At 46.0% G+C, this 72,089-nt stretch overlaps 1 protein-coding gene across 3 annotated transcripts; it reads right to left on the reverse strand.

The window, feature by feature from the left end:
- Window positions 1-17,788: 17,788 nt before the first annotated feature.
- On the reverse strand, window positions 17,789-53,604 carry LOC125940203 (uncharacterized). Of its 3 annotated transcripts, none has more exons than XR_007463436.1 (3): window positions 53,162-53,604; window positions 52,531-52,579; window positions 17,789-18,065 (listed from the first exon to the last, which is right to left on the reverse strand). XR_007463436.1 is itself a non-coding variant. In XM_049656018.1 (3 exons), exons 1-3 carry the CDS (start codon window positions 53,239-53,241, stop codon window positions 43,870-43,872), a joined length of 333 nt encoding a protein of 110 aa, XP_049511975.1. In that variant the 5' UTR covers window positions 53,242-53,604; the 3' UTR covers window positions 43,391-43,869. The 3 variants fall into 3 exon arrangements, 2 of the variants coding, with proteins under 2 accessions (XP_049511975.1, XP_049511976.1); XM_049656018.1 differs by lacking the exon at window positions 17,789-18,065 and adding an exon at window positions 43,391-44,073; XM_049656019.1 differs by lacking the exon at window positions 17,789-18,065 and adding an exon at window positions 43,391-44,073 and having other exon boundaries at window positions 53,149-53,604.
- Between the last annotated feature and the right edge of the window lie 18,485 nt (window positions 53,605-72,089).

The following is a 72,089-nucleotide window of genomic DNA, read 5'->3' on the forward strand; positions in this document are numbered from 1 at the left end:
GGGCGGATAGCTGGTTCACCATTAGCGTTACAGAATGTGTGCCAAGAGAAGGGAAGCGCTGTCGAGGATGGCAGAAGTATAGGTGGGGTGATAGAATTAAGAAAGCTGGCATGAGCTAGAGCAAGACAAGGGTAATGAAGATCGCCGAGAGAGGCCTTCGTCCTGCAGTAGACCTAAAAAAAGTAGGGTGATGACGATGACATTATAAAGCGTTTCTTGTCTTTGTTCAGGTATTGTCTTTCACGCACAAGTGAGCAAGTTTGCATGGTTACGTGTTTTCTCATTTGCTGTATTGTAAAACTCGCCAGTAAAACTTGCATAGTAAGATTTCCCACTTGATAACTTCGAACGTTTATTAATTGCTGCTCCTAATTTTCGCTATTATTAAAGTGAGTCAGCGGTTGTTACACAACTAACGCATCTGGAAAACTTCCTCCGCTCTCGCAACCCGTGTGACCGAAACCTGTCCGAGCAATGCTGGTGTACCCCCATGAAGCCAAGAGATCCCTTTTGTCACCCATTCCACAAGTGTAGCCATTTTATTTATTTATTGTGTGCGGGTGAATGCTTTGCAGTGTGCAATAGCTCATGCAATTCAGAGATGTCAAGCATTAAACACGTTTCATACTTCTTTGTACATACGCCTCTGCTCATAATGCTTCTGTCAGAAGTCACAAAACATTGCATTAGCCTGCAAGTCATTATTGCAGTCACGTAATTTACCATGAAGCCTTGTGAATGTGCATTTAAGCAAGAAGGTTAAACAATTATACAAGTTGGAAATCAAAATGAAGCAGCTCCCATGCATTGTTATGGTTAACGTGAAGCGTTACCAGGCGGACCAACATGTTTGTGTACAATGAACAACAACCTATGTAACGACAGCGACAAGACGGCAGTGACCACTTTCGTGTGACACTGATGGCATGATTCGACGTGAGCTTACGACATGCTGATGGTTTGGTTCTACACATGTACTGGACGAGCATACGCAAGAGAAGCCTGGATTGTGAAGTCCTCAGTGACTGTGTGTTACACAATCGTACGTACCTATGGCTTCATGGGTTTCTCAGCTAAAAGCAGTTCTTTAGAAACCCATATGGGTTTCTCGAAAAGAAAGCTTCGTAGTAGAAAAAAAATTTCTCCTGGTCTGGGGATAGAACCTGGGACATTGTGCTAAAGTCAGGTTGATGACAATAGACCTTTCGTGAACGCTCCTTCACCTTGCAGGCTTCTACAGAAATGATTTGCCAATACCTGAGCTTAGGAGCAGGCAAATGGTAGACGGCCCTGACTTTGACAGCCTCGATGCAGTGGGATAGCGTACAAGAGTTTATTAAGACGAAAGCCTTATATGTTTCATGATGAGGTCTCCGTTTCAAGGCAGTTTCAAAACCATGTCATCGACACGAAATGGTCCTCTTAGGCTAAGAGGCAATAATGTGCACAAAACCGCGATTAAGGCTAGAAGAATTATTAAGCAAGTGAACTGAAGTGATAATGGGTGTACAGAGGGGTGAATTAAAGGGTTTAGTCGGGTGATAGGAGTCAAAGGAAGGTGATGATGAGATAAAGGGGCTAAGATAATGAAGAGTAAATGAGAGTGAATTCAGAGTGAATGAAGGTGACTCAAGTGGTGATAGCGTGAATCAAGGGTGATGAAAATTGGAAATTTGGAGTAACAGAGCAAAGCAAGTGTGATGAAAGTAAAACTGAGATGACAGAATGAATGAAAGTGAACCAAGCAGTGATAGGGTGAATCAAAAGAAGAATCAAGCGTGAGTTAAGCGTGAATCAAGGGGTTATGAAGTGGGGGAGTGACTTGCAAAACATATATGCGAGATTTTAGGGTACAAGTGAGAGTGACTCAGCAAGAAAAGTGCCGAGTCACGGTTCGAGTTTGGTGAATCATAGAAAGGGTGACTTGCAAAAAATATTACTTGCATGAATGATGGTAAATTGTGGTTTCAGAGTGATGATATCTCAGCGTAAAAAGTGCTGAGTCACGGTCCGAGTTTGCTGAATAAAGGATGACTTGCAAAAATGACTGCAAAATATAGGTTCAGAGTGACGATGACCCAGCAAAAAAAAAAAAAGTGCCGAGTCACAGTTTTAGTTTGGTGAAATAAGGACTTCAGTTAGCGGCGCAAGGGCTTATGCCTACAAGTCGTCTTAGTTGTAGCAGAAGGGACCCCTAGTAATTTTGGGCAACTTGAGTGCTTCTAAGGCCACATGCTATTAAAATGAAAATAAATTCTGGTTTTACATGCCAAAACCACAATTGGATTATGGGGCATGCCGTAGTGCATTTTTACATTTCACCCCCATCGAAATGCGGCTGGGATTATCCCTGCAGTTAAAAGGATGTTTCACATTTGCCAACATGGCTGTACGCAGTCCTGGTTAACACTCCCAGGGCTAATCTTGTACACATATGCAAATATACAAGGAAGTTGACAGGACGGTTGCTAAGGTAGCTTAATGGTAAAGCACATGCACGCACAATGTGGTAGATGTGGGTCCGCTCTAAGCTGTGGCACTTCAATTTTACTTATTATTATACTATTAAAATTAAACATAATTACTTTCTCCTATGCTTTCTGGCTTCATTGTCCATTTTCTTTTCATGCGGTTGTAACTAATAAAGAATTGAGCTCGATGGATCCCCTTATTGTTCTCGCTTCTTTTGACTAGCATGGAAAGGGGCACCGTACCCTACTGCTCACAATATCAGAAATGTTACACATTGTTTGGGGGCACAAACACACACATACAAAGGAAGGACACATACAAAGTGTCAACTACCAACTGATTTGTTGATTCAAAGGATGGAACATAGGGAGCAAATTTTGTGCACATGCAAAACACTGATATTGTGACAGTGCTAGTTTGTCTCGTAATGCTACAAATCGGCCTTAAACAAGTGTACCTCTGTGAAATATAAGGTAATTAAAGTATTACTAACACGTGTAGTATCTTTCTGATAAAATATGCCTCCATGAGCTCACGCACTGCCCAAGATCATAACACACAAGAAGCACGGTTCACATTAGCAGGCCTTGCAAAGTGTGCTAAGACCTGCACCATCAAATTAATTGATTTGTTTGAGGGCTCCCCTAATATGGCCTTTCAAACACTAGTCCCTCTGACACACATAGGACTTGCCACAGCTGAAAGGTATCATGTAGGTAACCCCCCAGCACAACATACAAAGTGCTTGGCATGGCTCTTCATGCATCCTTGTCTCTCAGTACTTGTGGTACAGACACAGTGAGGCTAATCTGTTGGGTGTGGGAGAAATGACTGGAGCACCATATCTAGCAGCCAAGTTCTTCAATTTGTGGCTAATTCTGTGAACATATGGCACAAACTCAGGTCTAGTGATGTATGTTCCTTTATGTCTGATTGGCAAGTCCTAGTCAAGCTGCTCTTCACCTTTCAAAGAACGGATTTGGTCACAGCATGCATGAAAAATTGAGTGAAGCTGACTTTTAAATGCCTAATCATTTGATGAAATCACATCATTACCCCCAACAAGGCAAATGGCCAATAAACCATTGTATGCTATTTAGGGCATCAAGGCAGCTGAAGTTGGGGCCCTCGAGCAGTTGCCTGCTCATGTATTACATGACACTTGCAGTTAAAAGAATCTTCTACGTCTACTGCCATGGCTGTGAGTGGTACTGGCTAACTCCCAGGGCTGCTATTCTACACACACACACAAATACTTAAAGTGGATGGGAGGGCGAGGGCCACAGTAGCTGAATTGGTAAAGCACCCCATGCCTAAAGATGTGGATTCAGCTCCCACCTACAGGAAGTTGTGTTTTCGTCCACTTTCATTTCCCTTTTTCATATTATTTATAAATTCCAAATAATCACAATTAATTTACCCTATGCTTTCTCCGAGTTAATTGTCCGTTTTAATCATCTAGGTCAAAGAATGATGGCTCAGCTTGATACAGGCTACTTCAGCTTGGAAGATAAGAACGGCTGAGGAGGCCGAAGGAAGTGACCTGCTGGACAATTGTGGATACTGTTCAGAAACAGTTAAAAAAAATAGAAAGTTTTCAGCTAAATGCGTAGCACAGACACTTGATTTGTTGTAAAGGTACTTAGGATAAATACTCACTAGTGAACTAAACATGAACGTTATAGCTAAGTGTGCCCCAATTGCTGAAAATAATTGCAAGTATACATTCCTGACATGTCGCAGCAGAAGCGCAACTATGGGACAGATGGCAAATAGGCACCCTGTCGAACAGCGCAGTTCACGGCTTTGAAAACAGTCAGGGCACAGCATGGTATTGGCGTGTTCAATAAAAGAATGAATCTTTTTGAAAGATGGGCGCTGACGCTTACGCTTCCCATTCTGCGTTGTGGTTCTTGTTAAGTCGTCGATCCTCAAATCAACGGCGAGTATGTTTTCGGTGCCCGCATGTTCGCATTCCTAATGAGATCGCTGGTCATTTGTGTTGTAGTCATCCGCGACATCCGCGCGACGCTATAACTGGCACGCATTTAAATGGCTAGTTTATAGCGCCACTCTTGAACAGCATGTTATGCACCTGAAAGGCAAGTCTGTTGTCTCGTGAGAGAATAAAAAAGTTTAGTCTTTGTTTGGAACTCATTGCTCACGGTCCCATTGCTCTTCACCCGCACTAGCAATCAACAGTGGTGACCCAGCATGAAAATGCACAGCAACACAGACGCGCCTACCGTGTCTGCAGTCGAATTGAAGCTGCCCCCTTTTGGCCACTGACCCCAAGCTCTGGTTTATTCAAGTCGAGGCGCAATTCGCCGCCCGGCGCATCACAGCTGACCTCATGTGCTACCATCACATCGTGAGTAGCTTGCCACCAGCTACAGCCAGCGAGGTCCGCGATTTGCTTCTCGCCCCACCTGGGGAGAACACCTACCAAACTTTGAAGGCGACACTCATTCGACGCATCACACTATCCGAACCCGAACGGTTACAGCAGCTCCTGAACGACACGATCCTTGGCGACTGCACACCATCTCAACTACTGCGCCACATGCAGCGTCTTGTGGGAAGCGTTATAGATCTTGACAGCACGTCGCTGTGCGAGATATTTCTTTAGCGTATCCCCGGCAACGTGCGCGTGGTGCTTGCTACAGTGACTGAAAAGTATCTCGGCAAGATGGCCGCCATCGCTGACACCATCATGGCAGCGGCAAACCCCTCCGCCTCCGTCACTAACGTGCAAGTGGCGAGTGCTTCTGCCCCCTCTTCCAACAAATTCCTCGAGCTTCGCGAAGAGATTGTGCGCCTCACCGAAACAGTGGCAGCTTTGCAGGCACGCACCTCGTGCCCTTTGGAGCAGCGCAGTGCACTGCCACAGCAGCCGCGACTCTGTTGGTGCTGGTACCAGAGGAAACATAGCGATGCTGCACGCAAATGTGTTGCGCCCTGTGACTATCCGGGAAACGTCAGAGGCCAGCATTGAGGGCGACCAATGCGGCAATATCGACGGAAAGTCGCCCCTCAGTGTTCTTCATCACCGAACGTAGTTGTGGTGTCTGTTTCCTTGTGGACACAGGCACAGAGGTGAGCGTTATCCCTATGTCTCCAGCTGACATTTACCTGGACGATCTGCTTATCGCTAGTGCCCCTCCATCTGAACACGAGGAACACCTGCGAACCGTTTTTTGATGTCTCTCTGCACATGGCATCGTTGTCATTGCAGCAAAATGCCAGCTTGGTGTGCCCGAGCTCACCTTCCTGGGCCATACCTTATCGAGTGCCGGAATTCGCCCCCACCCGAAAAAGGTAAAAGCTGTGCAAGAATTCCCGAAACCTAACACTAAGCGGCAGCTCCGCGAGTTTCTAGGACTCGTGAACTTCTATCGCCGTTTTGTACCTCAGTGCACGGCTATCTTGCACCCTCTACACAGACTACTAGCAACTGCGGCGAGCACAGCGAGGACCCTCACTTGGACAGATGAAGCTTTTCATCGAGTCAAGGAAGCTTTGTCAAATGCTGATTTGCTCGTGTATCCACAACCAGGCATACCGCAGTGCATCATGGTCGATGCCTCAGACACAGCCATCAGCCCACTACTACAGCAGCTGAGCAACGTAATCTGGCGCCCGACATCTTTCTTCTCGAGAAAGCTGACCCCTGCAGAAGAGCACTACAGCACTTTCAGCTGAGAGCTGCTTGCCATCTATGCCGCCATTCGACATTTTCGTCACTATCTGGAAGGCGTGGATTTCTTTGTGCTTACAGACCACAAACCTATGACGTACGCCCCGAGTCTCCCGACATCGGACAGAGGAATGCAGACAGCCCGTGAGCTATGTCAAATGTCTTACATATCCGAGTTCACTACAGACCAGGCACGTAAGTGGCGTCAACAATGTGGTCGCAGATGCCCTGTCATGAAGTCATGTCAACGCCCTTAGCCTTTATAAAGGGAACTGATTTGACTCAGCTGGTGGCAGCTCAGCAAGCAGATCAAGAACTTGGTCAGTTGCTGACAACAACCGCGCTGAAGTTGAAATGACTACATGTGTCCGGCTCAAAGGACTGAGTGTGCTGCGACTTAACAAGGGACAACCCTCATCCTTTTGTTCCTTCTGGTCTTCGTCGTACCGTCTTCCAGTCGCTGCAGAAGCTGGCGCATCCGGGTGTTCGGGCGACACAAAAGCTAGTGACGGCAAGGTACGTCTGGCCATATATAAATCGAGACATCCGGCAGTGGACACGACAGTGCACCGCCTGCCAGCGCTCCAATGTCCAGTGCCACACCATGACGCCATTGGCGAGGTTCCCAGCGCCAGATGAATGATTTGAGCATGTACACTGGGACATTGTCGGACCGCTACCACTTTTTAATTACTCACTTGCGCGGAAAAATTTACACGCTGGGTTGAAGCTGTGCCTATCGCAGACATCACCGCTGACACAATTGCGCATGCTTTTTTGTACCACTGGGTGGCTCACTTCGGTGCGCCGTCCACAGTTACGACTGACCGTGGCAGGCAGTTCGAGTCGGCTCTTTTCGCCTGCATAACACGGCTGATCGGCACCTCTCGCATCAGAACTACTGCCTACCATCCTCAGAGCAACGGTATGGTAGAGCGCTGCCACCCCCAGTTGAAAGCGGCTCTCATGGCGACGGAAGGGCACAGTTTGACTGAAGCACTACCGCTCGTCCTTCTTAGTATCCGCACAATGCTGCAAGCCGACATTGGCTTTCATTGGCGCCGAGCTGGTGTATGGAACAACACTGCGATTGCCTGGCGAATTTTTTACATGCTGTGGAGATGAAAGCCCTGTAGCTACTGGCGACTACGCCAGCCGGCTGCACGATATCAAGGGCAAGCTTCACGCCATACCACCGCGTCAGCCAGCGGCGCGACCCGTCCACATGCACCCAGAGCTGTGATCCTGCTCCGATGTGTTTGTGCGGCATGACGCAGTGCAGCGACCTCTTCAACCACCGTACGACGGCCCTTTCAAAGTCCTCCAACGTACAAACAAGCAATTTACTGTTAACATTCGTGGTCAACGTGAGGTAGTCTCTACTGACCGCGTGAAACCCGCGGCTGTCACGACTCTTGTCAGAGCAACGAAAGAACCAACTGCAACTTCCTCTCGAACAGTGCAGCACAAACGCAGTGGGACGCGAGCGACTGTTCCCGTTGTACTGGACCTGTAACGTTCGGCAGCTCACTGGGGAAGAAGTGATGTAGAACTCCATCTGCCGCGCTGCTATAATTGGCGCGCGCTTAAATGGCTAGCTTATAGCACCACTCTTGAACACCATGTTGTGCACCTGAAAGGCAAGTCTGTTGGTGCACGCGCCTCCCAGTGTCTCGTGAGAGAATAAAAAAGTTTAGTCTTTGTTTGGAACTCATCGCTCACGGTCTCATTGCTCTTCGCCCGCGCTAGCAACCAACAATGTCATTCTTCTGCCTGTCCGTATAGAAGCTTGGTTAAGATGTTCTCTTCGTGATGCTAGGTTGAAAAAATTGTGTAATAAATTGAGATTAACATAAAATACATGTCTTCTTTAGATCGTTGCTCCGTCCGATCTGATGCCTCGCTCGATTCCCCTGCCGATGCTTCATAGGCTTCATTGCCTCTCTGTTCTCACACTGGTCTCCAGGGCAGGCTCTTGTTATTTCAGCATCCGGTGAAGGTATGCGCCTCGGCGGTGTCTGGATAATTAGACTCATTCACTCTGATTTGGAACTTGAGACGAGTTAATTCCATTTGTATTTTTCAATTCCGTTTGGATAGCGATTCCTGTCTTGAACTTGCGATAGCGCTGCAATAAATAATGCTAATGCGCCAGAAGTACACCGTGAGGCGGCCCTATAACAAAAATCTGGATTTATGTCTACCCTAACACGCCCCTAAATCTTAGTTCTCCATTTCGCTTTTTTCAAACTGTGGCCGCAATAGCAAATCCAGCTTCATCATCACCTGTGTGCATTAGCTCGAGAAGCGGCTAATCACTTTGAGCATGCTAATGTTAGCGAAAATTGAAGGCTCGCTAAAACGTCAAAGCAAGTGCCACGAATGAGCGAGCTACTCGAACACCAAGCTGAGTCATGCTAGAAGACTGTATTGAATTGCTATGTCAAAGCATACCTTCATGTGCGGCGTGGCAATATCCTAAAAAAAAACTTTTTGAGTGTTTCCATTGCTTCGAATGTGGCATTGTTCAGCAAAAAAAAAAAGAGACCTGTTCTTTCATGCCAAGAACGTGTGCAGCGGCATACAACATTTGTCATACGTGAAAGCGAATAATTTTGCTATTGGCTTTTCGCTCCATTTCTGTTCCTATATGCAAGAGCGCGCATGCAGGTTCAATGCTAGCACAATGCTGGCAGAACAGTCCGTCCATGCCAGTGTTGACTCAACTTGCTGCGCGAGGCACTGATAGTTCTTGCTCCGACGCGCTGCCCTGGCAGTGTCAGGAACGTATATGCTATTATGAAGGCAAATTATTTTTGTGGGCTTCTCTTAATGAATTGACACACGCTTATCTTTGTACAATCTCAAGACATTTGTTCCCTCGGCCTAAGAAAATCCAAATTTCTGCAGGTAAAATGACCAAAAAGGGATCACCTTGAACTATCTGTAGTAAGTGGGTGCTACAGTAACAGCTGTCAATTTATCACTGATGAACAAAATGAGGTAGATCCGATGGACAGCCTTTTAAAAGCCGGTTTACCCTATAGATCATGCATGCCATGGCTGGATCCATTCTTTGAAAGCTGCAGAGCAGCTTGACAAGGACTTGCCAATCAGATGTAACAGGAACAGACGCCACAAGACCTGAGGTTGCCATATTGCCACCAGCAGTAGTGGGTACAGTGCTAAAAGGCAGGCACGGACAAGAAGAAAGAAGTGTGCGTGCTTCTCCGCCCGCTCAATAGCCAGCTCCCAGCGCCGTGTTTTTCAGGAGCCGCTACCCTCAATAAACGTCGCGTCGCCCGTTCTCTCACAAGGCATGTGACAATATGTACACAAATTTAGCCACAGATTTCAGATCGTGCCTGCTCGGTACGGTGTCCCAGTTCTTTTTTTATGCCCGTCAAATTAGCCCAAATGTGTTCTCGTACCACGAGACAAGGGTGTATGAAAAATCATGCCAACCATTTCGTGCACTGTGCTGTGGTATATGAGATACCTCTCAGCTGTGGCAAGTTCTATGTGGGCTAAACGGGCCAATGCTTAAATGACTAGAGGGAGCATTCATTCAAACAATTTATTTGAAATAAACTGGGTGGTACCACGTACGTTGCAAGGCCTGCTCATGTGAACCGTGCTTTCGCACATTATGATCCTGGGCACAAGCAGCACCAAACCAGCACATGAGCTCATGAAGGCATATGTTATCAGAAAGATCCTGCACATGTTAGTAACACTTCAATTACCTTATATTCCCCAGAGATGCACTTGTTTAAGGCTGATTTGTAGCATTACAAGACAAACTAGCACTGTCACAACATTCATGTCTTGTGTGTGCACAAAATTTGCACCGTATGTTCCATCCTTTAAATAATTAAATCAGTTGGTAGTTCACACTTTTGTGTGCATGTGTTCTTCCTGTGTAAATATATTTTTGCACACAAGAACATTGCTTAGCAGACTTCACCAACTTGCCCAAGAGGAAGTCCTATTGAGTCTCAAAATTTTTGTTCACGGGCTTTCCTTTTCCGAAAGAAATTCTGTCACTTCACGGCACTCTGAACAAAGTCACGAGTGGTTGACAACTTTACTGATAAAGATGGTAGAAAAGAAAGGTTATAGAGGCAAAAATTGTCACATTGTCACTCAGATAGATGTACTAATGCAATGCCTAAAACGTTTTTGTTAGACAAGAGGATCAGGGTAAGGCTCAAGACTTATCAGCATTCTATTGTACAGATCAAGGGAATAACCAAACAAACAAGCCCTGTGAAGTGCAGCAAAGTGAAGGAAGATTCATACAATGGAAACTTGCCATTTGCTTGAGAGTGGCATGAGCCTGCAAACCTACACCGGTCATATTTGCATGCATATTACATCTACAACATAGTGCAGGTTTCTGCAATAAACCTACGTCGTGTTTTCATACAAGATGCGAGGTATATTTCTACAAACAGAGTACCTCGCATAGCACCAAAAGAAGCAATACTAGATGGCAGCTTAGCAAGCTAGCTGGAATAAATCAAAGAAAATTTCTTGGTCTTCAAGGCAGCTAAACTATACAGCAAAATTGAGCATGAGTAGAACTATCAGCGGCTGGGCCACGTTCCCCAACATTTGTCTTCATCGCTTACATTCGAGTTACTCAACATGTCCTTTTTGAACTGTGGCGAGACTTGCTCAAGCAAGTCGTGATTCGCTAGCAACCAAAATCCGAGATAAACAGGGAAACAGTAAGAACATGCAAGGCAAGCAACAGTAGAGGTAAACACTACATCGAGTGCCATAAAGAAGTATGCAACAGCTCACTTACTCGCGCATTATCTGCAACGTACAAGTCTCGCGAAGGAGGAAACGAAATTGTTTCCCGATCGATGCACAAAACTAAGCGGCAACGGCGACAACAAGCGTTTAAAACGAGTTTAAACCTTTACACCATCAGACAAAAAAGTGCTGCCTAGCTGAGAGCACACATGCGCCTAATTCACAACAGCAAATTCAACAAACAAGAGCAACAGTACTGAAAAACGGAATGCACAAACCCACACGATATCAACCATAAACGCACTGCAAGGCATAAAGAAACTAGCTGCTCCAGGGTTGCGCCCTTGTGCCACTCGTGATCGCAAGCTCGGACACGATCCAGCTCTTCTAACGCAACTAGATAGAAGAATATTCTAGCACACATTACAGTAAGAAACCATAAAATTGAAGCAGCTCCAGCAGCATGCCCTGCACCGTGCGCAAAATTACAAACCGGAACGTGCCATACTTGTTTAAACACGTCATGATCACGTGGCCACAACTCCGACGTCACTTCCGTGCGTGACAGCAGCGATTGCCAAAAAAAAAACTGTAGTTGCCGGGAAGCGTGAGAAGCAGTCAGGGATCTTTGAGTGGTATCTCGTTCCACTATTAAAGGCGAAGGTCAAGCATCCTCCATTTTTCTTTACCTACACTGGCTGCACGAGCGTAGCTGTGTAAGAAGCCGCAATTTTTTTACTTGGTGTAGATAAGTGTAGCTTCGCCCGCCTACACGAAGACATTTTTTTATGGATGTATTGTAGCGCGAAAACCAATTTTTACAGAGCGGTTTCGATGAGTGTAGCAGCAGATGACAAGCAGGCAGGCTTGGCGTTGCAAAAGCGTGGCACCATTTTGTCTGTGAGATGTCGGCGCTGATATAGCGACGATAGCGAATATTCGCTGCATGGACGGTAGCGAAGTGCTGTCGTGACCATGTGTTACAGAGGAAGGTGAGCTAATCTTCCAAGAAAAAAATTAACTTACTCACGGATGCTGCGGGCTGTTTCAACTCCACGCTGTATAATAGCATGCCTAGAGAAGTTGTCTTTGTGCACTGCGCATTCGTGATGTATTTCGCTGCTGTTTGTCTAGATTTGTTGATGACAGGAAACTCGTACAGTCGAGCGCAAAAGTCTAGAGACCACGCGAGCGGCATTGAACGTGTACCACTGCTCTTCGCTCGCTTCAACCGCGTGCGCACCAGAACAGGAAGAGAGCGCAAGGTGCCACTTCTGCAGTTGTCATGGAAGCTCGCCTGAGTCTACGTCAAGGCTTCTGTATGCACTCCCCCTCGTGGCATTCCCAGGGGCTCATGTAGACCGCCTGGAGCTCCAGCACCGTAAAGCCATCCGGATGATTCTTGGTTTGCCAGGGACCTCGCACATCGCTGCCACCCTAGCCGAGGCAAAGGCTTGGCCGCTGTCCCTGCTGCTGCTACAACGTGGCCTCCATCACGTTGACAGGCTACATCACGCCCCGGGTAGCGCGGCTCTGCCATCGAGGTTGCGGAGCCGACCTCACTCGTGCATGGGCAGCTTGTGTCAGCTCTACGAGGACGTTGTTGGTCGCCCACCCACACTAGCCGACCTGCCACCTCCTACGCACCATCTGCCATTGGAGGTGTGTACTAGACTGGAGGGCCTCACGAAAAGGCGATCCCCAACCTGCGCCTTGTTCCAGGCGTCGACATTCCTGCTAAAGGACTGGCTGGACAGGACATGTGCACATCTACACTGACGGCTCCGTCCATGCAGACTCCGGATCTGCCGCAGCCTCCTGCGTGATCCCTGCCCTCCAGTGCTCGGGAGTGCGCCGGCTGCCTTTCGCAGCTAGCTCCATCACCGCTGAGGTCGCCAGCTTCCATCTGGCTGTGGAACTGCTGGCAGAGGACTCCCCGGAGTCTCCGGCTGTGATCCTCTGCAACTCGCGAACGGCGCTCCTGGCTCTTGACGTCGAACGGAGACTGCCGGCCTTGGCGTGGCCCTGCTGGCGGTAAAGCTTCGCACCCTTGTTTCGAGTGGCTTGAAGCTGTCGCTGCAGTGGCTGCCCTCTCACGTCGGCGTCCAGGGCAACAAGGAGGCCGACGCCCTGGCAAAGACAGCTCAACATGCTCCTGTACCATTCAGCACCGCTGTAACTGCCTTTGACTACGCAAGGCACATGTTGCAGCGGCACCTAACGGCGCTCGCTCCACCGGGATTGGCGCGTCGCCAGCGGTCGCCCTCCCTGTCCACTTCCTGATTGCGGCCTCACAAGGCAGGAGCAGTCTACTCCTGCTGCGCCTCCAGGATCAGCAGCTCCTGGACGGCTTCCCGGAAGTACTGCAAAGGCCCGACCTATGCTATACGTATGCTATGCACTTGGCTCGCTGGGCTGAAGCCAATCAGAGCAGACAGTGCATCGTCTTCTTCATCAGCCGACAAAAAGCCCCTTACTCCGAACTTCGCCTGACTTCGCACTTACTGGCTGCCAATATGCCCTTGCCTAAAACTAAACGCCAATGTACGAGTTTCCTTATATCAATAAATCCAGAAAAACTGCAGCGAAATACATAGCGAATGCACAGTGCATCAAGACAACTTCAATGTGTATAATATAGCGCGAAGTCTGAAACAACCTGCAGCATTCGTGAGTAAGATAATTTTATCCTCATGGAAGGTTAGCCCACCATCCTCTGTGACACATGGTGACGCCCAACTTCGCTACCCTCCTTGCAGTGAATATTCACTATTGTTGCAAGATCAGCGCCGAAAGTCGCAGACAAAATGACACTACGCGTTTGCAATGCCAGCCTGCTTGTTTGTCACCCCGCTGCCTACACTCAACGAAAACGCCGAGTAGAAAGTAATTTTCATGCTACACTGCAGCTATAAAAAATGGCTTCGTGTATCTGGGTGGCGCTACACTTTTCTACACCAAGAAAAAAACATGACGACTTCCTACACTCGTGTAGCCAGCGTAGGTAAAAAAAATATCCCTAGTACTTTCAGCAAAGCCACACTTCCAGTCCCGGATTTACACGCACGCAGTTAGAAATGAGTTAGTGCATCTGGGTTTAATTTCGGCCTTCTGGCACTTATTACACAATGTTTCGTAAGTGGCTCTATAATAACTCGGTGCATTATTTAAGTTCCAAACTTCCTGTAGAAGCCTTTTTCATTGTCGTACTTGCAGTAAAAGGCCTCAAGTCGTCTAATTTTAACGAAAGTGGCGGCCAGATACCCAGATCCCGCAAGCCCCAAACGATCTGTAGTCGCCAAAGAAAACATTGTCTTCAAAAAAGGGAAAGCTAAGTTCCTTTAGTGCGAACAAGTGAATATACAACATATACCACCAAGTTTATAATTAATGTATTTCCACAGAATAAACGAAATAAGTTATTTAGACTTTATCAATCTAAACTGATTTAGTGTTTCTCTTTAGTGTCCTTTTAGGGCAGACTGATGGGCTAGTTGATAATTCATAACTTAGCCGTTAGCACTCTAACCCACTCTAAGTCTAGTGCGCCCTATGAAACAAGCCCAAAAATTGAGGGCACCCACGAAGCACAAGTTTTTTTTTTTTTGGTTGCTTCACTTTTTTGTGTCAGTGTTTCTTCAAGTACGCTGCTTATAACTAGTTTTATTTCAAGGATATAATGGGAATGTTAGCAGCAATGCACAGAACTGTTCCAAAGTGTGTTGGGTAATTAATGGATAAATGACAATTACTAAACCTTCATTTTTTGCCTGTGCAGAGGCGTTACTAAAGGTCCGTTCACTTAGCCTGCACTACCGTGAACCAGTTCATGGTGGTTCAAGAGAAGCTCAGAAATTGTACAGCTCGATTTCAGAAGTGCAGGCCGAACCGAATGCCAATGTGCAGATACGGTGCAGGCGTTATGTCCGACTAATATACACAAAGTGTGTAAGTTTGAGAGGTCCTGAACTGCAGGTATGATTGGTTTCCAAGGCGTAAATATAAATACACACCACACTTGTGTAGATACACCAGACGTGCATAAGCGGGGTTCTAACGGCGCTCACGCCCGTGCGCTGCTGCTTTGCACCTGCACGCCTGTACAAAGGCATCACCGACAGAGGAGTGGGTGCAGCAAAATTGTGAACCAGCCTTTTGTAACCAACAGTGTGGTTCAGCGGGCGCCATTGCTGCACGCCTGAAACGAATGGAAGGGTGCAATACCTCGTCAACTGGTTCAGGTGGTGCAGGCGAATCCAACATACCTTAAAACCCTCTCAAAATTTACCCGCTGCTCCGAAAGAAGCAAAGGCGCTAGCAATTCTATACTTGCAGAGAATGGGGGCCTTGCTATAAGTGGCATGTACCGAAAGCGTCCCAAGTGTATTTTACGAACGATGCAGGAAGTTTGCCCAATGTCATGAAAGAACTAAAGGTGTCACAAAGTTCACATTCTGAGTGAATAAGGAGCATATTATGCGTGATACGTGGGCGACATTTTGAGAGCATCAGTTAATCACAGCTTTAGCAAAATCTTTGCATAGTAGGAATGAAAAATGCACAAAACAGTATTTGTGTAATAATTTCAAATATAGAACAAAATTTGTGATAACTGCATTAAACGGCAATAAACAACTTTCCAAGCACCATCACTTTATCTTGAAACATTCAGCAAATAAAACCATAATGAACTGAAAGATTACATGCTATTAGTGCAAGCATTCAAATATCAACAATTAAGAATACCCATTCACAAAACAGTGATCTATATAGTGTGCTGAAACAGACCTACAGAACTGATTTTGGAATTAGCAGGTAAATACTTGAATGCAGTAAAGAAGCGCTTCTATGCAAGAAAATAGTAAAACATACACATATTAATGAAAAGACCTCCAAAGACTCGCACATGTATAGAACCTACAGGCAACAAAAATGTGAGTATAACAGAAAAAGTTCAGCAAAAATAGGGTGCGAGCTAGATGGTAATCCTTGAGCAGAGTTGAAATGTGAAATTGACACAAGGGACAGGGAACCAGACAGACAAACGCTAACTTCCAAGTATTTTATTAACCATTTCACTGCCGCATTTTTTTTACTGCTCCTCACCACCTGCCGGGTATTTTTCTCCCCATGTTGGTTCAGCGGAAATTTCATGCTAGTAATCCACCATGATACTCCACAGGACATGTAAAGGTATTTCGTCAAAATTCATCAGCACTAATTGAATTTCTACGACCGTGAAAGCGCGGACACACCTGGCGTGGCGACTAGCCACGGCTGAGGCGCTCAGCCAAGACGAAGCGACGCGGGTGTAAACTCATGCGCTCCACCTGTTGTCTAAAATTTAATTTACAAGTTCTATGTCTTTAGGTGACCTCTTCATAGCTGGCGGGACATGAACACAATTTTTTTTTGCACGAGTTGTCTCAGGAGTGAGATTAAAAAGCAACACGAGTATACTAGGGAGTAGCAGGAGGTGCGCGAGGGTGGTTTCACGAGTTATCTCGGTAGTGGCTGTTAAAGGGTTAAGAGAAATAACTATGTCAATAATAATATTATGAAAATATAAACTAAGGTTTTATGAAAAAACTAAGAAAAACAGGAAAACGATCAAATAATGAGAATTCTCACAACTCAGCACTACTCTGCAGCAAGTGTACTTGGGAAACTCAACTTTTTTTGCCAAAGGCGCACCAACGTGACCTTTACAGATGAACACTGTAAAGATTGTATTTTTTTCTGCTTAAACAATCTCTCGTGTGCACTGGCTAGGCGACATGAACATTACCGAGCTTTGTGAAAGTACGAAAACCACTGAAAGATCCTCTCACAATTGTGGATGCGCAGGTGAGCCTTTATTTAGTACAGACTTTTTCGAGAAGCTTCGAGGGCATGAAGGGCAATGAAGTGGTTTATTGCCGGTGTGGGTGTCGATTCAAAGTACTCTTTGGGGAGAAGCTTTGAGATCATGCAGGACAATGAAATCACCTCTTGCATGTGTGGATGCGCTCGTGATTCTTCAGTGTGGACTTGTGTGAGAAGCCCCGAGGGCATGAAGGGCACTGATATGGCCTCTCGCCTGTGTGGGTGCGCAGGTGTTCGTTCAGATGACTCTTTCGTGAGCAGCTATGATGGCATGCAGGGCACTGAAATGGCCTCTCGCCTGTGTGGGTGCGCAGGTGATCCTTCAGTGTAGAATTTCGTGAGAAGCTCTGAGGGCATGAAGGGCACTGAAATGGCCTCTCGCCTGTGTGGGTGCGCACATGATTCTTCAATGCAGATTTGTCGGTGAAACGTTGAGGGCACAAAGCGCACTGAAATGGCCTCTCGCCTGTGTGGGTGCGCAGGTGTTTGTTCAGATGACTCTTTCGTGAGCAGGTATGAGGGCATGCAGGGCACTGAAATGGCCTGTCGCCTGTGTGGGTGCGCATGTGTCGGGTCAGAGCACTCTTTTGGGAGCAGCGCTGAGGGCATACCGGGCACTGAAATGGCCTCTCACCTGTGTGGGTGCGCACATGCGTCTTAAGTACAGACTTGTCTGAGAAGCTCTGAGGGCACGAAGGGCACTGAAATGGCCTTTCGCCTGTGTGGGCACGCAGGTGATGGTTCAGACTGCCCTTTTGTGAGAAGCTTTTAGGGCATTGAGGGCATTGAAATGGCCTCTCGCCTGTGTGGGTGCGCACGTGGTTTTTCAATGTGGACCCATTTGAGAAGCTCTGAGGACATGCAGGGCACTGAAATGGTCTCTCGCCTGTGTGGATGCGCACGTGGTTTTTCAGTGTGGACGTTCTTGCGAAGCTCCATGGGCATAACGGACAATGAAATGGCATCTCACCTGTGTAGATGTGTGTGTTCACGCTTCTGATTAACCTTTTGTCAGAAGCTCTGAGGGTATAAAAGGCACTCAACTGGCCTCTTGTTTGTGCGGGTTGCAGGTGCTTCTTCAGCTTGAATGTTCGTCAGAAGCTCCAAGGTCACAAATAGTATTCAAATAGATACTAGCCTGTATAGAATGTGATGTGTGTTTCCGATCACGCTTATCTGTCTCATAGACACCGGAGTTACAGCAGGTGTTGTATCCTTGATGTGACTGCACCATCTGCAGTTGCTGGGCAGCTCGAATGTCTCACTGCTGCACAAAGAAAAAAAGAAGACAGGTTACCTTTCACTTCAAAACAAGAATGCAATTATAAAATGCCAAATGAATGAAGGAACATAGATACTAGTGCTAAAGATATTTGTTACTTCATTCAATAAGTATTGATGGTGATTCCAGATCAGATCAGAGAACAGCAAAACCGCTATTTTGATTTGCCCAACATATTTATGTTTGCTCAACGATCAAGTTTGTGAAAACTACACATATTTAGCTTAAAACATGATTTATTTGTAAAACATAGTGAGAGGACTGGTAGTATTGTGTTAGTGTAAGCTGCCGTTGCAGCCAAGTGCAACAGCCTGAACATTTAGTAATGCAATCATGGATCTGTTGACCAAAATAACAAAAGCAGCATTTTGTCTCGAACTAGGATTCACCATATTTGTGTTCTGGTAGACTGTTACAGTCTTGAAATTTATTTATCTATACTGCAGACTCGCTTGAGCCTAGGCAGCAGTAAATATACAGAAAATGCATACATCAAGGAACAAAATATCATGAACACGGGACAAGAAAATTACATAGCTAAACCATCCAACCCATAAATACGTCCACATTTCTAGTTCCAACATTGCGCTTAGACAATTAATTCCATTCATTGCCTAATAAATGTTGGACGTCATATTAAATACAAGTTTTAGTCAGTTTGGTGTGCCTCGACTAGTGAAGAGTACCCAGCATCTGTGACGACACACTATTAGTTCTCTAGTGATAGCAGATGAAGCTAACTGCTATTCGCTCTACTCATTTTAATTTAGCTATTTTTTTCTTGCGTAGGGATACCACGAAGCTAATGCATATTTGAGGAAAGGTCTGACAAGCATAGCGAACGCTGTAAACTTTACCTCTATGGGGGCTCCTGAAGGCTTGCGACAAAAGTCCCATAAGGTTCTCATAGCGCTCACGAAAATGTTTCCAATGTGCTTGTTCCACCTCATGTGTTCCATTAGCATTACCCCGAGGTAATCATAAGCAGAAGAATCATTCCGTACAATATTGCCAATGAAATAGAGAAAGTATAAAGGTGTCGTCTTGCTGCATATCTTCATAACAGAGCACTTATTGTTCAGGTGCATTTCCCACTATTCACACTAGCAGCAAACCTTATCAAGGTCATTGCTGAGGCTAGTTCGGTTAGCTTTTTGACTTAACTACTGCCTACTTGCGTACCGTGTCCGCAAAAAGCTTTATTTAAAATAAGAATCAACTATATTTGCTATGTCATTGACAGATATTAGGAAGAAAATGGGTCCCAAGACTGTACCACTGACACCAGTGGTACACCTGACATGACAGGAAGTGTCTGAGAAATACAACTGCTGACCTCGACAAACTGAACACATTTTCAAGGCAGGCTCTTACAAAATGTACAAGTTTGGTGTCTATTCCGACTGCGTCGAGCTCATACAGAACTTTATCATGAGGCGCTTTATCGAAGGCCTTGGCAAAGTAAAAAAATGCTTTTGTTCCCTGTTATAAATGACGAAATCATGATATGTAGTAATGAGCAGAGTGACAATCATAAAGCCTTCCCTAAAACCATGCTGGACTTCAGACAGCAAGTTGTTCCCATCTAGGTATTGTTTAAGGTGCGGAAAGATCATCTGCTTCAACATTTTGCAGCAAAGTGAAGTCAGTGAGATAGGACGATTTTACCCTTTAGGGGAAATGTGGAGCTAAAATGCGATTTTCGCCAGAAAAGAAGAAAGCATTTTTATAAATTTGTTTATTTTGATTTCCTAGACATATAAAGGAGTTCATCAAGCTTGGTGGCAACCTGTACGATAGGAAGAAAATTGAATTCCCTTCTTGTGACGGTGCAACTCATTTGCTATTGAGAGCACCTATGTAGGCTGTATTCAAGACAGCCACAAAGTGGGCAAGAAAGCAAACATGAAGTGAATGCCCCCCATTAGAAAGTTTGTTATACACACGTTTTATTGATGGAAGACCAGCCAACAAGAGCATACCAGACCGCAAAGTAAAAACTAATAAAGAAAGGCATAATCTGGCTGTGGCATCTTTCTCTGCGAGTGGCGACAAGGGCGCTGGACTGCTCTAATGCTGAAAAAAATTGAAGGCGCTTGAAGCAATTGACGCAGAGCAGGTTCGAATTGAGAAGAGGGTGCAACATATGGAGCAGAGCACATTAATTATTTGATGTGTTAATTAAATAGCCCTGTGGGAGCTCATTTCCCTCAGTTTGCCCGTTTTGGATAAACAAAACCTTTAGGAAATCTGTCATTTCCAAACTGCTCTGCCAAAGCCAGCTTTATAAGTAGTTTCAGGGCACAAATTTTGTCAGGAACAAGATGAGGTACATTTTATATTTATTTAATTTTAAAAACACAAAATATTATTGGATATCAGACATATGACAACGAAAAGAAATGAACTTTGCCTCAAAGGGATGACATTGTTACAGAAATGAAATGAAAAACGTGCAACTGGCCTTATCCCTAAACCCATTAGGAGATATTTAACAGAAACAAGCAAGTCTGCATTATTTGTCAAGCGATAGTTTCCTAAGGTGACATGCCTAATTGGTCTGTATCACGGCCATAACTTCTTTTCTATTTGATATGTATTAATGAAATTTAGAATATCTACTTAAATTAAGACATGACATGACAAGAACTTTATTTGAATTTCAAAATACCCGCGCAATGGTTCAAAAGTAAATTTTCAGCCCCACAACCCTCTTAAAGGGCCCCTCACCCGCTCTGGCCATTTTGAGCTCACAAGCGCAGTGCATACAATTCGCACTCTACGCACATCGTAAAGAGCTGAAATTTCAAACAAAACCCCGTTTGCCGTAGCCCGCGCTCCAAGACCGGTGGATGACGTATATCAACAAGTGCGCCTACGTCCATGTCTATGCTGTGACGTTGCTCATAGTGACACGTGACACTTCGAGAATTATTCAAGGCAACATTTGTTATCTGTATATTCTGTTGCTTCAATAGGCAAATGAATGTTTAGAGAAATCATAGAGCACACAAACGAAATGTTGGCATGTTTTTGTATTACTTCGCACCACAGCAAGAGAGATGTATTTCCGTTTCATCTGCTTGTTCACACGTCGTGCAGCCGAGCCTGCTGACAAATTATGTAATTTTATACCGCATTCCAGCGCGCGATCATGCTTCATGATCCTCTTGTTTATGCCTCAGTGTTCATGCGGCAAAAACTTTATACCCCTAATCGGGTGTTCTCACGCACAGCTCGAAATAAGACAAAGCTAAAAAAAAGAAGAAAAAAAAGAGCTGGGGCCCGTGATATATGCATCACGCGATTACCCGGCTCCGGCATGGGAGAATGCAGTGAAGGAATTTCGCTTGCGGAGGCTAGATGGGGCAAGAGGAGAGAGTGTCCCTCTTCGCAGTAGCGATCGCCACCTGAAATCATGGGTTCCCGCACCGAAATATTCCTATCTCGGCTATTAATGAACCAATCAGAAACATTATTGCAGTAGAACGCTCCCTAGATGGCACAGAACAATTTCCAGCGTATAACCAACATTTGCTATGTGGCCTGCTGAGGGGCCCTTAAGGGCTGACCTAATTTTGGTATAGGTACAATTCGAGAAGTTTGACACAAATTTTTGTTTTCCAGTTTTCTTTTTATTTCTCTAGCATAGTCCAACGGCTCACGCTAAAGCGCGCAAGCTAAGAGCTGCCAGTGTGCATTTCACGCCTTTTTTATCGTCCTGATTTAGAATAATGTTAATGCAGCATTAATGTGTTTGTCATATTATTCGCAACCTTGAGCAAGACGAACGGCACTGTTGTGCAGGCATGAATATCGAGTGGTCTTTGAAGTCATGCCGTATATCACCGCATTCACAGTAAGTGAAAGGCTTTGCTGTGCTTGGTTGTGTCGCGGACATTTTTGAAGATCTGCCTGTCCAATAACCTTGGTGGCATGGAGGACGACACCATGTTCGCCAACAGTCACAAACATGCCAGCAGTGAGAATTGTGCATGCACTATTCCTTTCACCTTATTTCAGGAAGGCAGTAACGATGAATAAAGTCCTGCCGTCATCTGCTTGTATGTGTCGATTCCTGTTTCTTCGTGACATCACTTGTGCAAGCAGAACGGGAGTGGTAGCCACTTTCTGCTTCCTAACTGTTGCACAAGAAAGAATTGGTCAGGACAGAAGAAAACATTTGTTTCGTCCATTAGGCAAAGCAGTGATGTGACAGCTGGTCAAAGATTATTTGTAGTAAGCCTTAAAGTGTTTCGAGCAGCGTCAAAAGTCACCCATTCGCAGATACGAGCGAGCAATCTCCTAACAAGTAAAAGAAGTTTGGGTCTTATATTCATTTGTGGAATTTGCACATCTTGGTGGTGAAGTCGAAAGACTCGGCTTTTCTTCCTCCTCTTTCCTGGGCAGACATAGCCACCGCTCTCGACTAAAACTAGACTTTAGCTTCTTATTTCTGGATTCGTCCAGCATTTCGAAAGTTTATATTTGGGATACCCCATTAGTAGACCTCATGCTAACCTTGAAGACAAAAGGATGTCAGTACCATCCAGTAAAAATTATAAAAAGGAGAGCGCTAGAATATGAAGACGAAGTAAATGCACTCAATAATTGTCATTACATGTAAATGAAGATAATTAAGAACCACCTCCACAGCCGGGAAGGCTATGTGAAAGCACGAAGAAAGCATACACCCACACCAGCTCTTCCAGTATTCACCCTTTTCCGGAGCAGTTTGTTTTAGAGAAATGAGATGGCGCTCAGGGCGGCGCGCCATATCTCTCCTCAGCGACCGTGCACGAATAAGAAACCATTACCGCTTTTGCCTTGCTTCAGTGCGATCAGCTGTCAGAAATGCAACTGAGTTTTCGCTAACACACTGTGCTGCAATCATGCTAGATTGAATCATGTGGATTGAAGACATGTGCAGTAGTTGGTTGCAAAAATAGTGACTGGCATGTTAAGGAATAGAATGAATCTGTGTGGCCAAGTTCGCGAACCGCTGCTGCAACTGTCCGAACGTGTTACTGGCACTTCGTGATGTACGGCTTTCCTGAAAGATACAGAAATTTGCTCATCTGCCAGCCTTGCTAACCTTCAAAGAAAGGGCTTCATCTCCAGAACATCAGCAAGAGTGAGTACCACTCGTTAAACAATGACAAAGGAAGTAGCGCCGCTTCCTGTCATAGTAAGTTTCGCGCACGTTATCTATAAACATCTGTCCCAAATGGCAGGAAAACTTATGCTCACTCTATCGCCGACGTATCAAGAATAAGTGAATGGGCGCACACTTGAATATTTGCGCGCTGCAAACACACTATAAATGACGGACTACACCTATGCCACATGAATGGTCAAAGCTGAATGTTTCGTGACGGTCCATAAGAGTAAGCGAGTTACTAGCTGTAATATATCTTTGCTACAAGGTATTACAATGTACAAAAGAGCTATGTTTCAAGCCTTGTGCGCAGAAAGAACAAATCTATCGGAACTGAACACAGCCGCGAGTGATTAGGCAGAAAATAATCAGATAGTGGCCGCACCGAGGAACTTCACTCAGACAGAAACTGGCAAGCCAATGCTTCAAAATATATGTCGAATAAAGAACAAAGAGCAAAACACACTAATCCTGACTGAATTCATAATCGGAAAGCTTGGATAGCTTGGAATACATATTTAGCCCCGCTTTTATAGAACAAGCACCATATACGCTGCTTACGCAATTTGGACAATGCTTAATCAGCTCCGAAAGCGTTTTTGCATGTTCTCTGAGGCTGTGATCAAAGCTTCTTGTCGTCCACCTAGTCACCATCTACGATATCTCCGAAAACAGAGGTTTTCTAATCCGCGCTGGCATCATACACTTCCATTGTAAACACGGAGGCAATGGAGGCAGTTGAGGCAAGCAATGGACGCGTCCCCATGTGATCAAACATGGAAGCGCCCAAGGGATCGCCGCGAAAATGGTCAATACAGATTTTAAATGGGACAGTCATAGCAGTTGCTGCCACAATGTGCCACAGCTGCCCTGCGCAATAACATTTTGCACAGGGCAGCTGTCATAGCGTGCTTTAGTCAAAATGAATTTTCTTACACATCACTAGAGAAATATAATCCACTGCTGGCTGCAGAACTCTCAGCACCGCAGTTGAACCAATTAAGGAACGAAATAAGCAAATGAACTTTTAACCCATGGTTCAAAATTTAAATCTGATGAATATGTGATGCATTGAATGACGACAGTTAAGCCTCGACACAGTCAGCAAAATCGGCACGTCGTTATATCGAAATTTCGCTACACTACCATTCAACCTTTTGCTAAGTACTGTCACCAATCGTTTTTTTTTTTTTTTTTGCGATAGCAATTATATGGACACTTCCACCGGATTTCTGCCGTCGGCGTCGCTGTGAGGTTCCGTATAGATAAAATCTTCGCCGCGCGCCGTATGCCCGAGCGGAAGCGTGCGGGGACGCACGCTGTCACGGAGAGCGAACGTACTCAATCTTCCACGCGCAAGCAAGGCAGCGGGAAGTGAGCGCCGGAGGGAGCGGGGGTGGGGGGGCGCATTTCTACTCTGCCAACAACCGCGCTCGTCGCTCGCTCGCACCGTCTCTTATCTCCACACGGCTGTGACCTTTATGCGCTGTGCATTCGCCGCTCAGTTTCCGTTGAAGCGATAGACCGCACGTACCTTCGCCCGCTGCGGCGTATATGCGCTTGCTGCCAGCGTTTTGACAGTCGTTGTCTGCAGTCATTCAGTGTGATCTATTCATGTTTGTGCGCGCTCACACCACAGTTAGTAATAGTCGGGCCACATTTTCCAACGCGCGCTACACATGCAATGCTGCCCGGATCGGCAGTGCAGCGCTACAGGTGTGTCCCTTCGCACGCGCTGCCCACGGGCAGCGCTTCTCATCAACACCACCGTTTCACACGCGCCTTCTCGTGGTCATCGAGTCTCTTCATGTCGGTCTACTTACGCCGCCGCACACCTGCTTACTTAATCAGCTCATGTTTACTACAATTCATATTGCTACCAAAGCCGCTCACCTTACTTCGTATGACATTGCTGTGTTGCTATCGCATTCATTGCTTCACCCTTAGGGCGAAACTGTGACATTTTTTTTTTTTTTTTGGTCGGAAGACGCGCGAGGATATCACATTATCCCGTTTTCCCATTCGTCTTTTCCCCTAACATAGGACAGCGTGCCATGAACTTGCACGATAAAGTTTTTTTCGATTACATACCATTTGCGGGAAAAGTGTATGTTAAGTTTTACATGCCTCCGCTGGGAACTTGTCCTTTTATTCAGCGAGTTGACGGTAGCATCTCTCCACTTCAATCATGAAGAGCGAGCGCTCTGTGGTATCCCGAAACAATCGGGCGACATCCTTTATCTCGCTGACCGAGATCGTTTGCAAGATGCTAAATATAACATTATCGTCTTGCTGCAAGGCGAGAAGGTGTAGCGTTTAGCACTGCCGATACTCACGCTTGTCATTTCCCACAGTATGTAGGGAGCATTGGTCTTGGAGATAGCAAACCCACCCGGCACAGCGAATCGGGCGCCGAAAGACACGTGTGGAACACAAAACAAACGAGACTTCTTCGTTAAACAACAGTGCGCAGATGACGATGATGATGATGTAGCCGATGCGCGTAGAAGTGGGCGATGGATCAACGCCTCACAGGGTGGCGCCCTCTAGATTTTAAATGCGCGTCTGCTGGTAAAATGCTGCAAAAGCGATTTCGAAAGCCGGATACCCGTCATAGACGCCAGGTACTGGACCCCACTTGATCACGCTTTATCACGCCCGGCACGACAGACCACTGCCTATGGGATTCCACTGCCGAGCTCGAGGTCGCGCGTCCGATCCTGGTTGCATTACAATGGGAGCGGAATGCAAAAACAACGCTGTCTTGACCTGCACCGTCGTGGCCTCTGAGATTTGCTTGCACCTGCAGGCACGCGCTAATCTCGGAGGCTCTAGTACCGTGCTTGGTTTCGCATAGAGAAAAGCAAAGGCTTCTTTAAAAAAAATTCTTCGCTATGGTTCCACGTTAAAAAACCGCACGTGGTTGAACAGCAGGTCAGGTGGGTGGGAGTCGAAGAACTAAAAAGCGCGTAACGAGCGCGCATGCAACGCCGTACACCACGCATTGCACCACGTACGACGCCACGGACGAAGGCGTCGATGTGTGCATAGTGAGAAACTCTATGGATCTGGGAATATATTTCCCATCTTCGCTGGATTCATGCTAACGTGTCATGAGAGACAAACTGCTGTGCTTCTGTACGATCAATTCCTCCGTACGATAAACACCTTGCAGGTAGGCGACAGCTGTGCCGTGTTCCTGCTCATGAAAACGGACGATGCATTTGTGGCACGTGGGTACTTCCGTACTACATCCATGCGGAAAGATAAGAAGCGGTTTGCCGCAGATATCTGTGTGCTTGAGTGTCACAGGGAACTGAAGGTTGGCGGGTGCGATGCAAGAGTGAACGAGGATCGACAGAAGAACGTGTATTGTCACGTGCAACAGAAGGCCTTCAGAGCAAGAAGTACTGCACCCGGCAGAGACGAGCACTAGCCAGGAAGATAGCTGACCCAAAAAACGAAAAACTTCTTCTCTTCTTGCCTGAATACTGGCTCGCGCTCGCCGCAGCTCGTGACCTGGTGGCATTTCCCCCTGTGAAAAAAAAAAGAAGAAAAAAAAAACGGGCATCGTCCCGATGCTAGCGCTAGTCGACGTAGGTAGAGGGAAAGAACAGAGGGAACGAACATAAAGTATGCACAAGTGGGGGGTGAGGGAGAGAAAAATGAAGTACGTCATAAAGTTAAGACGCTGTCGCAGCGCGAAATAAGGTTTGAGTCGTACAACGTGCACAATCTCCGAGTGGTGCCTTCGACGCTGGGGCGATATGGCACTATCCGGGAGAACCTCGTAGTTCACATCACTAACGCGACGCAGCACTTTGTAGGGTCCAAAGTAGCGACTGAGCAGTTTCTCTGACAACCCCTGGCGGCGCACCGGCGTCCACACCCAAACTTGATCGCCCGGGTGGTATACCACTTGGCGATGGCGAAGATTGTAGCGGCGTGCATCTACACTCTGCTGTTGCGTGATGTGTAGGCGTGCCAATTGGCGAGCTTCTTCGGCATACTGCGTAAATTGCTCAGCGTCAGGGGTGAGCAACGCGTCGTAATCGTGTGGAAGCATCGCATCCAGCATGGTCTGAACCTCACGCTCATAGACAAGACGAAACGGCGTGAATCGCGTTGTCTCCTGGATGGCAGAGTTGTACGCAAATGTTACGTACGGTGGAACCTGATCCCACGTCTTGTGTTGTACATCGGCATACATGGATAACATGTCGGCGATGGTTTTGTTCAATCGTTCCGTCAACCCGTTGGTCTGCGGATGATATGCAGTGGTCTTGCGATGGCTCGTGTAGATTAGCTTGAATACGTCGTCAATCAGCTGGGCCGTGAAAGCTGTGCCTCTGTCAGTGATCACGTAAGACGGGGCTCCATGTCGAAGAACGATCTGGTCTATAAAGAACTGGGCAACATCGGCAGCCGTAGCGCATTTTAGAGCCCTTGTCTCGGCGTATCTGGTTAAGTAGTCTGTGGCAACTACGATCCACTTGTTCCTGGCTGATGATAGTGGAAAAGGCCCGAGTAAATCCATTCCTATTTGATCGAATGGTGCCCTGGGTGGTGCGATCAGTTGCAGCAGCCCTGCGGGCTTCAGTGGCGGGGATTTGCGGCGATGACATTCACGACAACTCTTGACGTAGCGCTTTACAGATGTAGAAAGTTTGGGCCAGTAGTACGCCTGTCGAACTCTGGCGAGAGTTCGTCAGGAGCCTAAGTGACCAGATGTGGGCTCGTCATGGCAGGCAAGAAGAATGTCGTCACGCATGTCAGCAGGTATGACGAGAAGGTAGGGTTTGCCGTTGCTGTTCGAGTTTTTCTTATACAGGACACCACTTCGAAGGCAGAAGGACGAGAGACTGCGAGAAAGGCGTCGAGGTATGGGAGAGTTGCGTCCTTCTAGGTTTTCGATTATTGCGCGGATTTCGGCATCCTCGCGCTGTCGTGCAATCAAGTCCGCTGCGGTGAGGGCCCCAAGGAATCCGCTGTCATCCTCAGCGGCCGGATCACAAACATCGGTGGGTGCACGCGACAACGAATCCGCATCTTCGTGCTTGCGGCCTGATCTGTATACGATGGTCAGATCGAATTCTTGCAGACGAAGGCTCCATCGTGCGAGTCTCCCAGCGGGGTCTCGTATATTGGTCAACCAGCAAAATGAATGGTGGTCGGTCACTACTTTAAAGGGGCGACCTAGAGGTAAGGCCGAAACTTCATGGTCGCCCATACCACTGCAAGGCACTCTCTCTCTGAGGTGGAATAGTTTGCTTCTGCGCGTGAAAGAGTACGGCTGGTGTAAGCTATCACGCGCTCTATGCCCTATTGGTGTTGGACCAGGATGGCGCCAAGACCTACGTTGCTGGCGTTGGTATGGACTTCAGTATCAGCGTCCTCGTCAAAGTGAGCAAGAACTGGTGGTGTCTGCAAACGCTCCCGCAGCTCGGTGAAAGCCGCGTCCTGCTCTTCATTCCAGACAAATGGTACATCTTCTCGTGTGAGGCGAGTCAGAGGTTCGGCAATCCTAGAAAAATTGGCGATGAAGCGATGATAGTATGCGCAGAGCCCCAGAAAGCGACGGACTGCTTTCTTGTCACGGGGAACAGGAAACGAGGCTACGGTGGTGGTCTTGTCAGGGTCAGGCCGAACGCCATCCGTGCTCACAACATGGCCGAGAAACTTAAGTTCTTTATAACCGAAGTGGCATTTCTCTGGCTTCAGCGTGAGGTTAGCAGCGCGGCGAGCGTCCAGCACAGTCTTCAGACGATTCAGGTGTTCCTCAAAGGTCGGCGAAAATACAACAATGTCATCAAGATAAACGAGGCAAGTATGCCACTTCAAACCGGTGAGAACAGTGTCCATCATTCTTTGGAATGTCGTAGGTGCAGAACACAAGCCGGAAGGGAGCACTTTGAATTCATACAGGCCATCCGGTGTAACAAAGGCAGTTTTCTCGCCATCTCGTCCATCAACTTCAATCTGCCAGTATCCGCTTTTTAAGTCTATAGATGAAAAATACTTGGCGCGCCACAGTCTGTCGAGTGAATCATCGATGCGGTGCAGTGGATAGACGTCTTTTTTAGTCACGCTGTTTAGCCGCCTGTAGTCAACGCAGAACTGTAGCGTTCCGTCCTTCTTCATGAGGACGACCGGCGATGACCAGGGACTTTTGGAAGGCTGTATAACATCGTCCTGAAGCATCTCTTCGACTTTCGTATGTATCGCGTCCCGTTCTTTGGCCGAAACTCGGTAAGGCTGTTGTTTTATGGGCGAGACGTCGGTATACGTAATAATTCGGTGTTTCGTGATGGGCGTCTGACGCACCTTAGAGGACGAGGCGAAACATTCTTGGAATTGAAACAGCAATTCATGCAGCGCTATTTGTTGTTCCTCCGGTAGAGTCGAATTAATGTCTACTTTGCCTAGTGATGCCGTCGCAGCCCCCGGTGTCAATTGGAGAGCATTGTCCAGTGATGCAGACGTAAAATATTCAGCAATCTCCCTTATGGGGTAGGCGAGAGCGATGGCAGTGCGACGAAAAAGGTGACGGTACTCATTACTAAAATTCGTCACAAGCAGCATAGAACGTCCGTCACGAAGCGTGACGAGGCTGTGAGCGGTGCAGAGACCTAGTGTGAGCAAGAGCGACATGTTGCCTTCAGCGACTGCCTCACCGTCACGTAACTTGTCACACACGACATCAACGAGGACACTCGAACGCGGGGGTAACGTGACTTTGTCGGCATAAACGCGAAATGTGCTGAGATGGCTGTCGTCGGTTTTGTCTGCTGCTCTCTCTGTCGAGAAGGTCACGGTGCACTCCCGCAGGTCGACAATAGCGCCATATTCCCGTAAAAAGTCGATTCCCAGGATGATGTCTCGGGAACATTCGCGAAGTACAAGGCAACTGGAGAGAAACGTACGTCCACGAATGCTAACTTGGAGTGTGCATATACCAAGTGGGGTGACTACATGTCCGCCGGCAGTACTAATTTGTGTTCCGTACCAAGGCGTAACTACTTTCTTCAGGTGTGTCGCTAGTTTTCAGCTCACGATCGAGTAATCAGCCCCTGTGTCCAATAACGCACTGACTTCATGGTGACCGTCGAGCACCACAGGTATAACCAAAGACAGTCGGCTTCCGAGTTCAGTTGTCGTCGAATCACTGCCGGTACCATGGTCGCGTCGCTGGGAGGCCTTGCTTGCGTCGATTATCAGCGGCCTCGCCCCCGAAGGTCGCTGTCTTTAGTTTTCCCGTCTAGGGCTTGGCGAACGCCCCTGCGCCGCCACTGGGGAGCTCCGGGAATTTGGGGAAAATTGCTCGGCGACGGTGACCGTGACTGCCGTCGCAAGGGCAGTGGCATGCACTGTTGAGACAGGTATTCCTCAATGGCTCTTGGTCTTTCGCCGAATCTTGGCCTTGGAGTGTCGACGGTAAAACCCTGAAGTCCAAGGCGGCGATACGGGCATTCACGGTATACATGTCCGGCTTCGCCACAGTGATAGCATAGCGGTCGCCTGTCCGGTGTGCGCCAGACGTCCGATTTTCTTTGAAGCGGTTGGCGGTTCTCCAAGTGCTGGACTGGTTGCACTGATGGAAGTGTATCGTGAGGCAAGGAGAAGCAGGAATATACCGGCTTGCAGCTTCCACGTATGATGCGCGCCAAAGCTCCGTCGGCACAGGTGGTGTGACCTCCCTGGCAAGCGGGACTTGCAGAGCATACTGCACCTCGTTCCTGATGAGGCTGGATATGGATCCTGCAGTAGGTTGAGGCGGGCAGTGGATTCATTGCAGCTCGTCGCGTACCACTGATCGGATGAGGTCGCAGAGGGAGTCGATGTTGATGCTACCTCCGGCAGCTCCGACCTGATCCATCTATGACGCGACGCTGATTTGCCGGTCGTACACTGCTAACCGCTGCTGAAGCACTTTTTCCATTGTCGTGGCTTCCGTTAAGAACTCGGCCACAGTCGTCGGGGGACTCCGAACAAGGCCAGCGAAAAGCTGCTCCTTAACCCCTCGTATTAAGTGGCGGAGCTTCCTATCTTCTACCATGTCCGGGTTAGCTCGACGAAAGAGGCGTGTCATGTCCTCAACGTACATCATCACACTTTCGTTGGGCATTTAGATGTGCGACTGAATGGCCCGCTCGGCGCATTCACAGCGATCAGCATTGGCGTAACTTGCCCGCAGATGACGACAAAAGTCGCTCCACGACGAGAAGGGTTCGCGGTTCTCGTACCAGGTGCGAGCACCATCCTCCAGGCTAAAGTACACATTCTTCAGCTTGTTCGCATCGGTCCACCCATTGAAATCAGCGACGCGTTCAAACTGAGCCAACCAGTCTTCGACGTCCTCAAGCATGGAACCATGGAAGATTTTTGACACTTTCTGTAGCGTATAGTGAGCAGCAGTAGTAGTGCCTTCCATACCGCTTTGGTGCATCACTGACGTAGTCTCGAGAAGAGGTCCAAGCTCAGGGGGCAATCCTCGGACTCTTCGGCTGGCCCGGTGAACAGGTGTTGTCACTGTAGGCACAGGGCTACCAGGAAGCGTGTAGGACATTTGCTGGGACTACCCAGCACCTCCACCAGTTTGTCACGTGCAACAGAAGGCCTTCAGAGCAAGAAGTACTGCACCGGCTGAGACAAGCACTAGCCAGGAAGATGGCTGACCCCAAAAACGAAAAACTTCTTCTCTCCTTGCCTGAATACTGGCTCGCGCTCGCCGCAGCTCGTGACCTGGTGGCAATATACACCTGCGTGCACGTCAAATTGATACATGTATACATACGCAGGTCCCGTCGACGCGCTAGCCGCACGCATACATGCTTGCAGTTTGGCACCGCAGAACTTTGTTTCGTGAAGCTTCACTTATCGTGAAAACAATCTACCTCAGGCCGCAGTCGGTGTACTTAAACGCATAATGGCGTTCTACTTTGCTGGCCTCTTCGTCGGCGTGCTGAGACATCGTCATATCTCCGCGGCGCGCGTTGGCCCGAAACTCGTTCAATAAAGCACAACAAAGTCACGACCAGCATACGTGATCTCATAAAAATCAGAGGGGCTAGCCATAGATCGTGATGTGCGTAAAGTGTGCTGCCGGTCATCGCCTGTGCATTATTGCAGTGCAGTGAGAATGCACAAATTTATTTTCAGAAAAGCCGGAAATAGTAGTGGGGGACCGGCCTTACAGTTTTAACTTGCGGAGTTCATTATGAACGCCTTTCAACGCTAGAGCACAATACTTGGACAGAGTTACTTCGGCAACGGTATCGCAATGGTATACGCCGCGATTAAACCTTTGGTCCGATTACTTGGGCGTGGTTGCGCGCCGAAGGTGAGAATTGCAAAGAGAGCAGAATCTGCCACAAGATGGCGGATCAACGACAACTTTCGGCGTCGCTGAGTGACATCAGGGCTTCTACTATTCCTTACTTGATAGGCGCATTTCAGACTTAGTGTCTACCTGAACTTTCCTCCAACTTGTAATAAATATATTTTCCATTTATTTCATTGAGGTATTTCTGGTATAATGGAGCAATACAGAAGGATCATTCTTATCGCTGTAATGGATTGCCAGGATGTTCACCCAGCCAAGACCGCACGGAACATCCACCTTCCAGAAAAGCTGGGATTCAAAGCTGATGAGAGTTTTAACTGGTCAGCAGTCAAGACAGGCAAGAGATGTCTAGAGTACTAGAGGAAAAAATGCAGGGTTGCGATATAGCCAGGGTCGTTACAGGTGTAGGTAACTTTACAAGACAAACGTTTTAATGAAGGGAAATAATAGAAATCGACAACATGACTGCAATAAACAAAGTTATACCTGATTAGCTCAAGCAGGCTAGGTGACTATTTGCCTCCGCCTTGTTTCAAAGGGGATGCCATTAGAATTAAATCATTATCATACATTTTCGGTAGCAGTGAAAGATTTTGTCCATTCATTTCTGCCAACCTTGTGCCACTCTTCCATAGCAGGACAGCCAACTGCACTGTCCTCTTAGAACAGCTCCATAAACACTCGTGCTCACCTTTTTCTTTATTTCAGTCATTTGTGATATCTCGGTATAAAAAGTGATCAACAGCGGTCGAACAAAGGATGCGTCTCTGTAGCCAACGTTTGGACAAACAAACATGCGTAGAATGAGCTATAGAGATGCTCTCAAGGAAAGAACTTGTCTTGAAGACAAGTTCGCTTGCCCAGACAGTGGCTGCAGTGACATATCCATTGCATCACTGCTGTTCATTCCTTTAAGCCTCAATCTTCCTCTGTATACCTCATTGTTACTTTGTTTTTCAAGGCATTATGATGTGTACTGTGCAATATAAGGCCTCCGATTGGCATATATTTGTGCTGTTCAGCAGAGCATGCTGATTAGCAAGCAAGAAAGTAACATAACAAACAACTAGTTGAAACAGCTGAAATTGTTGAGCAAGCTGGAATAGGGATTCACAGTAGCAAGGGCAGGCATGCAAACACGTACACAAGCAAAGCAAGAAGGGTGGCATTTGCGTGGTCCATTTTACTCTAGTTGTGTCCGTGTTTACAAGCCTGCTTTCCTTACTACAAATGGCTGCGGATTAGCGAGAATAACACACGTCTCATTTGTTGCGCTGTTGTAACACGAGTATGATGTTCTTTTCTATTCAAGTATATTTTGGTTAGCTGCCAGCCATGACTTAGTATAATGCGTGCCACATGCTCTCCAGCTCATTTCTATTTCTATAAATTTTGTTCTCAGGAATCAGATTCTCCTGTGACTTACTTTGTCTGAATAATTGCACTCCTGCACAGGGGCTAACTAGCAGTCACAAATTCTTGTTAGCTAGCCTTAGTCATTACCTTAGTTGTTTGCATTACAATCCGACTCTTAGGCTTAGCCAAACTGACTCTTAGGCTTAGCCAGTTGGGATCTTCGTTCGTTTGCTGTAAGTCATTTCCACTGTTGCTTGACAGGACAGCCCACGTATTGCATGTGCATAAGTAGCCCTTGGAGATAAGAGAAGGATACTTAAGAGCATGTTACACAAATGTTCAAATACTTGGGTAGAATTGCGCCTTGCACTGTCTACAAGGCGTTTCATCAGTAACACCTGCAGCCACCATATCTAATCCGTGTCTCTAACTGCTATCTCTGTTTCAGTCGGCACATCTAATGTACAGGCGCCATGTTCTACGTGCACGGAATTGTTCTTCGGGGTAAGGGGAAGTTTGCATTGCTTTGGTGAGAAACGCAATTCTCTGGCCGCTTATACCAAGTGTTTAGTTTTGTTTAGTTCAAACAGGTTCTTTTAAAAATTGACTGCGACTGATAACACAACTTTGCCTGTTTAGGTGGATAACCTGAAAAGGTGGACATTACTTGCACAACAAATTGCAGCCACCGGGCGGCTAAATGAAAAAAATTCACAAACTTTTTAATTGTTAACTTCAAGGCTAATGTAATTATATTTCTAAGCCATACACTAGGGAAGTCACGCGTACTTAACAGATGCCCTGAGGCTACTAGCACCACAGTACAGCTTCAGTTTTTTAATTTAAACATGTGCCAGAAAGTGAATTAAAGCACTAATTAGTCTTTCTTTTAATTAGCTGTCCTTTAAATTGCACCTTGACAGTGCAATTTGCGTGCAAGTAATGTCTACCTCTTCAGATAATCTACCTAAACAGTCTGAAATGCTAGCTGCATACAATTTTTTTTAATGTATCTTCAAACTAAAGGAAAGCATTCTGTGTAGGTCAATAAATTTCACTGCTGCACATAGGGAATATTGCCATGACACGATCATAAACCTCACCATTCAAATGTTTTAAGTAAACAGGTTTAACATGAAACAGACAGAACACATACACAGTTTAAAAAAAAATCTCAAGTGGAATATTTCAAAATGGACAAATATTTATATAAATCATAGAAGTGTTTCGAAAGCACTTGGGTAACAGTCATCTCCAGGAATTTCGGAATGCACTGATGTGTTCATTTATCTTTTTTTCTTTGAGTTCACATGAAAATTCAACTGCACTTTCCAGGATCAAAGCTCAGACGAATCAGCATCTAGGTGATTAGGAATCATGATAAAGCAGTGCAGAAAAGACGGAGAGGAAGCAGAGTGTACAAACACCTTATTTAATGTGTCCTTCCAAGATAAAGTATGGAGAACGCTTTGTCTGCACCTGGCAGGGCTCTTTCCATATATATATATATATACAGTATGTTCCACTTTAAAGGCACTATTGAGTTAGTATTCAACTACTGATTACAGCTGAATTATAATACGAAGGCACATACGGTATTGCTCAAGGCATACATAGCACAGTGCACCTTATCGCTCATTTTTCTTGATAAATTAGTGTTGTCCGAGTTGTATCGGTTTTAATACCGGCTAGCATTTCCCATAACGATGTATCATATATGGTGGCATCGAGGCGTCTGGAAGGGAGGCCCAAATGACTGAGCGAAAGAACGTGCCGGCTGGATGACGCATGGGTAAGCAGATGTAGGCTGCATTCCCGTACTCACTATTGACGGCTCATTGGACAGCTAAGCAGACACCGGCCACCTTAAGTCTCGTTGACTATGCACAAGAAAACGTCACATTTTCTTAGGTACTTAATGCAAGGCACATTCTGTTTTCCACTGGTACGAACATGTGTGTATAAATGCAACATCACCATGTGTTTTTCTTGGGCTTTTTCTTTTCAACATGAGGTGAAATACAGACACAGTGAATACACTCCAATTCATTTCGTTATTTGGGCTCGAAGCTGTCGTCTTAGCAGCCAAAGCATACTGTCTTCCATGAAAGCAAGAATTGGAATGCCTGCTCAATAGGAAAGTGGAGAAAGAACTCTTTAATATAACACATGGTGGTTGATTTTATACACTGACCTGGAAGGATGTCACAGGTTGTTTCACAGGTTGGCCAATACAGGCGTTCTGCAACAGTTTTATCCAGGTGGCTTAGTGGCAGCAATATCAGGTTGACAAGCGAAGCTCGGGCAATGTTCATAGTTTCGCACGGTGATGTTGCGATAGCAGCATTGGAATTACAGATACTGATACACGTCTTGCCAGACGCATCATGACACAGATAACAAGATACTCAAAAAGTATCTAAGATACATGCATCTTTGATACTGCCTAGCACAGAATGCAACAGTGTAAGCTTCTGTGTAGTGTTAATTATACATTTCAGGTTTTACTTGTAAGGTCCACCACGAAGTGACTGACAAGCCCAATAGATAGTGCCGCCCTTACAATCTATAAAAACATGAAGACTAAAGTGTTGTATTGCATTTCACTTGCTGTATTTGACATACATTGTTTCAGTTAGAGGTTGTAAACGAAGTCCAATAGAAGGCTTTCTTCTTAGCTAACAGTTCTGAGGCACTGTCCTCACAAATGCTAGTTTCTGTGTAAATGTGCTTTGCTAGGGCATCTTCATGGGCTTGTTGATGAAGGTTTCCGTTAAATAGGACGATGACCTGCATAAATAGACACATTTCTCACAGAGCCATATAAAGGACAAAACCAATGGACAGCCAGTGAAGAACGAACAGTCAGGGAAAGCAGTAGTTGTGCCCATATGAAGACAAGTTCTGTTGTCGCATTGTCGTGTCCACTTGGTAGTCAATTTGTTTGCCTCAGGTGAGGTGAGAATGTGTATCTGTGCAGTGACAAACTTCTGCTCGAGCTCACCCACCGCATCTCCGGTCAAAGGTCGCTGCGCTTCTCCCTGTGGCTCTCGGTACTGTACCGCAAGAAGGCTGCTGTTGTCCGAGGTGAGATGCAGGCAGCACTCAAAACATGGTGTTATGTACCGTATAAATTGGAATATAGGTGATGAAGTGGAAGTGGTTTCCACGATGAAGTGGAAAAAAAAAAACTGCAAAGAAAATCAGTGAAACGCATTTATGTTACAAAGGCACTGCCTCTGGTAGCAAGCCCACACGAAGCTCCTGCACATAATCCCCAAGTGCGTCGTCATGACGTGGATGCACTGTGCGATGCACATGCAATGACATTTCACTCAGTTTGCAAGCCAACAGTTTTCTTTTTTGCACCCACCAATATTGATAGCAAGATTTTTCACAAATGCCAAAGTGGCACAGAATCGCCATATTGTCATTCGCTTAGGCGACATTTACGACATTTATCTTAAACACTGCTGAAAACTGTCTTTGTGCCGCTACTCATCACTCACAAAAAATGCACACACATGAGGCTGATGGAAGAGTGCACACAGGAAGACACAGCAGCAAAATGTTTTACAGCACATTGACTCGTACAGTGCGTTGGATTTGCATGATATTTTATCCTTGCTTTTGATTGTAGCCTGGATGCCCTGCCAAAAGAGCAGGGCTTGCGATATGACAGAAACTGCAAGCACTAAGTGACACTATGTGAACTTCTGATGTTGTTTTGATATTCAGTGTCATTATTTTCCACGAGATTCATTTGCTGGCCCTTGTGATTGGTGTCTGTCTTGAAGACCGGAGATGCCTTCTCTCTGCGACATGTCCGCAGGCTTATGGCACAATAAAACACGCACAGGTTAGGAGGGCACACGGGAAGCCCTGTCTTGCAACAGATATGTTACGACTGGTATAGCAAGTTGTAATTTGTTAACCCGTAGCAACCAGTACGTAGCAATGACTTGCAAAGCATTATCTGTGAGTTGGCCCTTATGTATGTCTCCCTTCATTTACGCACCTTTTTGTTTGTACTGTTACAGACTTTAAGAATGAAGCTACGTTTAACTGCCAACAACATGAGTGCAAGCTGTGCTGGCACTTAGCAGCGCCCTCGTTCCGTGCAGGAGCAACCATCCGCTCATGAGGAACACAGCCTGGAAGAGGCCAGAGAGCCATCACTGCAACACGCCTTAACTGCCAGTGGGTACAACGCTCAGCTGGCTCCCTGTTTTATTTTTATTTTTTATTGCGCAGGGGTTGCCGCGTGTCATAATGTTGGAATGAAATGCTATATATAAAAGCATGGAGGCTTGTTTCACGTTGCTACTGCTAAACCCCCTGCTTTATTTATTTGGCCCGTCGAACCGTTTGAAGGGTCCCTGAAAAGGTTCGGATAAATTTTGTAGATGCGTAGAGTACAGCTTCAGTAAAACATTCGCGTCACAATTTACGTGAAGTGTCTCATATTAAGAGAGCTACAAATGTTTACAAGTTACCCTCCTCCCTAGCCACGCATTTCCTCCTCAATTCGTTTGCTGAGTGATCGTGGCTAAGCTCCGCCTTCGCTGGCTCTACTCATGTTGTGACGTGTTATCGCCTACTTCCGTTTGTCTTGAGCCAGCACGTGAAGGCTCTCCAACCTCACCGCTAGCCGCCCGGCCGTCGATCCCCAGCGAGAGCGATCAAGCAGCGTGCGTTGCGAGCGTTCTGTTGCAGCGTCGAGCGTGTCCGGTATTCCAGTAACCACAGGCGAGCTGGGTGTTTTGACGGATAGGCAGAGGCATAAACTAAAGCCCCTCTATACCACTGTGATGAAGGAGCTTCGTAGACGTTTTTAATCATATCATACATGATTCTGTCAAATCCCGGTGCAGAGCTCATACATGTGCTCAAGGCAGCTCTAAGCTCAGCAATATTAAATGGACAGTTGTACGGAAGAATTGGTCTGCATTTACGGTCTATTGACATACATTCTGCTACTTTCTTGTATTTAAAGGGTCCCCTGAAACAGTTCTTACAAATTTTGTAGAATCGTAGGGTACAGCTACAGTAAAACATTCGCTTCATAATTTAAGTGAAACGTCTCATATTAAGAAAGCTCCAGACGATTACAAGTTACCCTCCTCCCTAGCCATGTATTTCCTCAACTCGTTCGCCGAGTGATAGGGGCTAAGCTCCACCTTCGGTGGCTATACGTCATGTTGTGACGTGTTTTCATCTAGTTCCGGTTGTCTTGGAGCCAGCGCGCGAAGGCTCTCCAACCTCTCCGCTAGCTGCCTGGTCGTCGATCCCTAGTGAGAGTGATCAAGCAGCGTGCGTTGCGAGCGTTCTGTTGCAGCGTCGAGCGTGTCCGGTATTCTGGTAACCACAGGCGAGCTGGGTGTTTTGACGGATAGGCAGAGGCATAAACTAAAGCCCCTCCATACCACTGTGATGAAGGAGCTTCTCAGACGTACGTGAGCGGCCTGATCGGCATGCACAGTCCAGCCATCTGGTGGCGCTGAGTTTAATCAGCTAAAATAGAGAGCTAATATTCCTGTAACCAAGTGTAAAACATTTTAAACATGCCAACGTGTTCAAGATTAAGCTCCTGCCGAAAATTTGAGCCAGCAGCAAAGTAGAAAAAACTTGGTTACTGCTACATAAGCTGCGTGTTTGGTTGAGCTTCGTGTCACCAGGTGGCTGCACCTTGCAAGCAGTTCACGTTTGCACCTCCGTTCAACACGTAAGACGTGGTAAAACGGCCAGTACACTTGCGCTTGCATTTACCTGAATACCGGACACGCTAAACTCTATTGTGGCAAACCTTTGACGTGAAATGATGGCCGTAAACATGTAGATGCTGGTGCCGTTTGGATACCGACAGTCCGATGTGCTGCAGCCACTCCGCTCGTCTGCTGCCTTGCAGTGGGGAACGATGTCGCAGCTTGACATGTTGCCGATCACTACGTTCGCAACAGGGGCGAACCATAGTGCTCGCGAAATGAAAGAACAAGACCAACACTGACCACACAGCTCTCATCAACACAGAGCACATTTTAACACAAAGAGACGACGCTTGCTGTGGGCTGGAAGTGCTTTTAGTGTAGTGATACATGTCCTTGTGCGTTCTCTTTCTGTTACTTTCTTTTTATAGAAACAAATTAACTAACATTGAAACTACTACGGACACCATTTGTTCACCATAACGTTGGAAAAATTATCGATTACGCACCCTGGGCAGCCAATCGGATAGCTGGCCCTACTGACGTGTTATTGTCAAATCGTGTCACTTGGTCACAAAACTCAGCCGATTGGGGTGCTGCAATCAGTAGCGATGTACCTTTTTAAAACCTTATAATAAATTACATGCTTTACATGGAGTGCTTCGATGCGTCAATTAATGATCAGAAGGACCTAGTCTAATGACTCAGTAAGTTTGTACAAAATCGTCAAAATCGTTTCAGTGTCCCTTTAAGAGCATTAGGGAAACACCACGAAAGGGTGTGCTCCAATCCTTGCCAGCATTGAAGCCAGTCTACTTTGATGGTTGGAAGAAAACTTTGGACCCAAATATTGAAACCTGTCACTATAGCTTGACACCTCCTCAGGTCAGAAAAAAAAAAAAAAAAACTACAATATAGAAATGGCCCTGTTGTAGTCAACACCTTGCATGTGCGACCCCCCTCCCTCCAAAAAACACATTGGGGCTTACTTCAAGTGCACAATATCATGCTACTACATCTCGTGTGCAAGCTCAAGGCAAGCAATCTTTCCGGTGGATGTACAGACAGGCTGCATAGCTGCCATCTTGTTTGGATGGAAGAAGCCCGCATCGTTCTTGACTTGGATGTTGTCTTCAAAAAACGGCTTTGATTGCCAGCTTTGGAACAAGTCCGATAGATAGATGTCCCCCCTCTCCCTTAGGCTATACTATCTGGGTGTGCAATTAGGGGGTTACGCTAAACTCACACACTCACTCGAAGTACAGGAGGCAGCACTGGTGCCACAAATTTCTTGCACAATAAGTACGTGGTTCTGCCTTAACTCAGGACATACCACAAGATACGAAGAATGTCCCACAGTTGCCTGTTCTTCAGATAACTCATAAATGATTATCGAGCCTTTCCCCACAAGCATCCAAACTAAAGAGCCTGCTTCCCAATGCTTAACTCTTGCTTTTATTTTAATCTAGTTTTTCTTGTATGGCTATAAAAGTAGTGATGACTTTTTCAAACGTAAGATTGTCTTCCCGTGCTGTGCCAACTCGAACTCTCTTCATCTATATTTTGAAGAAATTCTTAACAAAGGTAGGCAAGAGCTCGCCTAGGATCTCCTCTCATCGAAACCATCGAGCAATGCACCACACCAGCTGTCGGCAAGACTCCGTTGAGCGCCAACGCACGAGAGGAATTCTAAACAACACGTCTTTCACTCACATCAACCAGGTGACGTACGAATCACGAGAGCTTGCCTAGCGTGTGTGGCTCATGTGAGTCTTGGTTATGTAGGGGCCGAGGAAGACCAGCTTCCAGAAGAACAGGCAGCACCTGATCAGTCAGAGCAGGTTCGTGCGGCAAGTGTGTAGGCAGCTACGGGATCCGATCAGCTTTAGTTTTTTTGCACTGCACAATTTTTTTATTTAAATTTTTATTGTGACAACAGTTAAAGGGACACTAAATGGCAACAAAAAATTAGTTTGGACTAGTTTAGCATTCTCTCAAAACTCTGCATTCACTTATTTGGTGGGAAATGGTATACTGTTACGAAAGAAAATGAAAACCAGACTCTAGTGTATGTGTGTGTTTTCCAAGTTTTGCGCTAGTACATTAGTGTCATATCAATTTAGTTAAAACTGTTTGCACATACCTGGGCTGGTAGTATCATGTCTGTCGTAATGCCCAACATAAATAAAATGCCAACGAAACACAGTACAGGCTGTAATTATGCTGTTGCAGTGAAAAAGAAACCATTAGTTATTTGAATCTAGGGTGACAGATTTTTAAAATGCATGAGTTACAACTACAACATTAGTTCAAACTTTATCAGTCTGTTAAGACCGCCGAAACTGAAAAAGTAGCTTTCTGCTACAGTGAAGTACACCATTACAGTGAGCGTAACGCTAGCACTGAGCAGGGGGTGTCAGTACAGTGGTGCCTAGCGCAAGCCGGAGCTGGTATAAATGTCATTGGTAATAAATTTCATTCACTTTTTATAGCTGTTGTTGTTTACAAAGTTTTTCTTGGCCTGTTTGCATTCAAAGGAAGTTTTTTTTTTTGTATTTCTCCTGACCTTCTTAATCGAGATGAGCCTAGATTCGAGTAAATACAGAACTGGACCGATACTGAATGACACATATTCTGTTTGTTTTTTTCCGGATTGAACAGGTAAATAACGTACATAGACATTGTAGTAAAGTGTAGGCACCATGAAATTTTACTGCCACGTTTATGTGCATTCCTTACCTGTTTATTCCAGAACAAACCAGAAGTATGGGTCGTCTGTCGCGAAGACGACGCATACAAACGTTGACAAACATGTTGACTCGACTACAGTGAATTAGCGGCATTGTCTGTCACTGGTAGAATAAAACACAGTGCATGCTGCGCTACTACTGTTGCAGCAAGCAAGGTTATTGAACGAAAAACAGACACATACTTCAGGTTTGTTCTGGATTAAACAGGCAAATAATGCACATAAACATGGTATTAAAATGTATGCACCATGAAATGTTGGCCTCTGTGCAAAAGGCAAGGCAGCAGCTTAGGCGTAAGAGTCATGTATGCCTGGCGCTCTAATTTACACAACATTCGGTCCACAGTCAAGCATCTTTTTTATTGCACAGCGCACCTCCTGAGGAAACTACGGTGCGTTCAGCATATGGTGAGCATATTTCCATCTGCATGAAAGAGCACCACGAGTTTGAATTTATTTCTGAAAACTGATCTATACCTATGTATTTTTGGTATGGGCCCAAAATATCCTTTTATTGCAATAAGGGGCATTTGCACAAATGAAACCCGCCAAATTAAAAAGTGCAGTGCCTTTATCCTCAGAAGGTAAAAATGTTTAAAAAGAGCCAAAGAAAGCTATTTGTTTTCATATAACAACATATAAGAATTTCCGCCTATCCAGAATTTTTATGATCAACATCATCTCATCATCATCAGCCTATATTTATGTCCACTGCAGGACGAAGGCCTCTCCCTGCAATCTTCAATTATCCCTGTCTTGCGCTAGCGTATTCTAACTTGCGCCTGCAAATTTCTCTAACATCATCACCTCACCTAGTTTTCTGCAGTCCTCAACTGCGCTCCCCTTCTCTTATTGATATCCATTCTGTAACTGTAATGGTTCACCGGTTATCCATCCTACGCATTACATGGCCTGCCCAGCTCCATTCCTTCCTCTTCATGTCAACTAGAATATCGGCTGTTCCTGTTTGCTCTCTGATTCACGCCGCTCTCTTCCAGTCTCTGAACGTTAGGCCTAACATTTTTCGTTCCATCGCACTTTGTGCAGTCCTTAACTTGTTCTCGAGATTCTTTGTTAACCTCCAAGTTTCTGCCCCATATGTTGTACAATAATTGCATTTACTGGTGCTAACATATGGGGCATACACTTCATTTCAAAGAAACTTGAAACCACCCTGGGTTTGTCTACATTTTGCTGCATTACTCCTTATAGTCATGTAATTCATGTTTTACATCACCTGCATATTTTCAAAGAATGCATGGCGCACGAAAATGGCTGCTGCACTGCAAAGCTAGGTCCTTGGTATTTTCTGTTTCTCTTAACATATAGTCTTACTGAAAAAAAAAAAGGTCTCGTTCATGCCATTCAAAGATGCCAGCCCAATATTATTATTTAATGAAATCTAATTATTATATTTCAGCCACATTTTTATATCTCAATCATGGCATCCCCCTGATGTGTGCGATTGCATACTTGCATCATTGCAGCCCTCCCGGCAGAGCAAGGCCCGCTGTTGTGGGTGTGGGGTCGGCTTCAAAGCAGTTCACTGACGAACAGGGCATGTGCACTATGGAGTCTCTGGTCACACCAGACGCCTTCAACTGAATAACTGTGGCCAGCACCTTTGGTGTACTTCTCTGTAGGTTCCATCCCCATTTCGGCTGTTTTTGGCATTGCAAGTGCTGCGTGTGCAACGAAAACAAACGAGAGCACAGAGACGAGAGTCAGATGGGACGTCTTGTCTTGTTCTTGCACTGTACGTTCTCATCAGCACTGTATAGGTTAGGACAAATGTAATTGGAACACTGAAGCTGTGGCCGAACTGCACACGAGCACCTTCTAGCACCCTCGAGCAGAAACTAGAAATCAGATCACGCATGCGTGCAGGCCAGCAGGAACAGCCAGTTCGTCTGAACAGTCGCTAGAGTCATGTCGCTGATGACCACGGAGTAAGATAAACAGAAGCGCCGACTCCGCCGCCGCGCAATGCATTCACTCGGGACAAACCGTGGAACGCGGACCCCGGGGGCCTAGCTCATGCCTTTGCTCTCTCCCTCAACTCCTCTTCATGCTTTCGCGAGTGCTTTCTTCTTCCCTTCTACTAATGTTAGAGTTACTGTATATACCTTTGGTAGCATATACAGTAACTTTAACTAATGTCATCACGTAGCGCCATCTGTCGAGGCGCATGGAAACCACTCAACAGCTTGCTTCCATGTGCGCATTCGCTGAGTGGCGGAGACCGGCGGCGCGGAACGGGCAGGGCGGCACGCATAGAGCTTGTCGTCTGCTCGAAACGTGGGCCTTTGGCTGTCTCAATTTTTGCACAAGTAATAAAAGCGCAAATAAACAAATGGTACCACTTTTACGCACATATGCAAAACATTTTTAGATGTCTTTAAAGGAAACAGACGATAAATGATGCTGTACAAAAAGACACAACAGAAGTACTTGTTTTTCCATTCCTCAACGTCTGCACCGAAGCGAAGGTTCGAAATTTTCCTCTTCCTTGCTTTGTTTGCCATGTCTGCAGTATGTTTATCCATGCCCGACGGAACAAGGTATCTTTATACTTGTGCGTGAAGAGACTGAGCAACAGAACAGTTTTGTTCCCGGCTGTAAATCTGGGTATGGCAAAGGACGCAAGAAGTTTTCGCTCTTCGCCGCGCCATCTGATCTTCAGCTACTGCACCAGTGCCAACAAAACAATTCCTGAAATAAGCGCAATTGGCGAAATATGTGCGTGACACTTCGAGAAGCACCTTATATTTTATGGTTACTTCAGCGACCACACAGGCAATGTCCTACTAGATGTAAAGAAAGTGCCTCGACTTCAAAGCGGAGCCGTTCCTTCATTTCTTTTTTTAAGGGAATATGGCATAGCTCAATGATGCTGAAAGCCAGGAGGAACCAGAAGACGCCATTGTGGAAGGATGGGAGGAGCTCAATTCGTCTACAACTACACACAGTGCAGGTGCCTTTCTTTGTCTAGAGGCGTGCCATAATGTTAATTCTCAGCCTTTCCTTCGAGAAGATTCCCCTGGTTATGGAGACACATAATCTGAGCTTCCCTTGTGAAATTCATAAGCAGGAAACACTGGCAGGAATTCCCAATTATTATGTTTTAATAAAAATGTGGCAATTTTGCTCGCATGAGAACCGGGCGACATGAAAAGCATCTTGAGAAGCAAGCATCTTAGGACTCAGATAAAAAGAGTGATAAACGTGACCTTTGTAGTAAAAGCTTCTTTTCGCTGTCATCTGTCATTGCTTGAGACAGCACGAGCTGCCGTTATATCTCCTTACGATTTGCCTAGTTTTTCATTCCGTCTGTTTCCATCATTCATTTATTTTCTGTTCCTGTGCCTTGTATAGTTCCACCAGACAAATGCTCTGCATTTGGCTTGTACAAAATAAATGAAATAAAATGATACATGACTTAGTTCTCCTGCTAACGTCACTCCGTGAACCACAAGAACTATGCCAGCTATGCACGCTACAGGCGTCAGGGCATGAGTAGAGCAGACGACAAAACGGATAGGCAAGCAGGCGCCGTTGGTATAGCAACTGTAGCAACGACTAAGACCGACAGACCCGAGCTTGTTTTTTTTTTTTTTTTTTGCTTGATCTGCCTGCGCCTCTGCTGCTTCAGTTTGTTGGGCCCGCCTCTCCGCTCCACAGTTTTTCCTAATCCGTAGCGCCATCTGGCGAGCAAGCTGCGAAGCGGGAACTGGCGTTGCAGAATGTGTCCCTTGCAGACGAGCGGAGTCGGCACTCCTGTCTTATCTTACTCTGTGCTGATGACACAGCTACACTCGCATTCGTTGCGACGGCATGTCTAGCACTTGCAAACTCAGTAACAGCTTTGCTATCAGTGCCATCATACTATGTAGAGGGCACTGGGGTGCAGTTTGGCCACAGCTCCCGAGTTCCAATGACTTTTTCATGCCACTGTAAATATTCGCAATGTCCCATCACCTAGCCCTCAGAAATCAGTTAGCCATTTCTGGCAGCCATGGCCTGTCTCTCACTGGTGCATTAGAATCAGATTAGTGAATCAAAGAGTGGCCCGTCTCATAGCCCATAGCCATGAAAAGCTCCAACATGGTTGATTGCAAAGCAAATTTTGTAGCTGCAGTAGAAATAGTGCTTTTTTGTGACAGGTGTGGGATGCGGCTGTGATGGCGCATGTAGCCAAACATGGCAAATTAGTTCTGCGGAATCACGCAAGATGGAGGAAGTATCAAGAAAGAGAAAATTGTCATCCACCCGAACGTAGCACGAAGGTGCAAAGGAAACCCATACGGGTTCCTTAGAAAGAACACTTCGCAATCGAGGAAAAATTTGTTCTGGCCCGGAATTTTTCCTCGACTCCGAAGCGTTCTTTCTGAGAACACCGTATGTGTTTCCTTTGTTGCTTCGTGCTACATTCAGGTGGATGACAATTCTTCCCTTTCATGTTGACGAACATAACATAAAAAAGGGTAATTATGATAATAAAGAAAGACAAATGTTCTCTAATACTCCTTTAAGGTCACATAGTAATAATAAACATATCGACAAGTCAGAGGCTCATAATTGCTGTTTGCAGTAAGCTGAATAGAGATAGTCGAAAAGTTGGTGGAGTCTGGGAATTCAGGCTTGGTTTACTGTTTTACGTAACACTAATCATGCTCATGAAAAAGATTCCTTCATCAAACTCGGAACTTCCCTTTGAAAGTCTTCCGATGTGGAAAAGACGTCAGAATTGTACTTGCCTCAAGAAAGCTTATAGAGAGAAGTTTCTCGAGCTGGCTAATTTGGCAACAGGAAATTCGAAGGTAACTGTGATCTAAAAAAGAATGTGTTGCTTGTCCGTGTGTGCTGTACCATGTTTTCTACTGCTACTTGTGCTCGGGGCAAGGTTTAAAATAAAATTGTTACTATAACCGCCCCCCTAACCATTCGTGTAAACCAATCAGCAGCACATGAGCAGGACATCAGAATATGCAGACGGTTATTTCATGGAGAGATGGCAGTGGAGCGTATGCTAATAGCACCAATGATGACACAGTTGAGTGTGTCAATGAGCAAGTTGCGCTAGCTGGTGTGAACACCAGTCGCCAGTCGGTTGCCCGACTTCTGTATGTCGCCGACGTGAATGCCACCTAAGTATTTAGTTTCTTTTGCAGATTTTGATGATGCATGGAACATGCATAGTTTGATTGGCACATCACAAACCAAGAGGCGTTGTGGTTATAATAAACCTCTTGCTCGTAAATTAATGGTTGCTGCTTCTCGCGCAGGTCTTTACAAGCACCAGCTGGTGCATCTCAGCCAGGATCGGCCGTACGGCCTACTCGTCACTGAAATGAACCAGCTAGAAGTGGCCACGCCGCAAATGGCTCGACAGCCAAGCCACTGAGGCACCATCATTTAAGCGGCCCTCCAAACAGCACCATTGTTGGGCCAACATTTATTATTTTTCTTTTATTAATTAATACCTCAAACCCCCAGGCAGGGGGCCTTACATGAAGGATGGGCAATTATTTAATTGGGACAACATTGTCTTTGTACCTGTATTGACAGGGCAGCCCTGTCCCCTCTTGACACATTTGATGACACACCAATATCTTCAGATATTTTCTGTTACTATTTCCTGCATCGACCTCATCACCTAAAAGGGAAACACAAAGCCATCTTTGTATTTCTGTTGTTTTATTGTTTGTTTGCTTTTTTTTCTTTCTTCCTGTGGTCATTGGATAAGCATTATTTATTTATTCATTCATTAAAAAAAATTCTTACAGGCCTCGTAAGTTGCACGAAGCATTGGGTAAGGGGGCATAATAGTAAGAAATAAATGGAAATAGAGCGGTATTCACATAAGCAACATAATCGAAAACCGTTAGAAAATAGCACACACAAAAAAAGAAAAAAAAAAGCTAGACACAGTAGACAAAAGATAACAAGAATCAGAAACACAAGATAAAGACGGAAAAAGCGTGAACTCTAGGAAACAGCGCAGTACTAATGTGTGAAAGTGAAAAAGAAAGAAATAACTGTGTTGTTTCACACTGCCATGCAGAGATATTCAAGCTTGTGAGCTGGTTTGTTTAAGCTCGTATTTAAGTCGAGCCTAATGATACACAGCCTAGCCAACAATACAACGTTAGTCAAACTGTGTGCCTTGTTACCTGCTAGGAAATGCTTCATTAAGCAGGAACTGTAACTATCTGTGTGGGCAAATGCTAAAGTGCTAAGTAGTTTTGTGCAAAGCACAAGCTTGTTCCTCATTGTCTGCACACCGGACATTTTTCTTGGGGTTCCTTCATTTCAGAGTGGCTACCTGTTCCTTCATCCCATTTCTGTTCACAAACACAAAAACAGTTAGTCTGTCATAGCAACAGTGACAATAGATATGTTGTCATCATATCATTTCCTTGATAGTTCTCAGTGGACAATGCTACTTAAGGGGCTTGAGAACTGTCTTGTTTATTGAATGTCACTCCCTGGCTCCCTCCATCCGCCGTGCGGCGTCCACACCCCTACTGCGCATCCTCCTCTCCTTGTCTCATCTGAGGGGCTTTAGTCTCATCTCCTGTCCTCTCGGGATTCCTCCTCTCCTCTCGGGATTGCGCAACGAATGGCAACACCTGCGGCTTGGCGTGCGATAATGCGAAGCAGCTTAGGTTAGAGGTGCGACGGTAGGCACCCCAGAGGCACCAGCAACAGTCACCAACGCCGCGCGCGTTCGGTGCGAACGCGGGCAAAACGCCGACGGCGTCGACAACAGTTCTGCGCGTTGCTGGTGCTGCTGCAGGTCCAAGTTTATACAGCCGATAAAACTACCTTGAGTCGACCCCATGGCTGCTTCGCATACTACTCAGGGTTCTCCTACGGGAAGATGGTGTAATTTTTTATCTCAATTCGCTTGCGATACTACACACTGGAGCTAGTCATGTGGACTTGCCTCAACATGGGACCCACCTGTGATATTTGCAGAGCTTCAAGGCATCAAGCTTTGTTTTATTTTTACTTTATTTAATAAAGAACTACTATGCTTACTGCTTTGTCGCATTCTTCTACTTTACATCTTTGAGCGTTGAATTCGAAGCAAACAGCTTCACACATTGTCATGTAACGTCGGCGACCTGCTGCGCACACAAGAGACGATAAATCTGGAAGGCCGGAACTGTAGCTGTGGGTGAGCTTGTGCCTTGCAAAACAAAGCAAGTCATTAAATGGTAGTGACTACCACAAACAATGGTCGTTGATTGAACAGAGTGTTGTTCATGATTGAGAATTTAACAGACACCAGCAATCATTGTGGTAATTCTGAAACTATACACGAGTTTTTTGAAATCTGTTAGGAGGCTCATGTCTTTCCAGAAGTGGCCGCAAGATTCATGAAATGTGCAACAGTGACCTTATGGCTGAAAGAATGCTTGTCTGTGCTGCCATAGCCTCCTATATACTTCATGCCCGCCCATCGGCGCCGAGAACGCAGGGAACCGGTCGTCGCGCCTAGTGCCGTCATTCACCACCAGTTGGCGGTGCTACCCCAGAATAGAAATACAGGACGCTCTACGGCGGCGTGCGCTGTAGTATAACTATATATCACGCAATTTTTTTTTTACCGGTGCCGATTCTATTGTTTTACAACATCTCCGGACGTTTAACGCCGACACAGAAGCGTAGAGGCCGCCGCGCATTGTTTCTTCCAAAAGAAAAGAGCGATAAAAGGAAAACCACAGCTCTTATCTGTACTAGTATGAAGCTTCATTTTCCTTCTGCTTATTATTACATATGTTTTGTATGTCAGTGTCGAAAAAAATAATGTCGGCTCTAATAACTGCACAACAAAACCTTTTATTGCCATCATTTGGATTTAACGTTTGCGGAGCTTTCGTGAAGAGGCTTCTGTGAAAAAACTTTTACGATGTCGTTCTTGTCCGTTATCTTCAGCGCAAAATTAGTGAATAGAGGGCGGAAGAACTTTGTCACCATGATCTCAAACAGCTTCTCGTGATGCTCAGGCACTGAACAATTACATAGTTCACGCTCTCGCAGCACTTGAGCAGCATTCACGGCAGTCTCCCTCAGCGGCTGAGTAAAATTTCTTAGCTTAGCGAGCACTACTTCAACCTACTTGTGCAAAGAGTTCAGCACAACTACGAGTTCGTCTGACCGATACAGCAGACAGCTTCTGTCTTGAAGCCTAATCAGAGAATCTGACGGGGCCGAGGGCTTGGGCTTTATCAACAAACTTAGGCATTCTTTTCAAGACGCCCGCTCATTGACGGCTCTCGACAGGTATCCGCCAACCATCGCTAGTGGTGCACATTCTGGCGAACGAAACGTTTCCTTGCGCCGGGTAATGTGGTTGAACAGCGCTGCTGTCGCCTCTTTGGGAACTTTTTTGGATGGTTCTGGCGTAGTACTTACGCTCAGGTGCCGGCGTAGCGACGAGCATGTGCTATCTTCCGTGTCCATCACGTTGCTGTTTGTCGATGTTGACGCAATGCCTGTCTTCAGAGACTTTTCTGTTCCGCACAAAACTGCCCGCGAGTCTGTCTGATCGTTGCTTCCAGCTGACCTCCTCAACCACTCAAAAAAAGATTCATTGGCGTCAGACGAGAGCTTTCTAGTCAGAACAAATCGAAAGTGCATCTCTCTCAGCAAGTATCTGACGCATTCCACGTTTGACACATTCAAACTTGGAGCCACTTCTCTGGAAGTTCTTCATCGCTCGGAATTTCATGAAGTGAGATGCCCGGGACCTTTCTCTTACTGTACGAGGTGCATCCAGGTCCACAACAATACGCCATATTACTGGGTATCAACTCGCAAAGCGCCCTATCAAACCACTTAAAGTAGCACAACTCACTCGTGATCACAATGTCTTCTTTTCAGTCAGAAGGCTCTCATTTGCGCTGCTGCTAGACATCCTTAATACGGAACCGACAGTGTCACCACAGCCACAGTCCTTCAATACCCTGCCGCAGCTCACCGCGTCAATCCAAGGCAGAAGGCAAGTTTTTTTCCCAGCCGTGGACTGCTGCAGAAAGGTGATCTCCCAGCAAACCGTCGGCAGGCAAGGCAAATTAATATTGTCTCGATTTGACACTAATGGAGACGCGCACACGCAATTTTTCCCGCCTTTAACCATGCACGGCGGCTAGCGAACTATTCTGGGGTAGCAGCGCCGTTAGCGGGCGACCTGCGAGGAGGTCAGGAGAGGAGGTTGAACGGCGCTCCCGGAGTGATTGCGCGGGCACAGAAAGTATATAGGAGGCTATGGTGCTGCTTAGACTGTGTTAGAGGTTCACTTGGAAAATCAATAAAGTCAGCTTTGTCAAGGTCACTCTTTGAAATCTGCGACTGCAAGAAGGTGATGTCTGTGAACCAGGTGAGTCTGGTTGATGTGAGGAGCATGTGATGTCAAACTGACCAGAATTCAAAAACAAGAAATGGCAGTGCCTATGATCATCCCTACTTCTAATTCCTACTTTAAAGATTTTTGAGAATTTCAAGGAGGTGTACGAACCCTGGTTATTTTGCATAGGTCAAGCTCGATTTTTTGGCATCTCCCGCCTGTATTTCAAAGATGGCTTCTACCAGGCCAACTGATGCTCCTAAATAGCATGCAGAGGCAAGTGCTTGACCATCTAGAGCCACTGCACCTCCCCCCCCCCATGCCAAGATAACACACGATAATTCAAAAAACCTGTGAGAATTATGATGTTGCATTGAATACATCTTAGCGGGCAACTGAAACAAAAGCTTCAGATTGAGTAAAACATCCCCATTTGTGATAGTGCAGATACAAGGCCGCCACACTGAAAAATATATGTATGAAATATGAGCAGAAGCATCACAGCAAGCATGCAACAATCCAGTGGCTCAACCAAGAATTGGGTCTGGGGCAGGCTGGTGTTTTTGCACGTTTGCACCATTTGTAACTTTTTTTATTCTCTTCTGCCTCAAATATGCAACAAGCCTGCACATAATAAACAGACAGAATACTCTTCACGTCGCCATTTGTGACTTCTTTATTCTCTTCTGCCCTCCGGCCCCCTTACTGCTGATAGTCTTGTCTTCTTCAACTGCCTGAGCAAGCTTTAAGGCAACACGCAGTTGTCCGGGCAATGCACTCTTACCTGTGGTGGTGGCTGCAAGGTTGGCTGTGCTCCATGCTCGTCAGGGGATCTGTCAAATGAATAAATTACCATTCCGTGCTTCAGGTTCAAGTGATCAAAAGCACACATTATCTGTCATACTTTAACACCATTTTCAATGTATTGCATACACGCGCGGATAGCCGTAACAAGGATGCCATTTTCTAAACGAAAAGCTAACGGAATTACGCAAATTATGTAAGAAACGGGCCATTTCTTGGTCGCGGACGCCAATGCAAAACATTTTTAAACACTGACATTGACGGGAAACAAAGCTAGAGAACATGCCAGGCTTAAACTTGAGGCTTCACGTAACGTCTTTTTTGCAGACACTCATTGCGGTGCACATTTTGGAACTCGCTCAACTGCTAGTGCGTAAAAAACAATTCGCGCACGCGTAACTGTCACACATTTAATTACCAGCGCGTCGTACTCGTGAACGTCGAACTACGCAAGGAGCTTCGAGACCCGAGTTGCAGCGCATGCGTTTGATGTGAATTACGAACGATCGACACACGAGCATCTACAAAGTTTGCCTTTTTGGTATAGCATTGGACCGCAATCCACGGGCCTTGGCTATTGATACAGATCGAAACTTACGAGGCTGACATACCTGCAACCGTCCTCAGCCGGCATCAAAGGCGGCGACGGGCAAGTCATCTCGCGAGGCTCCCAGACGTTCGCTGGCACCATGGCCCAAATTAGCACTCTTCATAGAGCGGCCCGGGCGACGAGCTCATCAACAACACAACAGTCGATCGCCCGCTTCAGCTGCGCTAGTTGTCAAGAGCATCCTGAAGCGACGTCGTGCAAGGCTGGAACGCGCGGCCACAGCGCAGTCGGCGCGCTACGCGTAGGAGTAGGCATTTCTCCGTGTTCGGAGCCTCGTCGTTAGCACCACACAATATGCACTGGAACGGGGAATCGCAAACGTTCTTTCATTTGTTTTGTTTCAGGTAGTGCTAGGTGATGCGGAAGGAACTCCCAAGGACGAACACTCAAAGTCGCGATTCGCCGGTGCCCCCGGCTCGGAACTGCAAAATCAAAACATCTGCGACGGCAACACGTGCAAATACAAGAAACAAGACGACGATGATGAAGGACGGCAATATGCGGTGGCGCTGCTGCCAGTAGCGATGCCCGAATGGGAGTAAAAAATTCCTCCAACCAGAATGCAGACGGGTTCCTTTACTTGTAAAATAAAGAACAAAGAAGGAAATAGATGGGTTTGACCACGACAGTTGGTAGCACTGAGTTCTAGCACATCGCTACGTCCAGACAAAAGCGAAACTGCCGCGTCCTGTTTGCTTCCGACTGCCGATACCTGTCCTAGTGGCTACAACGAGAACTACTTAGTGCTAATAATTTTAGAGTATTAAAGTATTGAAGTTGTTAAAAAAGTAGCTGTATGAAACCTAATAACAAATTTTGTTCAGTATAAATGTGATAATGGCCGTTATATTTTTAGCACGAACGGACAAACCTTCCGAGCAGACGACACTTTAGAGCAGCTTCCCGTCAGTGCTCCTGTTCCGTGCGTTTAGATCTGCGAAACAATGTCCGAAAACGAATATTTGCGCCAAGTCCGCGGCTACTTCACTGACCAAGAGTGGGCAGAGATGCCGGATTTGACGAGGGAGCGATACGCGAACATCAAAAGGAACTACGACGTCATGGTCGCGCTGGGTAAGCGAATTCTAAGGAGCTCCTTCCCCATGGAATGCCATGCTTGGAACTCCAGTCTTATCAATTTGCTTTCCTTTTTTTTTTTTTTACTCATAACATTGAACTTTTCAGACCTCAAACCGGCCATGCCGGAATTTATGAGGCCCAAGCCGGTGGTACCAAAACCCGTAGCCAAGAAAAGAGCTCGTGAGTATTTTTTTCTCGTGCGTTCCTGTACTTCGAAAATGTGAATGTGCACCCCTAGCTCTCGTGCAGCTGTTTAAAGCTTGCCACCGATGCCTTTCTAGCATGCCGCCCCAAAATTCCAACGGGCTCTTAGGAAATTCGTCCACACTGATTATGGCAAACTTTTCATATGCTCCGGGGATTTTATAAATGTATTTATTCGATCATTGTGTTTTCATGAGGAACCTGTTAGGGCTTCGTATAGATTATTGTCCGGCAATCACGGCCGCGGCAACCTTTCTTCTCTCGATTAAATATATTCCTACCCCAGTGACTGCAGTGACATTCACTGAATATCCTTTGCACATCCACTGTACAGGTAACGTAATTTCGTTTTGTTTACACTGCCCTGCTACACCTGTCAGACATATCTCCAAGTGCCCGCGCGTAAATACAAATATAATTATGAAGAACTTGCAGTAAACGCGGCGCAAATACCGCCTGTGTTTTTTGTCGTATCGTGAAAGGACTGTTTGGTTCCAGAATCCCGCAGCGAAAAGGAACAGACGAAGAAGCCAGCCAACACTGCACAGGTAAGGCACACGGTTTTTAAGCGCGTTTTTCTTCTGCCTTTTGCTATGAACTGTTAGCAAAAGTGCGGGAATTATTTATTATTAAATTCTGGGGTTTTACATGCCAAAATTAACCGCGATATAACTATGAGGCACGCCGTAGTGGGGGAACTTCGGGTTAATTTTGGCCACCTGCAGTGGGCCGATCCTGGCGATAGTGAAGAAAGGGTCCAAGCTCAATGGCACATACCAGGGACAAAAAAGAAAGAGAGAAAGAGAAGGAGATAGAGAGAAATAAATTGAGAAAGGGAGAAAGAAATTGAGAAAGAGAGAAAGAAAGCAAGAAAAAGAGAGACAGAAAAAGAGAGAGAGAGTGTGTGAAAAAAAAGAAAGAGAAATAGAGAGACAGACAGACAATGAGCTTTATTTAGAGAAATAGAGAAAGAAATAAATAAAGAGAGAGAAAGAAAGATAGAGAGAAAGAAAGAAATTCATCACGAAGGTCAGATACACAAACGACAAGCTTCGCTTACCCCCATTTTCCCGACAGGGGAAGGGCTGGTAGTTTTTTTTTTCTTCGCCCCCCTCGAACTGCGGCTGTAGCGGCCGGGATTCAATCCCGCGAACTCGTGCTTAGCAGCGCAACAGCAAACCCACTATACACCACCACGGCGGGTAAATGTGGAAATTAGCAACCCCGTAAACCTCGTCCCTTCCCAAACTGATATTATCTTTCAAATTTTATGACAAGAGATAGCACTGAAAAGCTTGAAGCGGCGGACTAATCGAATTCCTCGGGAAGACCACCCAGTTGCTCGCGGAGAATGACATATCCGTATTTTTTTGATTTACTATATAGGCATCGAAGGCGGTGGTCTATGCTTGATGTTCGGACTTGGGCGCACGCAGGCTCCGAAGTTTGCTTTTTCCAAGAGTTCAAAATTACGAGTACTTGATTTGAAAGAATTGTGTGTTTGGTTAATGGAAATTCTCTGCCTGAAAGCTTCCGCAGTTTCAAGATTTTTCCAAGTTTATTCGAATAACGCCGATAACCAAAGCTAACCAAACAGCAAGCCTTATCGAAGAGAAAGGCGCGGAGAGATTCGAAAAAGAGGAGCTTTGGTTCCGGGCTATGCTATATTCCGCTTGTGTGGGCAAGAGAGAAGGAAATTCAGATTAAACAAAAAATATTATTCCGATAGCAATTGTATGAACACTTAAAGGGCCCCAAACCACCTCCGATATTTTTTGAAGATTGCAAGTAAACACGCGCATCGAGTTCAAAATGCCGTCACGATCAACGATGCCAAACGCTGCAGTGCTAAGCACCGCGGGCGCACCACACACACACACACACACACACACACACACACACACACACACACACACACACACATATATATATATATATATATATATATATATATATATATATATATATATATATATATATACATATATATATATATATATATATATATATATATATATATATATATATATATATATATATATATATATATAGAACAATGCCGTCCTCCTCTCCTGGCCTTTTCGGTATCCCAACAGTCGTCGTGACGTAACCAGGGTGCATCTGGTGATGTCAACCGGGGCGACGATGTCGATTGGTCGAGCAAGAACCTACGACTTCCGGTTAGTCTGCTAGCAGGTACGCGCGCTCCCTGCTCTTCCTCGTCGTTACGTCGTTTTGCTTGGTTTTGCGCACTTGCGAAGTCTTAATTACAGCCCGCAACGCAAGCGCCAAATCGGTCACGTTCCAAAAACACAGTCGTGCTTAGCGGTCTGATTAGCTGCGCGAACTGAGAGCGACGGTGTTCGCCTTTCTAGACGTGTGCGCGCAACACAGGGGCCATAGCGGCACGCTTAGCATGGCACGGGTTGGCACGGAAGTAACAGCGGGTAGCCGAGAAGCGCGAAGTCGCGGCTGAGGTCCGTCCACGATACCGGCACCTCGCCGCACACCGTTTGCCATTCGCGGGCCGCCGTTCGACGGCGGTTTTGCTCGCTAACGGCGACATTTTCTTGTCGTAGAGCGGTTGACACCGGGACCCATTTGTGCTGCAGCCTCACCAACGCCAATCGCTCGACGGCGCCGATATCGTCGCTAGGCCTTCTCCAGTTTACTAAAGCGGACGGCGCTTTGGAATAAATCGCCGACGCTCACAAGCCGCAATATTTTCTTGCCGTTGTTATCGCTCTTCACAATAATTGTATACAAAGAAGAAAACACGCTGATAATGGCGGCGCCGTCGGCTGCGATCAGCTGCGATGCGAGCACAGCCGGGCCGGTCGTCTGCCGTCGGTAGCCGTGCACTGCAGCTGAGCTCGACAAGTATCGGAGCTCTCGTTCGTGTTTTACGTTTGACAGAGGATATCGTTTTTAATAAAATGTACAATTTATGCATCGCTTTATCTAGCGGAAATTATTTTGCTTGGAACAGAAGCAGCAGCCGATGTTTTCGGCGCCTGTGGAGGAGGCGTGCAGCTTCGCGCGTCGTCGATTGGCCCGTGGATCGTGCGTTGGGCGGTGCGCCGGCTGAACTGCCGTCTACTTTGGACACCTCTCGCGCGGCAGACGTTCTGCGGCACTGGAGGCCGGTTGCCGTCGGTATATTTGCCGCTAGTATATCCGCACGAGCCGGTCTTTGGAGGGACCGCCAGTAGTTTGTGGTAGTAGTAGTAGTAGTAGTAGTAGTAGTAGTAGTAGTAGTAGAGGTGGAGGAAAAAAGAAAACAATGCATGTTTCTGCAGCCCTTATAGGGAGCACGGCTCGGCATCTAAGGGGCGGGAAAAGGAGTATAAAAAGTAGGAAAAGTGGAAGAATGGGACCCTCGCAGGCGCGAGTACAAGCGGGTGCGAGAGAGAAAATCTGACGCTTTTGCTCCTTGCATATCTGAACTTCCTTTGCTCGTTTTGTATGCGTTTGTCCCTAGGCTAGCCGGCATGTGCATTTGCGTTGATGGCGACGTGCACAAGTTTTTCTCTTGGGCTCCTACGATGTTTCTAGAGAGTTTGCTGCGTTTTTTGTTCCAACGGTAACATAGGAAATCGTGCGATAGTCCCGAGGGGATCATCGAAACTGTGAGATTGACGACGAATCGGGTAACTTTAATTCCAAAGCACTCCATGGTCATGTATCGGTCATCAGTGCATACTGCACCGCTCAGGAGATTCGCGTGAACGAAAGCACTTGTATGTGTTGAAACACATTTAGCACCCTGTAGGTGGCTCTGTCTGCGCAAGCGGATGCTGCTTTCGTTTGTGCCTCGGTGCCGCGGCGGAAGCCGCGGTGCCGGGCGCCGACGGGAAGCGGCGGTCGTTGGGGAGTTGCGGAGCGCTGCGTAGCAACACCCCAAATAAATACTGCTCCAGTCAGGTAGACTGCTCCCTCCCTGATAGTGAGGTTATAGTTGGATCATCAAAACAGTGATGCGTTTATTTAGGAATAGCATCGATCCCTTAACAGCAGCCACAGTTGTACAAAATGGACCAAGGAAAGTTCTCCGCCGTAGTACCAAGGCAAAGTCAGATATTCAAGGAGCAAAAGCCCCCAGATTTTCTCTCTCGCACCCGCTTGTACTCGCGCCTGCGCACAAACTACTGGCGGTCCCTCCAAAGACCGTCTCGTGTATATCCGCTAGCGCGGACGTGCCTTAACAGGAAGATGTGTTGAAGAGCACGTTGGCGATGACGTATGTAACGTGAAATTTGGAGGAGCACTCGGCGAGGAGGAGAGACCAGCCGACGAGGAGAGTAGCGAAGGAAAAGCGAAACGAGCGAGGGCCGTGTTTCGATCATCAAACGCGCGTAACTCCGCTATTACGGCCCCATTTCGAAAAATTCTCGCGGCTACGTGTTCGTTGTAGACACGTGCGCAACTGCAACACCACAACTAAATTTCGACCTCTGGGTGGTTTAGGGGCCCTTTAAGGTGAACTCTCGCCGTCGCCGTGAGGTTCCGTATAAAGTCCAAGTGCGGTAAGACTACGTCCCACGCCGCATGCGTTGTCTGCTATGGAAAGCGTGAGTGGTTACGTGACCTGAGAAAGACGGTGGCTTGATGCGCGCCGTCCTCTCGCTTGTCCAATGTTGGACGTGACGTCATCAAGCGGGTGTGACGTCATCAAGTCAAACACGCAGTAACGTGATGAAGCTCGCGAAAAGGAGAGGGGGGGGAGCAGCCAAGCGAGCGTCTCCTCCTCTAGTCCGGACGTCGCTGCGCATAGCTGTCCGAGTGGCTGAGCGCATCGTGGCCCGCGCGCCATATCTTGGAAGTGATCAGCGGCAGGTGCAAAGCACTGGGATACCATAGATGGCTGGTCGATTCATGTGCGCTGTCTTCCCGGGAGCCTAGAGTTGGAGGTCGCGTAAGCTCAAGTTTTGGAGAGGCGTTATGAGCGAGAGGCAGCGCGAATCGTTCGCTCCCAGCTGCTGGTTCTCATCATCATGCAAACGGTGTCACAGTGAGTGTTCGCAGTCGTCGAGTGAGATCTGTTCATGTTCGCCTGTGCACGCTTAATTGACATGATGCTTGTTAATTTAATTAGTAAGCGAACGTTTACTGCAGCTTAAATGGCCGATAGGACCACAAACCTTACTTGTTTTATTTATTTATTTATTTATTTATTTATTTATTTATTTATTTATTTATTTATTTATTTATTTATTTATTTATTTATTTATTTATTTGTGCAATACGGCAGGTCTCATTGGCCGAGGCAGGAGGGAAAAAATGTCTACATTGTGCAACGATTTAAGCACACATCTATAGTGGAAATCCGACTAAAGAATAAGACCCATACAATGCAATGAACCCACCAAGAATTAATTCATTCTGTAGAATAACTGATTTTTAGACAATACATTACAGATTCCAGCACAGTGAACGATACGGCCACATGTAACGCACGCACAAGTCCGGCGCATTACCAACAGACATGCGCCTGCAGCAACCGCATTTCCAATCAGAGCTGTATTTCTCGGACGTCGCCGTAGTTCACGCTGGGCTGTTGCAAGAGCACAAGAGGGCTCATGATGCAGGAACTTCCTTCTGCGCCTGATCGCAACATTACGAAAAGCAGCTGCTGCAGCAGGCTGTGTATATGTAAACGGTGGAAAGGCGTGTACATAACCTGGTGTCGAGCTCGCGCGCGAAAGCCTTAGATGGCTCATGGGTCGAAAAAATCCGACGTCCGGCGTTATGGGACCAAAATTCAATGACACCGAAATTCATGGTGCCAACATGTCACATGGTGCCAGCAACAAAGGTCGTGTGTTAGAGTGCCTTAATTAACTGTACCTTAATTATAAGACAGAGTTAAGGCGCTCGAACCCACGACTGTCAACTTTTTGGTAGCGCGCAGTGCCACATGGATGTTTATTCCGTGAATACGAATCTGAAACGCTGGCGTTTTGTAGCAGCTACATGCAGTGTATAGAATATCTTTTAACTCCGATGAACCCTTTAAACATGACTCCACTGTGCCCCCCTCCACTGGCCTGTATTTTTACTATATGTACACCGCTTTCGGAAGACATCGTGCGTCTCCTTCAGTTGATGCGCCATACTTACGAACGTTAATGTATGTGTTTCTTCTTCCTATTATTACTCATGGTTATTTTTTGTCCTTAATAATAGGCACTCAAAACTGGCGCAAAAGGCAAAGAAAACAGCGGTGCAGTAAAACTCGCTCCACGCAAGAAGACCTGGACGGCTCCCGTCAAAGACCGCGCCGTCCTCACGGACAACAAACAGCTCGCAGCTGGCGTTGCAACCGACCACAATAGTAAGTATTCCCTATAGCACCATTTACAAATTGACACTTCTGAATGTCTCTTGTAGCACATTGATCGTTGTGAAAAGACTTTGGTTGTTTCTAACATCTGGAGGCCTTAACGATACTTTGCACCTCAATACTTTAACGATCGTTTGTCCGTCTGCCTCGTTGACCAACTTCCTCTCCGCTGTGTACACCTCCGTGGCAGCCCCTCTTCTCTTCCCTGCAGTGCTAACGTCACCTGATTCTCTCGGCGGAGAAATTTCGGCCGACCACGATATTGGCGGAAAGAGCAATCAATTAAGGAAAGCTTTTGGCTTTCAAGTTTCAAGATCATCCTTTCGCGTCACTTACGACCGACTTGACGGATACAAGTCCCATTGTCGAGACGTTGGCTCTAGTGTGAGACCATATATATTTCTGATTATGATGATCATCTGTGCAAATAGCACATACCGACCATGGGGGATCGTCTAAGAATTGGGCGGTTTGGAGAAAATGGATTAGAAAAGTTTAGAAAAAAAAACAGAAATATTAAGGAAAGATTTATTCTGATCTGTGTTCAAAGTGGAACAGTCTTCATGGTAAGGTGAATCGAAAAAATAGCTAATTAATCATTGTTTTTTACAGTTTTAGGAAGGCAGCCGATTAGAATCACGAATAAAGTTTTGAATTTGCAGTGCAAACATTCTGGTGGTTGCACCCCATTGTGGAAGCTCCAAACGAAAGCAAGACGGGGACGTTCATTCTGAGTCCAAGCATATCGACAGGGGTCTCGAGTAGCATTTTTCTTACTTAGGAGAATCGTCGGCGTGCAAGGAGGAAGTGATCAATAGTTTCTGGTTCCCCACACTGTATACACAAAGGAGATGCCGCCAGACCAGCCCAACGTGCATAAAACTTTAGTGTCGGTATGCGGTTATCGAAAATAATTTCTAGAGAGACGGTAGTAGGCTTTGATGGAGGTATTTTATATAGAGTTTAACATTCAAGGGTTCGAGTAGTGGCTGCGCAAGAACCACCAATGACGTATGAAAACGGAGCCAATAGACATTAAAAATAAAGTGGGCTGACTAACAAACACTGTCTGGTGTGTACTAAAGCGTGACCCACGCAGTCGCAGAGAGGTTTGCACTGTTAGTAGTCGAAACCTAGCCATTAACGACGGCACTCGCGCTTGCACATACAGCAGAGCGTTCGATACGAATTTGGAGAGGCCCGGGGCAAAGGCGGGGAGCATCCCGTTCTATTGAAACATAAGGAGGGATTTTGTAAGCGGCACCGGTCTCCAGAGAAGAGAACACACCCAAATTATAATATTCGCCTTACATACATGCTGTATATCATTAGTAGCGTGTCTCTTCGAATTCCTGACCGATTATTGCTCAGCTGTCGCAATATTCCAAGAGCACGGCCCCCTTTTGCAGCAACATGCTCCAAATGCGGTAGCCAATTGAGTTTGCTGTCATAAATCACCAAAAGGTACTTGGTATGTTCCACTTGGGGGATTAATTCATTCCTATAACAGAGAAATAGTTACACTGGACTCCTTATCGGAAAGACCAGTACAGCCCTCTTGTTAACTTTGAGAGATAGGTGAATTCCTTCCAGCCATTGTTCAAGTGTATTGAGATCAGATTGCAATGTTCTGTAAAGACACTGAATGTCGTCTGCAGAAGCACAAAATGCAATATCATCTGCGTAAACGTGTGTGTTTACGTCAGCATGACAAGGAATATTACTAAGTAACATATTGAAAAACAGGGCAGACAAAACGGCGCCTTGAGGCACACCCCAGGTCTGTCTAAATCTTCTAGAAGTGAGACCATTCCAAACACAGAAGAATTCTCTCCCCCTCAAGAACTCGGCTGTCCATCTTATAAAGTATTCAGGAAGATCTAGTTCATTCATTCTATCCAACAATATTAAATGCTCGACACTGTCATAAGCTTTGGCGACATCTAGCGTGACCAGTGCAGCACATTTCCCCTGACGCCGTGCAAGATGAATTCGGCTCTCTATGTCTGCGTGCGCACACCAGATGGACAAGCCTGTTCTAAAACCAATTTGGGAAGGGCTCAGCAGTTCTCTGGTGTTCCTGAACTTCATGATTCGGACGTGTAATATTCTTTCGATTAGCTTAACAAGGTTTGACGTTAATGAAATAGGCCGAATATTGGCTAGTGTATACCCGCTACCTTGATGTTTGAGCAATAATATTACTTTCGCGAGTTTCCACTGAAATGGTATCCAAGCCATCTCGATAGAATTATTAAGAAGAGCCAATAAGTCATCAGGATACTCCTTATACATCATTTTTATCATTGCGGTGGTAACTCCATCCGGACCGGGGGCAGCAGTGGGTAAACTTACAACCACTGAGACCAATTCCGTCAATGACACCTCCTCAAAATCTGAAACAGAGCCAATCAAAAAAGACCGACACGGGAGGCAAGATGAAAAGCGGCTCTCAAGCCTTTTGCCAATTTGTTCCAAGAACTCAGTAATTTCACTTGGCGTGAGAACAAGTGAGTCAGAATTATTTGATGGTTGAATCATCTTCCGTGATCTCAGAAAGCGGAACAATGCCCCTCTGTTACGTGTTTGGGACAATATAAATCAAAATGCCTGATGTTATACTCATCCTTCGCTTTAGAAACTGTGCATTAAAAGGCGGCCGCTTATGCATTTGTAATCGTTCCAGTTAGTCGGACACTGGTTGTGCAGAAGCTTTTTCCACGCAGCTTTTCTCGGCCAATATTATCTAGTGCAGCCATCATTCCACCACCATTTACTAGGGCTATTACTCTAACTCGAATGCATTGCAAATTCAGATCATTTTCGAGGGTCCTCCAATACCGAGCATAAACTATCAGCCTTTTGACTCCATATCATGTGCCTCATTGAATGAAACGCTGCTTTCAAACAAGTCTTAAAACGGGCATAATTAGTAAAACTTCTCTTATGAAGCTCCGGAAAGGTTAGCGGGCCTACTACTTCAAAAACAAGAGTCACTGTGTGTGGCGCAGTCAACGGTTGACCATGATGACATGACAGCATTTGTTCCAAAGAATGTGAGGTCTAAAACAGAGCGAGACTGTCCCCGAAGAAAGGTAACTGCTCCAGTGTTCATGCAAGAGATCCCATTAACTACTGTCCATTTCCACAGTATAGCTTGCCACACTGGTCCGTTTTTATTTGCTTCAAATCTTCATCTTCCTCTGAAAATTTAAAATATCAAGTCCACGGCTGTATATTTGGGTGTTGTGTTGTGCGATAGTTCACCCTAAACTAATATAATCTGAGATTGTTTTAGCATATACTTCTTCTTTCTGGGGTTTTACGTGCCAAAACCAGTCGTGATTATGAGGCACGTCGTAATGGAGGGCTTCGGATTAATTTTGACCACCTGGGGTTCTTTAACGTGCACCACAACGCAAGCACACGGGCGTTTTTGCATTTCGCGAAATGCGGCCGCCGCGGCCTGGATTCGATCCCGCGACCTCGTGCTCAGCAGCGCAACACCAGAGCTAACTGAGCCACCGCGGCGGGTGTTTTAGCATAAACTGTTACAGTCTCTGTCGCATATCAGGTTTGTGCAGCTGAACTGCGACAGGTGCATTCGCGGCACAACAAATATGACACGTTCAAAACGCGTGCGGACGTGCTAGACGGTGGCTGCATCGGAGTTATGGTATATTGACGCGTGCTAAAACACTTTTGAGTTTACCTGCACAGTACTAATTCCAAGTGCGTGCTTCATTACAGGCACTAACGCAAACGACGCTGGCTCCAAGCGCCCCAGTCGCGCTCAGAAGAAGATAAACTACGCCGAGTGCGATGACAGTGACGGAGAATCGACCAACAAGCCTATCTGTGAGTGTGTGCCGCTGAAGCGGCGCCACTTTGACGTCATAAATTTGATTGATTGCTTGAGCGATTTATTGATTGGGAATTTGGTCCTTACATCACAAAGCTTGGCAACGAGCTATATTTGTAGAACATTATTGGTTAATTGTGGCCACCTGGAATGTTTTTTTTTAATGAGTGCCTGAAGCAATAAGTAAACGAGCGTTTTGGCATCCTGGCCAAATACGCCTGGCCCATTCGCAGTGCTGCAGCCTCAGCCTAGACTCGAAGCCGCGAACTGCTGCTTGGTATCCACGAGTAACAGCTTATTATTTGTACGGGGTGAAAAAAGAGCACAGATGCGTATACCACAGAGCTATAGCTGTTATACCAGCTGCTTCTTTTGATATTTTAAGTTGTACATAATGTCCACGTTTCGTGTGTGGCATTGATGGAATTTAGTACATTCGGAAGAACCACTTAAAACAAATACCAGTTGCGCAACAAATAAAAACGAGCAGTTATGTAACGAGAAATTTGCCAAGTCACATTCATATATTTAGGATACATCCTACAAATGCGCGGCTGTAGTCAGTCAGCTGTAAAATGCCTATTTGACTAAAACCTGATAGAGCCATACATGTGATATTTATCAGACATGTATACCCGTGACAGCGTATGAGTCAAAATACATTGGCGTTTGATACTCGTACAATACTTTCCGGAATACCCTTCTTTGCTTACTGCTCGAAGGACGAATGTAAATGGGGCACCCAACATAATCCATGATAAATAAAGGTGACCGCTGCATCGAATCTTGTGCTAAGCTGATGGCTCTATACTAAAAGGAACCCGCCTCGAGACTTGCTCGTTTCAACTGCGCGAGTATACAACACGTGCCCTAAAGCAATAGAAAAAAGAGTGAAGTTGTAGCATTTCGTTAACTTATAATACTCACGCAACTAAATCTGGTTGCTTATTATGCAAGCAACGTATGCCATAAACAATGAGAGCTAATCTTTGAATTGTATGTATACGCTTCCATTGAGAACATTGACGCATGCGCTAATAATGATTCATAAGGAGCTCGCAACTGGTTCGTATCTTTTTTATGTACTCAAAATTTTGACGGGTGTTATGACACCGAAACGAAAGGAAAGCCTTTCTGCACCCTTTTAATATCCGATTCATTGCAGCTTCTACAGGCAGCGACTCTCCCGGCGATATCCGTTACCCTAGACGGCAACGGAAGGAGGTTAACTACATGGAATGTGAAGAGGGACCGGACGAAGACTACCTGTGTAAGCAAGCCTATCGCGTTTTTACAGCGTAAGCTATTATGAGCTCATTGCAATATCACGTTTCGGTTGGCGATATCCGCCGCCGGTGTCCGTCGCAGCTATCGCCATGCTCCGATCCACTACGGGGGATTATTGGCTGTGAAATGGTTGGATTGTCTTGAGGAAGAAAAAAGTGACAGGCCTGCGCCATACATACATGAAAAACATGTATTGAATACATGATTAAATAAAGCAGGCTAGGTGTCTGTTTGAGACCACCACATTTCGAAGGGGATGCCAATAAATATTATCATCACCATTAGCATCGCATCGTGCCACTTGTGAGATGCGCGCCGCGTAGCGTCGATACGCGCGCACTTTCCATTGCAGTTGCATATTATAACACCAGGCGGCACGTCATCTAGCAGTTGCATAGGTAGCGGTTACAATGCAGAGAGAGAACGCTTTAGGATGAAAAAGAAGATTAAGAAGCTGTATACAAAAATGCAGGCGATCAGATATAATTCGCTGAACTGTCAAAACTGATCAACAAGAACAAAGTAAGGGATATTCGAAAATATGAGGTGGTAAAAATTGAGGACGCCGTAAAATATGGACGCAGCATGAAATCAGTGACAACAAAACTTCACATAGGACAAGGCAAGATGTTTGCACTGAAAGATAAGCAGGGCAATATCATCAGCAATTTCGATGACATAGTAAGAGTAACGGACGAATTCTATACTGACCTGTACAATTCTCAGAGCAGCCAAGCTACTTTCATTCGAAGTAATGATGAACAGTATGCTGAGGCTCCTTTGACAACTAGCGATGAAGTTAGAAGGGCCTTGCATGACCCGGGGAAAAGCGGCTGGAGAAGATGAAATAACAGTTGATTTAATAAAAGATGGAGGAAATATCATGCTTGAAAAGCTTGCGGCCCTTTACACACAATGCCACATCACTTCAAGTGTACCACAGAACTGAAAGAATGCCAACATTATACTAATGCATAAGAGGAGATACGTTAGAGAATTTAAAAATTATAGGCCCATTAGCTTGCTTTCAGTACTGTATCAAATATTCACTAAGATAATTTCCAATAGAATCAGGGCAAGACTTGACTTCAGCCAACCAAGAGAAAAGGCTGGCTGAAGAAAAGGAAGGGATATTCTACGATGGATCATATCCATGTCATCAATCAGGTAATCGAGAAATCTGCGGAGTACAATCAACCTCTCTATATGGCTTTCATAGATTATGAAAAGGCATTTGATTCAGTAGAGATATCAGCAGTCATAGAGGCATTGCGTAATCAAGGAGTACAGGAGGCATACGTGAATATCTTAGCAAACATCTACAAGGATTTCACAGCTACATTGGTTCTCCACAAGAAAAGTAGAAAGTAATTACCTATCAAGAAAGGGGTCAGGCAAACAGACACAATGTCTCCAATGCTATTCTCTGCATGCTTAGAAGTAGCATTCAAGCTCTTATACTGGGAAGGCTTAGGAGTGAGGATCAACGGCGAATATCTCAGCAACCTTCGGCTTGCAGATGACAATGTCCTGTTCAACAACACTGGCTACGAATTACAACTTATGACTCAGGACTTTAATCGCGAAAGTATAAAAGTGGGGTTGAAGATTAATATGCAGAAGAAAAATATTGTTCAATAGCCTGGCAAGAGAACAAGAATTCGGGATCGCCAATGAGCCTCTAGAGTCGGTAAAGGAGTACATTTATCTAGGTCAATTACTCACAGGGGACCCTGATCATGAGAAAGAAACTTACACAAGAATAAAATTGGGTTCGAGTGCATACGGCAGGCATTGCCAAGTCCTGACTGGGAGCTTACCACGGTCGTTGAAAAAAAAGTGTACAATCATTGAATTCTACCGGTGTAACATATGGAGCAAAAAGTTTGAGGTTAACAAAAAAGCTGGAGAACAAGTTAAGGACGGCACAAAGAGCGATGAAACGAAAAATGCTAGGCCTAACGCTAAGAGACGGGGAAGAGAGCGGTTTAGATCAGGGAGCGAACGGGGATAACCGATATTCTAATTGATATTAAGGAAAAAAATGGAGCTGGGCAGGCTAGGTAAAGATAACCGATGAACCATTAGAGTTACAGAATGGGTTTCAAGAGAAGGGAAGCGCAGTCGAGGACGGCAGAAGACTATGAAGTTAGGAAATTTGCAGGCGCAAGTTGGAATCAGCTAGCGCAAGACTGGGGTAATTGGAGATCGCAGAGAGATGCCTTCATCCTGTGGTGGACACAGATATAGGCTGATGATGATGATGTTGATACAAAAATGTTAAAATTAAAAACATGTGTAGTATACCTGGTTAAACCAACCACGTTAGGTGACCTTTTGTCAACGCCCCGTTTAAAGGGAATACCAACAAAGCATCAGCATCGAATCATGCCACCTAATTGTCACGCGATGTGACATGCGCGCCGCGTAGCATCGGTACGTTCAAACTATGGATTGCAGTTGCGTTGTATTCCACCAGGTGTCCCGACATGTAGCAGTTGCATGTGTCCGGACTTGGTTTACTCAAGCAGGCTACGTGAGTATTCGTAACCGCCCCATATCAAAGGGGATGCCAATAAATCATCATCACCAACAGCATCGTATCGTGCCACGGGTATCGTACCACGGGCTCGGCTGAGTTCCCACCAGCTGCGCGCTACGCCGCATGCACCGTGACGTCATCCCGCCGTTTCGTCTGCTGCGTGCCGCCCGTACACTGTACATAGCATTCATCCCACGCCCCCTACGTGTGCTCGGACAGCAAGTGCTTCGCGAGGCGTTCCCCGATGCCACGGACGACGAGAAAATGCTTATACACTTCGCATAGCCATGACCAGCTAGGAACCGATCAGCTCCGCTGTGTCTTTAGCCTTGCGCCACTAGTGCAAGCTACCCCGGTTCTTTCTTTATTGCATATGAAAGACGGGTCACCGTTTCTCCCGAAACGCGAAGCCTCGATTGCGATAGAAGATTAACAGAAAGCTACACGAAGTAAGGATAGCAGTTTTATCGGCCGTTTAAACTTGTAAACATTCGCACACTAACCAAATGAACAAGCATGGTCTCACGCGCGCACAAGCAAACATGAACACATCTCACTCGATGACAAGGGAAACTCGCTGTCAAACCACTGGAGTGAGCAAGCGCGGCTGCAGCAGCGAGCGAATTGGCCTCCGTGCAGCGTCCCCGTATCAACGCGAACTAAGCCTCGAAAACATAGCGCACAGGGCGGTTTCTCTCCCCGTCGCAGATGGCCTTCAAGATACAGCGGCCCGGGTGGGCGCGCGTGGCCGCCCGAGTCACCTGCAGTAGAGACCCCCCTTCATACCCTCCCCACGGAGCCTTACGCGCGACGGAAGACGGCGCTCTTCCTCCCGCTTTGCTCCCTTGCGTGCGCGAGATTGAACCGCGATCTCCGGCTCACCCTCGCACGCTTTCACTCACACATACATCATACGGCGCGCGGCGCCGACTTTATCGCCCTTAGACTTTATACGAAACTTCACGGCGACGGCGTAACCGAAGGCAGAAATGCGCCTGGAGTGTCGATTTATATATAATTGCTATCGCAAGAAGAAGTCTAATATGTAGGATAGACAATATCTGCAATAAGTGTAGACACAAAACGAAAAAAACAAGCACAACATAGACACATATTGAAATCAATACTGCCTTACACTAACGATTCAATTTAGGGCTCATGTTAACACAGTAAAAAAAAAGAAAGAAGAAAATTACACGGAGTCCGGGCACCGCATGACGCGTTTCTCAGCGTTCGCACGCTCCGGCGAGCCAGGCATTTCGGAGGCCACGTGCAGGCTTCACGGCCGCGCTACTAGATGGCGCGGATTGTTTTTAAGGAAACGCGAAAGAGGAGTCCTGGGGCGGTACACCCCTCATGCACAACTCGTTTCGACGGTGGCGATACGTCGTGTGGTTATGTTGATTCAATGATAAACGCATTACCATCGACTGCCCTCATCGTGGGATGGTTCCTGCCGAATTTTTTTTGAAAACACACGCACACATTCTCACACACACGCACACACAACACGCACACGTTGTGTCTGGCTCTTTCTCGCCCGCGCGTGCGTTATTTGCACATAGCCCAGTGGAAGAATTAGGGACACACGCGTCACTTCTGAACTTGCAGTTTTCTGCAGCTTACCTTTATTTGCTCACTTTATTTGCTCCATACAGGCTTAGAAATTTCTCGTTGCACCGCCAACTGCAATTGTGAACTTGAGGCGAACGTTAAAAATAACTTAGCCAAGTTTGAATGAATACGGGTGTAAGTGCACTTCCCTCGTGGTCAAAATCTGAATAGAGATCGAAAAAAAAATGCGGAACAGGGTGCGACGGTGCCTTACATGTCACGTACCAACTCATCGAGACGTAACAGATTTTTACAGCGTGTGCTCGGCAGTAGCTGTCTACCAATATTGAAAGAAAAAAAATTATTGCACTGAAAGCAAATGTAAGCAAGGAGTGAGTGAGTCCGGCAATTTCTTGGAATTTTCCTGAGAAGAGAGCAGCCACATTAGGAAAATGCACCATGACGTCATCATGACATCATAGGCACCCTGGTTGGGAGCAAAACTTTATAAAATTCAGTGTTTGGCCTTCATGATTTCTGCAAGAACGTATTGTCTTTTTCTGATTGTGTGATTCTGGAGTTTTCAACCAATAAGCGATCTGCTAGTTCAAGCCAATTACTTCTTAAACAATGACAGTGATGAGCTACGGTCAAAATATGAGTGAACATAGGGTACCTTCTAATACTCACTCTTTTTTGTAAGGTGTCATAGCAGACAAGTAGGCAAGCAACGTTTTTCGATGGTGCGGCTTACGCTGACACACATTTATTTATTCACGTTGCCTGACAGGCTCCAGCATCGGAGCATTATGTGAGGCGGAGAGGGATTACATAAATAGGGGTAATGTCAGGAGCTTAAGTAACATGACCATGCAAAACAATGCTTATTGACTGTCAGTACCCATCACTGAAAAGTAAACACATTATACAATAGTTAATACCGCATTAGTACTTAGAAAAAATGGCCGTTACTTCGGCCCTAAAACTAGCTGGATCACGGATCTTCACGATGTGCTCAGGAAGACCATTCCAGCGAATGATAGACTGCGGCAAAGCCGATGAATTAAATGCAACGGTTCTACCAGAAATGCGTTGGAAGCTTAAAGGGTTGTTTAAACGACGTGAGGTGTGGTAAGCTTGTGCAAGAGGCAGCGTTGAATGATTGACGCTATAGACTACCTTGTGGAATAGACATATTAGGGCGATTATTCTCCTTGATTGCAATGTAGAAAGGGAGAGCGACGATTTATTGTTTGTTACGTTTGAGTGACGGTTGTAGTTCCTGGAAATGAAACGTGCGGCACGATTTTGAACCAATTCGAGGGAATTAATTAAATAAGCCTGATGAGGTGACCAAATGGGTGATGCGTACTTGAGTTGCGGACGAACAAATGTTTGATATGCGAGCATACGTGTAGTGGCAGGAGTTCCATGGAGATTACGTTTTAGATATCCTAATGTGCACGATGCTTTGGCTGTTACTTTCTGTATGTGGGTGGACCAGCAGAGGTTACTCGTGAAATGAACACCTAGGTATTTATATGAAAGCGTGCGGGACACTAAAGTATTATTCAGTAAGTAATTGGAAGAAGAGACTGATTTTTTCCGGCTGAATGTCATGAGATTGCATTTCTCGGTGTTAAGTGACATTTGCCATGATGTGCACCAAGCGGTTATGTGATCGGGGTCACTTTGAAGTGCTAGGTGATCTGAAGATGAAAGAATTTTGCGATAAATGATGCAGTCATCTGCGAACAAACGAATGGTTGATGTAATGTTAGATGGCAAGTCATTAATGTAAATGAGGAACAGCAACGGTCTCAGGACAAATGAGACGCATATCATATGAGACGGGCCCACATGAGACGCATACCATATGATTTATTCGACACCCCCTACTTGGCCATAATGAATGTTTATAAATTGGGGAGGTATTTTTGCCAAAATAGAACAATTTATAGCCAGCACAAATGTCATGAGTTCTTAGCCGTAGCCGCAGCCCAACTTGGTTATGAACTCTTCTGCTCCCAGTTTGTGACGACTGCAAGATGGACTAC

This window comes from Dermacentor silvarum, chromosome 9, assembly GCF_013339745.2.
Source record: "Dermacentor silvarum isolate Dsil-2018 chromosome 9, BIME_Dsil_1.4, whole genome shotgun sequence".
NCBI lineage: Eukaryota > Metazoa > Arthropoda > Arachnida > Ixodida > Ixodidae > Dermacentor > Dermacentor silvarum.

Bases quoted from the DNA above. Each gene is read 5' to 3' on its own strand.
- LOC125940203 (XM_049656018.1), bottom strand. From the start codon at position 53,241: ATGGTGCCAGCGAACGTCTGGGAGCCTCGCGAGATGACTTGCCCGTCG. The intron at 52,580-53,161 runs GTATGTCAGCCT...TTCATTTGACAG, and splicing joins CCGGCTGAGGACGGTTGCAG to ATCCCCTGACGAGCATGGAG. The intron at 44,074-52,530 runs GTAAGAGTGCAT...TTGCACACGCAG, and splicing joins CCTTGCAGCCACCACCACAG to CACTTGCAATGCCAAAAACA.